The sequence below is a fragment of the Miscanthus floridulus genome, chromosome 3, assembly GCF_019320115.1.
Source record: "Miscanthus floridulus cultivar M001 chromosome 3, ASM1932011v1, whole genome shotgun sequence".
NCBI classification, from domain to species: Eukaryota; Viridiplantae; Streptophyta; class Magnoliopsida; order Poales; family Poaceae; genus Miscanthus; species Miscanthus floridulus.
Genome location: NC_089582.1, coordinates 18,960,854 through 19,032,942, shown reverse-complemented (window position 1 = coordinate 19,032,942; position 72,089 = coordinate 18,960,854). Strand labels below are relative to the sequence as shown.

At 44.2% G+C, this 72,089-nt stretch overlaps 3 protein-coding genes across 3 annotated transcripts; 2 read left to right on the top strand and 1 right to left on the bottom strand.

Annotated features, from left to right (window-relative positions):
* Window positions 1-57,167: 57,167 nt before the first annotated feature.
* Window positions 57,168-58,052, top strand: LOC136543291 (protein FAR1-RELATED SEQUENCE 5-like). The gene has a single exon (XM_066535775.1). It carries the CDS (start codon window positions 57,168-57,170, stop codon window positions 58,050-58,052), a length of 885 nt encoding a protein of 294 aa, XP_066391872.1.
* Window positions 58,053-58,434: 382 nt separating this feature from the next.
* On the top strand, window positions 58,435-59,301 carry LOC136547612 (protein FAR-RED ELONGATED HYPOCOTYL 3-like). The gene is made up of 2 exons (XM_066539570.1): window positions 58,435-58,769; window positions 58,857-59,301. The coding sequence occupies exons 1-2, from the start codon at window positions 58,435-58,437 to the stop codon at window positions 59,299-59,301; spliced, it is 780 nt and encodes a 259-aa protein (XP_066395667.1).
* A 4,153-nt stretch (window positions 59,302-63,454) lies between these two features.
* On the bottom strand, window positions 63,455-65,095 carry LOC136545133 (cytochrome P450 84A1-like). Its single transcript, XM_066537167.1, has 2 exons — window positions 64,157-65,095; window positions 63,455-64,078 (listed from the first exon to the last, which is right to left on the bottom strand). Exons 1-2 carry the CDS (start codon window positions 65,093-65,095, stop codon window positions 63,455-63,457), a joined length of 1,563 nt encoding a protein of 520 aa, XP_066393264.1.
* Between the last annotated feature and the right edge of the window lie 6,994 nt (window positions 65,096-72,089).

The window sequence follows — 72,089 nt, the reverse complement described above, 5'->3', positions numbered from 1 at the left end:
TGGTCCCTGGAACCTCTGCTGAAAGCCTTGTTGAGGATTGGCATGCGAATGAGTATTGCTCCCAGAGGCCTGGCCCTGAAGCCTCCTCTTCTTAGCCTCCATTTCTTTGCACTTGTTGTTAATAACAATGGCGCGATTTACCAGCATCTAAAAATTGAGATAGGTATTGGACATAAGTTAGAGCTGCAGACCATCATACAAAGCTTTAAGAAAGCGGCGTTGCTTGTCAGCATCGTCAGCCACTTCATTTGGAGCATAACGTGATAGCTGAGCAAACTTATCGCGGTACTCAACGACGGACATGGATCCCTACTTCAGAGCTCTGAATTCCTCCTGCTTAAGTTCTATCAGTCCCTCTAGTATGTGATAAGATCTGAAATTCTCTTTGAACTCCTGCCAGGTGATAGGAGGAGCATTGGCGGGACGTCCATACTCGAATGACTCCCACCAGTCCTGAGCTTCCCCCCCTGAAGCTGTCCTAAAGCGTACAATACTTTCTACTGGTTATCACATTGAGCTATGTTGAGCTGCCTCTCCACAGCTCGAAGCCAATCATCTGTTTCCAGTGGATCAGTGGCATGAGAGAACATCGGGGAATGGCCCTTCAAGAATTCACCACGCTTATCACGTGGTGCTCCACCACCCTGTTGGTTCTGCTGATTCTGCACCAACGTTTGCATGAGCTGCGTTTGTATTGCCAAGAGTTGTTCAATAGTCGGTGGTGGTGGTGGTGGATGTGGGGGAACACCTCCACAACCTCGGCCTCTTCCTCTTCCAGGCATCTGCTTATCAAATATTCAAAATTTATACATTCCCAGGTTAGAATACATTCTGAAAATTTTCTGGACGAGTCTCAACATCAACAGTTCTGTAAAACAGTCATATCTCGAGTTCTAGAAATCCAAATAGGGTGTACTTTATATGGTTGGAAAGCTTACGAAATTTTCTACAACTTTTATTCAGACCACTTTCCCAGATTCTGTCAATAAATTACTCAAAACAGAATACAACCGAAACTGTTCCCAGATTCCAGACTGTGCAGTATCTTTAACTTGAAACAGAGATATCTCACGAACCAGATCAGATATGGGGGTGATTCCAGAGGCATTGGAAATATAATTAAGTCTAGTAATTCTCATAAAAAGTTCATAATTTTGGTCGTGTATATTTTAATTGGCATTAAGATAAAGGCAGACTGCTCCAAAAAACAGATTCCGAGAGAGCAAGATGTAACAAACCCCACTATTTATTTATTGACCCCAACTTTAATATTCTTAAATATGGATCATGCGGACATGCCCACAAAGTTCCAGCACACATTACAAAGATCCAACTCATGCATAAACATAATAAAAAATCAACTGAACACACACTGTTCACACCGCACTAAAAACACGACCAACAAAAGCTATCAACTACTTCTACTACTACTACTTCCCTACTACTACTGTTTACTACTTCTACTTCTGTCTTCTATCAACTACTTGTACTTCTGTCAACTAATTCTACTACTTCCCTACTACTACTGTCTACTACTTCTGATTGTCTGATCTGCCTATCAGGTTCGGAAGATATTAAGCATACGATGTTCATGTGTGATCGAGCAAAGTCAGTATGGCAGCTGTTGCTTTTTTTGGAAAGCAGCACCTGCTTTTTTTTTTGCCAAATCTCCCCTCTCCTCTATTTTTGCCACCTTTCCTATCCTCTATGTTTGGGAAGCAGCAACTGCTTTTTTTACACCTTTTCCTCTCTATGTTTGTTAAGCAGCTGTTGCTTTTTTTGCCAAATCTCCCCTCTCCCTCTCCTCTCCTTTGTTTTATCGATGATGAAATTGTCCAAGTCCATACATTATATGGAATATGAGCTGATGATCAAGAACTTGTGAGGAACTTGGCATCATTAGCAGCCGCCCCTACATTACCTTCTCCTCTCTTCTCTGTTATGATGCCTTGATGCTCCAAGTTCATGATGAAATGATGATTGACATGTTTTTGAGGCCTCTACTACTGCTACTACTCGTTTTTTTGATATATTGTTGTTTTATAGGACTACTTTGGTTTATAGACCTTTTTTATTTCTTATACCTTCTCGTGTACCTAAAAGCACACTTTCTTGCATCTATTAGAACAAAGTGCGAATAATATTGCGAACACCAGACAATGCAACCCAATGCCCTAAGCATGATGAGCAGCCAACCTATGAGGAGCAAGCACTAGAGGACCAGCTAACTCAGAAGCAGTTCGATAACGAGTTAGAAAAGGATCTAGAAGTGATGCTTACTCAGGAGCAGTGTGACGAGGAGGAAGGGGGGAGCAGAAGGAAGAGCAGGAGAGGCTGTTGAAGGTGAAGAAGAAGAGGATGATGATGATGATGACTCAGAAGAGGGATATGAAAGTCCTGAGGATCCTTTCCCACATGAAGCCAGAAGGAGGTCAATGGAGGAAGATTTGGACAAGGATTTTGACCCGAATGAGGAGGTAGGGACAAAGCCTTAGCTTGTAAATTTTGCTAAGCTTGGGCTGTGTTACCTCTGCTAACACTTTGACCTATCGTATATATAGGTCCCTCCTAAAACTCAGAAAAGACGATGTCGACATCCATGACATCCTGCTGGATAAGACGGAGTAGAGGAAAGGAGAGCAGAAGCAACAGCCACAGAGACGGATCACGATGCCTCTGCTCCACAACCTTAAGACACAACCATGACTACCAAGCCTAAGAGGAAACGAGGGGATAGAAAAGGAAATCTATATCTAGATAAGGCATGCTATGTGATAACAGAGGTCGCGCCACCAGGGGAGATCCTTGAGCCAAAGGAATTAAGAGGACGATTCTGTAATGCGATCGGGGCCCTAGTAAGAGATAAATTGAACCCAACAATCTCTAACTGGAAAGTGGTACCAGAGAACAAAAGAAGAACTATGGGATAGGCAGCTGAAGCTCAATTTTAGATTTCCGAAGGGTAAGCACAAACTGGTAAAAAATGCTTTTAGGATGATGGGAGAGTCATTTCGACGTTGGAGGTCGGAGCTCAACACGAAGTATATCCAAAAGGGGGTTACTCCCTTTAACAAGTTTGGCAAAATAACTCCTAGTCAATGTGAGGAGCTTGTGGCTCAGAAGACTTCACCGGAGGCATTGGAGCTCAGTGCCCGTAACACCGAGCTGGCGAAGAGGAAACAACACCACCATCATCTAGGCCCCGGTGGCTACTATGCCAAGGAAGAGTAGTTTAGGAAGATGGACGAAGAGGCCCGCAGCTACTGGGAATATCGATGTGACAAATTTGAGAAGGTACGCTCAAGGAATTGGATATATGCGAGGAGTACAGAATCATCCCGGGGTAATCTTAAGTTTGATAAGCAGAGACCAAGAGGTAATATCAAGGATACTGAAATATGCTGAAGACAAGGAGAAGGACTCATTCAATCCTTCTAGAGAGAGGGACGAGCTTAGCCTTGGCTTGGGAAACAAGGAGCACACAGGCCACACCATGGGGCTAGGGAAAAGGATGACCTAGAAGTAAGGATTCAAAGAGGACAGGCACATGTACAAGAAACATGGTAGAGACCGGGAGACTAGTCTTGACCTCTAAGTGAAGGCTCTAGTTGTGAAGGCGCTGGAGGAGCAAGGAATATCTAAGGAGCCACGGATATTAGTGATGCCACCGGGAGAACTAGCATTAGTTGGCAGCCCTCCGAAAGTTCTTAGCAGCCAAGGTTCCACTACAGCCACAACCCCCGTCGATCGCATACGGGAACCAACTAGTTGCACCTTGGTGTTTCTCAGCGGCTGATAGAACACTGTGATGGAGGTGGCAATGGGTGTGGCACATCCTCCCAGTGGCTTACACCACAATAATAAGATACCGCCGGACTACACTAGGGTCGAGGTGCATACAATGAAGCTCGAGTTCATGCAGTGGAGGATAGACTACGCAACTCCTAAGGGGCTGGTGTTACTCAAAGACGTTATGGGACAGTTTATCCTCTAGCACAAATGGGATATTATATTGACTGCTTCTTCGCCGCCTCCCCCTCTCCCAAATTTGGAGCGAGTTGTTGAGGTTGGGGAGATATTTTCACCATCTCGTGACCACCACATTCCTGAGATGTCACATTCTTCCCCGCCTCCTAGCGAGCATGTGCCTGATGAGATGCCACAACCTTCTCTAGCTCATACCGAGCAAGTGCATGATGAGATGCCACAGTCTTCTCAACAAGCATAGCCGATACATGAACAATGAGTGCCTCCTAAAGAAGGTGATGCATAAGAAGATGAGGACGTGCCTGAATGGGAACTTCAAAAGAAGCATCCAATCACCATAAGGCTTGTTTATGTTCCGATGAAAGACATCTCGTCGGTGTCCAAGTGGTTTTCCCATGACCAGTTCAAGCCTGAGAACCAAGTTAAAAAAGTCCCATCACGGGGTTCTGAGGAGGCCATCACTAGCAAACTCCACCAAATTGCAAAGCAGTATCCAAATGTTGATGCCATCAAATGGTCAAAGGATTGCCCGAAAACATATGAAAGAGGCAAGCCCTTCCTACCAAACCGGGACATCTAGCGCTTACCACTTGGAATGAGAAGGTTCCATGATTGGTACTTGCGTGTTCTCCCAACGAGCATAGATCTCATACAAGCATGCTTCCCCACCAGCACATTTAGAAGCCTAGCCAGGAAAATTGTCTTTGACTTCAATGACATGCACACATGATTTCACCTGGGAGAAATGGAGATGAATCTAATTCGCACGTGGTGCCTATAAGTCCTTGTCCTCCTGATATGATATGAATGTAATCTTTGAATTTTGTTGTAACTAACCGACACCGTGATTTGTAGAATGCAAGTGCACATTGTCAAACAAATGCCAAGTGTGAAAGCCAGGTATCTAGACCCTCAAGCTATAGCCCAAACAAATTTTAATTACCCTAAACAGTGGGCACTGGATGCCAAAGAGCTAGCTGCTGCAAAGACTCTTCGGGAGAAAGAGCTCATCTGTACGACAAAACTAAGGGAAGAGTCCCTTAAGGTTGCGGCATACATTGCCCTAGCTTTAAAAACTCTCCAACAACACTCTACTATATGGCTACCATACAACTTCAAGTAAGTTCAACTCTATACTTAAAGCTTTGTTCGATATATTTTATTCGATGTAAAAGAGCTTATCTAGTTCTATGATTAAATCCATGCAGCAACCACTGGATTTGTATAGCCGTCGATGTCGGGAGGAGCATGGCATGGGTCTTTGATTCAATAGATAGGGACCCGGTGACATACAAAGACTTCATATCGATTCTCAAGACATATACATATCGACAATCCTCATTAGCTTATATGTTTGTATACGTACTTGTAACATTCACTTTTGGATTCTAATAAGTTGTATTTGCTAAAATAATTCGAACAAGGCATTTAGGTTCTATGTCACTAATCATCATGGAAGGCATGATCCAGCAAGGAAGGAAAAGCTAGCTATAAAAACACTATGTGCAGTAAGTGTAACTTCTTCAGTACTCTATTACATGGCTATCAAAAGCATTACTTAACATTTTCATATGCAAAACACATAGTGCCCCAAGTAGAAGCCTAGGAGTGTACATTGTGGATACTATATATGTTCTATGATGAGTAACATCGGTGCATACAGGAGACACCCCTTAAGGGTAAGTTTGAACCTCTTCACCCGTAGTATAAAAACTTCGTACATGGTATGAAATACTAAACCAAAACTTGTTCTCTTGTAGTGGAGAGAAGGGAAAGGAATGAAAAGAGACCCATACAAGAATGACCAACTCTTAGAGCTCGTCGACGACCTTTGCAACTTCATATTGGACTAGATTGTACACGTCAAAGGCGCCTACCATGACCGAGAGTCTGAGTTAGGTACGAATCCTAAGTACCAACACCATCGTGAGACTAAAAGGCTAGTTCTAGGACGTTGATAACAATGCGTATGGAATTTGTATATTTAATGATGGATTGTATATATTCTTGTGAATTAGACTTGTAATTGTAGTTTATATAATACTCTTGTGCTTGTAGTTGCGGTCACGGTGCGTTCGGCAACGCAATTTTGAATTGTAAATTTGAATTTTTTTTGCGGGAAAACGTACGGTAGGGACGGTTCTAGATTGAACCGCCCTTACAAATAGGTATTTGTAGGGCGGCTGGTACTACATCCACCCCTACAAATCAATTTGTAGGGGCGACTGGTAATACAAGCTGCCCCTACAAATAGATTTGTAGGGGTGGCTTGGAAACCGCCCCTACAAATGCATGATTTGTAGAGACGGTTCGGTAGGGGCGGCTGGCCAAACCGCCCCTAAAAATTGATTCTGTAGTAGTGTATCTATCTATCTACCTACCTATGTATCTATAGTACGAGTTCCTTTCATATCGTTTGATTGTTTTTTGCACCACTTGGCGAACCTTGCATTGCATGATAGACTACTGCTAGGACTGATCAATAGCGCTATATATTTGTCCAAGAGTCCCACGCCCATACAACAGTGTAAGGTTTATCCGTCATATGGTACGATCGAGTTCCTTTTGAAATTAAATCCATCCATTGGGTTTTGGCACCACTTGGTGAACTTTTGTGACTTTTGTGCTACGCGTAACGCCATTCACCGAAGAGGTCTCCATCCCTAAAAGCAAATGAATTTGGACACATTTTCTTTGAATCCGCCCTGACTGCAGCCTGACCCTTTCCACACACTTAGAACTGATCTTGAACTCCACTTCTCTTTCGCTTTTCTCTTCATCTTTTGCTCTCCCATCCAGCGCTGTAATAATGCATGTGATTACCTTTGAAAGTTCGATTCAGAGAATTTGGATCGCTAAACAATATACTGCATTATTGTGCATCATTTTCTTGGTATGCTAAATGATGTCCAAAACGACCTTAATTACCAGTATGGAGGGAGTACCACTCTATCCTGCATTATTGTGCATCATTTTCTCGCAATCGACCTGCTTAATTAGTTTATCCCTTGCTTGCTTAACTGCAGATGGACAACATTTTCTTCTGAAGGACAGCAACATCAGTATATCTTGCCGGCCATGTAGCTATTTATAGTTTTATATAGTGTACTCAAAATGGGTATACTAGGCGTCTAGGTCGTGTAGTTGTGTACTAGGTTTGGTTTGGAGATGTCCCAGTGAAGGACCGGAAATGGCGATCAGAGGGGGGTGAATGTGAGCCTTAAATTTCTTTCTAAACTTTCGATCACGGTCCCAAAATCGACCCCAAAAGGCACACAACCAAAAGCAATAAAAACATGAGCCACCGGGTGTGAGGAGAACCTAGAGAAGTTCCCTAAATTGCTAGAAATCCAACGCAAAAGACGGAACTCGAATCGGAGCATGGACGAGCGAGAAACGGACCGAACAACACAAAACAGAGAACGACGAACTGTCTGCTACAACATCTTGGACAGTCTGCTACAGTACCCCCAAATAGTCTGCTACAGTATCCCTAGACTATCCGCAGTTCAAAAATCAGAAAACCGAACCGAAGGAACAGATTCTGTACGCTGGCAAAAAATGAACGCCGGACAGTTCGGGACCAAGGGGCAAACTGTCCGTGGTTCAAATTAGCGAAAGACGAAGTTTAAAAACAGGTTCTGGACAAGGCTAAAACCCGAGTGGTGGACTGTCTGCGGGTAAACCTTGGGCTGTCCGGGAGTCACGAAACAGCATAGAACAGATTGCCCGAAAATCGCTTCCAACCAAAATCCGTTCGATTTGAGGTCAAATCAAAACCAATTACCACTAGATTTTAACCACATGGTCACAAGGCAATAGGTGAGCTACCTCTAGGAGATCATCGCCCAATTTGAAGCCAATCAACGGGGAATTGGATGAACAAGAAAAACACCGGTTTTCCAACCCTAGAGCTTGATTTGCCCCGGTCTAAGAACTCGTTAGGAATTAGATGAAATCCCTCGGTGGAAAGGTTCAACTCACATCCTAGTTCATCTCAGTGTAAAAGGAACGAATCAAAACAATCTAAAAACAACGAATCAAACCACACTAGAGAAGGGGGAAAGGAAGAACGCGAAGAACACAAACACGATTCACAAGAACAACTCACAAATCGAATCCCGAAGGACACGAGGAGTTTAGGGCCTCCATTCCCACTGAAATCTTTGGTACTTATACAAATTCTCCAATTTGTGGACCTCTCTCACAAGAAAACCTAAGGGGAGGGGAAAACCTAGAGAAGAATGAAGTAAAATGAAAAAGGTGAGGGAGATGGGAGCTCCCTCTTCCTATTTAATTGGGCTATTACACAATCCTAGTTTTGCCCATAGATATTTTTGAGTCGAACCACTTAACCTGAGGGCACTATGGTCCAACCTGAGGTAATGTTCATCCGACGGCCACCGCGCCCTTCATGACATAGCTTTGCCTTGACGCGAACTCCTCGATGCCGCCACGTGCCGTCCGTTCCTCCTTGGAACCTCCGCTCGGGTTTTGAGGCCCAAACTCGTGAAACTGGCCACAGATGGTTTTGAGGCCTAAACCACCAAACCGCCCGTGAGTAGCATACTCCATACGCGTCCCCCGCCACCCAACACATGTCACTGCCGTCATCGACCGGCTGTCCGCCAAGTCCTTCTGAGCCCCGCTCAACTCGCACGTCCGCCGTCTTGACTCGGTCAACACAATCACTCCCATATACACTTGCTCTTGTCGATGTCCCAGATGTTAGCCACCGTGGCTGGTCACCCGGCCTCCTGGTCCCTTAGTCCAAGCCTCACATCCGTCCTTCACCACTCCCGGTCCATCGGCACGGCACGTCCCTACTTGACCTTCACCTCGCCATCGACCACCGCCTCCGAGCTCCACACCTACACACCACAAACCAAGAGACATGTCGCACAACCCAACTCACGCCATGGTTAGCTCACAAACTCAACCTAGGTCGTGGATCACGTTGACAATCACTCATCACAAAACAAATTATAAGGGAACATATCAACCTTGTGTTCGCAATCTCCCCCTTGATGAGTGCATTATCAACACCAACACACGAACAACTTGAACAAAAGAAGAAGAAGAAGAAGAGAAAACAAAGATCTCACCCAAATGACCAAAAGCCAGAGAAAAGCCAAAACATGGTTATTTGAAATGAGCAACACTTTGCAAAAACTTGCACGCCACCAAGTACAACACAGCTAGCCCTCAAGAAGAGGCAAAACAGGCTCAACACCACTAGCAAAGCTCGAAAAGCCAGAAAGACAGCTAGACCCTTCAGAAGAGGCAAAGGTTCAACACATCTAGCAGAAGCAACTCAAACGTAACTGCCCCTGAACAAATGCATGCACTCAACATGAGGTGGGTTTGATATCTCTCCCCTTTTGTGTGTGGAAATCTCTTCCCCTTGTTGACACATGCACTTATCAAGCTAAACCCAAAGACTGCAACGCCCCATCAAATATGCTATGAATGCAAAGGATGCAGAAATGCAAAAGCTTCAAGAGTATAGTAATTAGAGTGAAAAGATGCTCTAACTGGTGCTGTCATGTGTGTATAGCAACAATTACAAGTGCTAGCAAATGCTCAAACTGATCAAGTGAAACAAAATATGATAGTTAAGCAATTTGAGCAATATTAAGCAATTTCAACAAGGGATTCACCACTCAAAGTAGCACATAACAGGTATAAGCTAGAAATCAACCTAGTGCTAACAAGTGTATACAAGGTGAACTATCCCAAGCAACGGTCACACATCATGTCAAAGACGAACCTAAGACTTGTGTTTTCATCAAAATTTAAATTTATCAGAGTTTGCAACTTAACACAAGAATTAGTCGAAGCATGTGTGTGCGAGAGGTTATCAGTACTGTCATGCTTAACTTAGCAACCATGCGAAATCTATGTCATAGACAACCAGAAGCTTAAGACAGTGGTTATAATATCTACTACTACTCACCTTGTTGCAGCCAACAAACTTGGGCCCATATATGTACGTCGACATCAATTTCTTGGTCTTGAAATAAAACCATGGTTTGGCGCCGCAGTTTTAATTGGCACTGCACCCAAACAAACAAAGGAGCTAGAGCGGAGAAGTGGCATCAACCAAACCAATGCAAGTTGTGACAATAATGCAAAGAAAGAAACTTGAATATGCGTGGGTGTTCAGTTTCAATCTCTGATGTACTCCTTATGTTGCAAGTCATAAACAAATCTGTAATGCTAATGCATGCATTCAGGACCATGCCATGTTGTGCTGTCCCTGTCTCACGAAAAGAAAAAGAAATGAAAGGATAAATAAAGCGATGAGATGATGTCCTTGTTGCGGAGAGGTGAGATATATATAGGACGGATGGACCACAGGGGTTTGCGTTGGCCGATCTATCAAGTCTTTTTCTATTCTATGGTCTAACGAATGTAGTAGTGAGGGGTGTCCTTTTCGGATGATACTAGCTGATACGCAACCGATCGATGGGAGGACGCTCTGGCGGCGTCTAAATGAATCCTCTTTCATAATTCACGGTGAGTGTGATGAGATGAATGATAGTTCGACAGATGGATGGGCACTGCCGACGACTTTTCATTTGTTTGCATGTGCTAATTATATTAATTCATGTTTGTCTGGAATCATGTCACCGACGTGCGCGACGATTTGTGCAGTAGCAACTGTCACTCACTACCCCTCATCTGGACATCACCGTCGGTTCAAAAACCCCCTTCACTGCCAGATTTTGAACCGACAGTGGCATATCGGCAGTGATGGAGGGTTGACATCACTGTCGGTTCTTAAAAACCGACACTGATTTGCAGGAAACAGTGTCGGTTTCTGGCTCCACCCGACAGTGTCTAGTTGAACAACACTGCCGGTTTATAGTCCCAACCGACAGTGATGGTTGCTTCAAGAGTGTCGATTCTTGGCTCAAGCCAACAGTGTTGAACAAGCCTACACTGTCGGTTCATGGCTCAAGCCAGCAGTGTTGATCTAGACAACACTGTCGGTTGATGGCTCAAGCCGGCAGTGTTCAACAAGACAACACTGTCGGTTCATGGCTCAAGCCGACAGTGTTTTGCAAGACAACACTATCGGTTTGTTGATAACCGGTAGTGTTTTGTAAGACAACACTGTCGGTTCATGGCTAACCGACAGTGATGGCCCATTCGCATTTTATTGTTTTATAATTGATTTTAATTTATATTTTTTTTGTGGAATCGAGTTTCGCTTTATATACGCTACGTAGACGACAGGTCCATCAATATTAAACATTACAAATGTTACGGTTACAGTTCAAATGTTCTTATCCAGATCTTGATCTTCGCCTTCCCAGGATGATAGTGTACCTCTAAATCATAATCTTTGATCAACTCTAACCATCGACGCTGTCTCATATTTAGATCTATCTGAGTGAAAATGTACTTTAGACTTTTATGATCAGTATAGATGCCACTCTTATGTCCAATGAGATAATGCCTCCATATCTTCAAAGCATGAACCACTGCTGCTAACTCCAAATCATGGGTAGGATAATTCAACTCATGCTTTCTCAACTGCCGAGATGCATAAGCCACTACTCTGCCTTCTTGCATAAGAACACATCCAAGTCCTTGACGAGATGCATCATAATAGATCAAAAAGCTTTTGTTCAGGTCTGGCAAAGTCAACACTGGGGCTGTAGTCAACCTCTTCTTCAACTCTTCGAAGTTAGCCTGGCACTTCTCGGACCACACAAACTTAGCATTTTTCTCTAATAAGGCTGTCATTGGCTTGGTAAGCTTAGAGAAACCTTCAATAAACCTTCTGTAGTATCCAGCTAATCCCAAGAAACTACAAATCTGTCCCACATCTGTTGGTGGCTTCCAATTCAACACATCTTTCACCTTACCGGGATCTACTGCAATTCCACCGTTAGAGACAATGTGACCAAGAAAAGAAACTTCCTTCAACCAAAATTCACACTTGCTTCACTTGGCATACAACTTGTGTTCTCTGAGCTTCTGCAAGACCAACCTCAGATGTTTAGCATGCTCTTCTTTTGTTTTGGAGAATATCAATATATCATCGATGAACACCACCACAAACTTATCCAAAAACTCCATGAACACCTTGTTCATCATGTACATAAAGTAGGCAGGTGCATTGGTCAAACCAAATGACATAACAGTGTACTCATACAAACCATACCTCGTAGTAAAAGCTGTCTTGGGTATATCTGTTGCACGAATCCTCAATTGATGGTAGCCTGAACGAAGATCAATCTTAGAGAAAACACAAGCACCTCTCAACTGATCAAACAAGTCATCAATTCTAGGCAACGGATACTTGTTCTTGGTCGTAACCTCATTGAGTGACCGATAATCAACACACATCCTCTGAGTACCATCCTTCTTATCAACGAATATAACCAGTGCTCCCCAAGGTGACGAACTAGGACGAATAAAACCTTTCTCCTGTAACTCCGTAATTTGTTTCTTAAGTTCTTCTAATTCTTTAACCCCCATTCTATAGGGACGCTTAGCTATAGGTGCAGTTCTAGGTAATAATTCAATAATAAACTCAATATCACGGTCAGGTGACATACCTGGCAAATCATCGGGGAACACATCTAGAAATTCATACACCACTGGGTCCTCCTTGTTGCCGCTATCATCAAGCTGGTTCACTGTGGCGGTCGGCTGTGCTTGTATGACAACATCAACACTGATTCTTTCTCCACTGGGTGCAGTTAGCACAACTACCTTCTCTTTACACTGGATCACTGCTTGTTGTTGCTTCATCCAGTCCATACCCAAAATCACATCTATACTAGATGCTCTCAACACAATGGGGCTCACTTTAAACTCTACCCCCCTTAAGGATAGACTAGTTGGAAGACAACGATATGAAGCTTACATACTTCCACCCAGTGAGTTTACTAATATGGGATTTTGCATGGCACATAATGGTATGCTATGGTTTCTAACAAACGCTTGTGATATGAATGAATGCGAAGCTCTAGAATCGAAAAGAACAGTAGCGGGGGTTGAGTGGACATTGAACGTACCGAGCATGACTTCTGGTTCAGCAAGCGCCGTCTCAGTAGACACATGGTTCACCCTCCCTATGTTAGGTGCTGGCTTCTACGGCGTTCCCTTCTGATTACTCTGCTGACCCTGGGGTGTCTGCTGATTCTGCTTCCTAGGGTAGTGATTAGCATAATGCCCAACTTCTCCACAACAATAGCATACATTGGGGGTACTAGGTGCACTCGTCTTCATGGGGGTGCTGTTGGGGGTTCCCTGTCGTGGTGTCTGCGGACCACTCTGCTGCTGAGGGCATTGATTGGCATTCTGCTGCTGGTTCGGGTTTGCGCTGTGGATACTGACCATGATTCCACTAACTAGGTGGTCCCTGGAACCTCTGCTGAAAGCCTTGTTGAGGATTGGCACGCGAATGAGTATTGCTCCCAGAGGCCTGGCCCTGAAGCCTCCTCTTCTTGGCCTCCATTTCTTTGCGCTTGTTGTTAATAACAATGGCGCGATTTAACAGCATCTAAAAATTGAGATAGGTATTGGACATAAGCTAGAGCTGCAGACCATCATACAAAGCTTTGAGAAAGCGGCGTTGCTTGTCAGCATCGTCAGCCACTTCATTTGGAGCATAACGTGATAGCTGAGCAAACTTATCGCGGTACTCAATGACGGACATGGATCCCTACTTCAGAGCTCTGAATTCCTCCTACTTAAGTTCTATCAGTCCCTCTAGTATGTGATAAGATCTGAAATTCTCTTTGAACTCCTGCCAGGTGATAGGAGGAGCATTGGCGGGACGTCCATACTCGAATGACTCCCACCAGTCCTGAGCTTCCCCCCTGAAGCTGTCCTAAAGCGTACAATACTTTCTACTGGTTATCACATTGAGCTATGTTGAGCTGCCTCTCCACAGCTCGAAGCCAATCATCTATTTCCAGTGGATCAGTGGCACGAGAGAACACCGGGGGACGGCCCTTCAAGAATTCACCACGCTTATCACGTGGTGCTCCACCACCCTGTTGGTTCTGCTGATTCTGCACCAACGTTTGCATGAGCTGCGTTTGTATTGCCAAGAGTTGTTCAATAGTCGGTGGTGGTGGTGGTGGATGTGGGGGAACACCTCCACAACCTCGGCCTCTTCCTCTTCCAGGCATCTGCTTATCAAATATTCAAAATTTATACATTCCCAGGTTAGAATACATTCTGAAAATTTTCTGGACGAGTCTCAACATCAACAGTTCTGTAAAACAGTCATATCTCGAGTTCTAGAAATCCAAATAGGGTGTACTTTATATGGTTGGAAAGCTTACGAAATTTTCTACAACTTTTATTCAGACCACTTTCCCAGATTCTGTCATTAAATTACTCAAAACAGAATACAACCGAAACTATTCCCAGATTCCAGACTGTGCAGTATCTTTAACTTGAAACAGAGATATCTCACGAACCAGATCAGATATGGGGGTGATTCCAGAGGCATTGGAAATATAATTAAGTCTAGTAATTCCCATAAAAAGTTCATAATTTTTGGTCGTGTATATTTTAATTGGCATTAAGATAAAGGCAGACTGCTCTAAAAAACAGATTCCGAGAGAGCAAGATGTAACAAACCCCACTATTTATTTATTGACCCCAACTTTAATATTCTTAAATATGGATCATGCGGACATGCCCACAAAGTTCCAGCACACATTACAAAGATCCAACTCATGCATAAACATAATAACAAATCAACTGAACACACACTGTTCACACCGCACTAAAAACTTGACCTGACTGGACTCACTCGTTCTACTATCGTGTTATTACATAAAGAGGGACTCCAACATCTAGGAGCGATACTTATGAGGAAGCTCCTCATACATCCTTGGCAAATTGAGGCACACCTTTTGTTCGTCTATCACCTGCTGGTGCCTCTTGATTGCTTCCTGCTGCGCCTTCAATTGATTCTCCAATCGGCGAATCCTTGACACAGACTCATAACCAAAGTGTACCATCACTTCAGTGGTTGGAGCCGTGCCCTGCAGGTCCATCATCGCCCATCCCAATTCTGGGTGTTGATGAGGAAGGAATCGATATTGATCATCATTCATGTCCTCGAATCGGCGACCACGGAGGCCTATGCAAGCTTCAGCGGCTGCATCTTCTATGTCGTCCTCCATGGTAGCATGGTGACCATGGTGTGCATAGTTTGAATCCAATCGATACGCGTCTTTCTGCTCATCCTTGATGGTGATGCACACCCTAACCTTCCAGTAGGTGTCTTCAAGAGGGTGCGTATGCTCTTCGCAGGCGTATTCTACAGCTGCATCCCAGTCGCTGTAGTAGGTTTGAAGCAGGCTCATGAGTCGGTGATGTGAAACGGAGAATTCACATCCCGGCTTATACCACACCTTTATTGTCCACCCCAATGGCGGGATCGGCTCATCCTCTTCAACAATGTCTTCCTCTTCATTTTCGGACAAGTCAACGATCTTGACTTCTTGAGGGTCCTCCTGGACTGGCTCAGGTGTGGACTCAGGCGTTGGCGGTGTTGGCGAATCCAATTCCTGTTCCTAAGGTTCTTCCTCCTTAGGCTCCATGGACAAACCTTGTGGCGGGTAGTACCCCCCAGTGCTGATGCGGGCAGTCTTGTGCGCACGAGGCATCTACAGAATTAGATTTAGTTAGATTAGGTTAGAAGCAAAAAATTTCATAATAGAATAAGACAAAAGAAGCATAAAACTTTAGCAAATACCAGGGGTGAGATAGAAAGCATGAAATGAGTGAAGCAAAAGAAGCTAAAACGTCCATTGCTAACTAGGCTTGCGTCCTACAGTCAACACGGCTCTGATACCAATCTGTCACACCCAATTTTAAGGATAAAATGGGGTGTAAAATCTTATGTGCGCCCAGAGATCAGTCACACACATAAGCCAACAAATTATGAATAGTATCATCATCAATGTTTATTACATCACGAATAAGACAGAGTTCTTACATAAGTATAGCGTAAATAATAAAAAGATCTATCACAGAAGCTCCAATTCACAGGGACGTCGACTGGTTGACCACAAGTCTAGTAGTCCTTAGGGAAATCATCATTCTCAAGGTCATCTGTTACCCATCCGGGATTTTTATCCAAATAATGAAAATAAACAAGCGTAAGTACATGTTGTACTCAACAAGTGTAACACAAGGTTCATGAGGCTCAAAAGGCTATACACAGGTTTAATAGCGTTTAGCTTTTAGTTGTCACAAATTTTAGCTTATGAGTAGCATCAAGTTATTTCAAATTCCATTGCAAAACACATGATCAAATGTAAACATGAGTAATGAATAGCATAAACAGATATTACTTAGTGATCATATATTCCATAAGGGTTCCAAGGCCGCTCGTGACCATGAGCACGGCTGATATACTAGTTTTACACTCTGCAGAGGTTGTACACTTTCACTGTGAGTCATGATTCCCATATGCCCGGGTTTATAACTCCCAAAACACTTCCAAGGTGAGCAGGTAGGGGTCACTACGAAGCCTTTCAAAGGTTCGTCTAACAAGTTAGGGCCATTAGATTCACTCGGCAAATAGTTATAGGAACCCCCCTGTCAAATGACACAATTCCTTCACGGCTATACACATAAGAGTAGAGGTTGTCTTACACCCGATTCGGCAAGCCATTCTTACGCCAATAAAGGTAACCACTAACAAGCTAGAAAAGGTCCTCATACTGAGCTAAAGCCAGAGCCATATAGCCCTCACAGCTTACCTGTAAGTCTCGGATGATCACTTACAGATAAGTCCTTAGGGAGAGGAATCTGAAGCATTTAGAAAGTAGCTAAACACTCCAACCCCCTGTTTCCATGTTGCTAAAAAGTCATGTTTTAACATTTATTGCATATACCATTAGTCTAGTTACACGATCATGGTTTAATTAAGCACTAGCAATGCTACCCAATGTGTAACCCTTAGGTGACAAGGTAATAGTTCAATTCTAGGAAATTCTTATCAAGATGACACATGCAACATGTATTTAATGAATTAAAGTGGATAGGAAACAAGGATAATCCCATCCTATACTTGCCTTGAGCAACGTACTCCTGCTGGTCTTGCTCGTCAAAGTCGTACCCTTGACCTTCCGAGAACTGCTCACCGTCTATACTTGATAACCACAGCAACATACAAGCATCCAGGAGCAATCATGCAAAGCAAACAAGGCTACAGATTAAAACAATACACCAACAGCAAAGAATCAAGTTGAAAAGTTTGGAAAATGAATCTACATCTCGCTGCGAACACACGGACGCGAAGATCACAAAAATCAGATCTAAAACGGAAAAGTTATGGATTAAACAAGCTTTCCTTTAGCAAAATAATAGATTAAATCTACTCTCGAATTTTGAAAGTTGGAAATCTACTTTATAGTAACATAAACATGTAGATTACTTAATTACGAACCTAACGCAACTTGAACGGATCAAATCGGAGTTAAAACAGAGAAATTATGGCAAAAACAAGTTGAATGGCAAAACTGTAAATAACTAAAAACGTATTTTAGTCTAACCGAATAAAAATATGCTTTCGAAAGAAAGAAACATAAACTATGAAACGCGCAAAGGACCGCGGGTTATCACCGAAGTAATTATAAGGGTGTAACTGCAAAATTGGCATCGAAAGGGTTTCTTTAGATCTGAGCCATTGGATTAGAAACCGACAGCTGAAAACTGATCTGGCAAAAATAGAAAGAGAGGGGCACCGGAACAGTGCTTCGGCGGCTTGAGCAACGGCGGCGCCATGGCCGGCCAAACGGAGCTCGCGGTTCCCGGCTTGCAGCGCACTACTCGACGAAAGAAAAATACAGGGGGAGAGAGGATGGGACGGGGATCTCACCCGAACTGGATTGCGTGAACGGGAAGCAGCGACGACGGCTCAGTGCTCAGTGGCAGCGGAGGTCGGCGGCGGCGCTCGAGCGAGAAGCGGCTGCGGCTGCTTGGCGAAGAAAAACGGCCGCCAGATGGAATAGGGGATAGAGGAGGGGTGCGGGGGCTATTTATGGGGCCAGGATCCCTTGGGCGCCACGGCACCACAGATCGTGGCAGCGTCGGACTCAACGGCGACGACACAGTGTCCGCCTGGGACACGAACAAGAGGAAGGAGGTGGGTCTGACTTGCGGGCCTGGCTGGTCAGCGGCGGAGGGAGGCTTGCGCGAGCGCAGCTGGGTGTCAGGCTGGGCCAGTGAAACTGGGCTTCGGCTTGGGGCTGCGCGAGCTGGGATGGCTCCAGAGCAAAGCCGAGTGGGCCTCAGCGGGAAAGAAGCAAAGCAGGCCAGCGGACAGAAAAGCAGGCCTACGGGCCGAAACTGAGGATGGAGAAGAAGTTTATTCTTTTTTTTCTAATTTTTTTTCAAAGCAAGTTCAAAATGCAATTTCAACTCAATTCGAAATCCGACTTCAAACCAAGCAATTCAAAATAATATGCAGCGGCATGAATGCACATTCATGGTTGTTGACCTATATTTGATTTTATGCCTAATAAAATTATTATTTCCTAAATTCAAATGCCCATAAGATGCTTAGCAAATCAATTTCCCCTATTTAAAAATGTTGTAAAATTTAAGGTGTTACAGTGGTGGCAAGGGGAAACATAGTGAAGAACAATGGTGATAAATGTTTGTCGCCACGATTTACGTGACGATAACTTTGACTTGATTTATAGAAAATGCGTGCTACATTTCTATCTCCAAATAAATTTATTAAAAAACTAGATTCAAATATATATCCAATGATACTAATTATGTATCATAAATATTAATATTTTTAATATATATTTAGTCAAAGTTATTTCTCTGAAAGCGAAAACGACAGACATTTAGGGACAAAGGGAGTACGGACTTAAAAAGGGCAATCGTCCGTATGTGTGCTTCTACGGAAATAAGAAAAATGATTATTCTTGGTGTGTCACGAGTTTTGTTTATTTGGCAGTCAAAATGCATAATGTTTGTGGGATAGTGAAAAAATGGATAAAATAAAAAGGCAAAGCGAGATGTAGTTACGTAACTAGTTAAGAAAAAGAATTAGATAAACGGTGGGAAAACTGTTAAATTTTTTTGGAAAAATCTAAAAAAATACAAAATACAAAATAGGTGAAAAGAAAGAGCAAACTGCGAAAAGGAAAAGAAAATAAAGGTGGAAAAAGCTGTAGTTAAGTACTATTTAAGAAAAGCGAATTAAATACTAATTAAGAAGACGAGCTGTAGTTAAGTACTAATTAAGAAGACGAATTAAATAAACAGTTGGAAAAAAAACTGTTAAAAGAAGCTGGGAAGAAAAAACTGTGTAGAATAAAAGGTAAGGGACTGGTGAAAAAACATGCAGTAACGAGAGAGAGAGAGAGAGAGAGAGAGAGAGGCGCAGTACTGAAAAGGAGGAATGGGAATCAATAAAGAGAAGGGCAGGTACAGAGAAAGAAATGGCTGCGCACATAGGAAATGAGAGATTCGGGTGGAGGGAATGGGAGGGGGTGGGAAAGCCAGTCGACTGGCGCACGAATCTTGGAGCACGTTTGACGGCGCGAGATAAGGCAGGCGGCCGCCTGCCGTTGCGGAGCTGCGTTTTCGGGAGCCCTATTGCTGCTGTAATGCGCTGTCTGACCACACACTACACAGTGCCCTTGCATCATTGCATGCATCAGCCGGAAGGAAAAGGGCACTTGCATGCAATGCAATATCGTCCTGACGACGACCATGAACTAATTCTTCAGTTTGGTATAGATCCTGTCTCTTGCAGCTGACGAGGCTTCAGACAAATTAGAGATCGAGCGTGAGAGCGATCGCTAGCTTCATGCATGTCATGTCTGCCTGGTTTCGTGGCCATGGATTCAGTAAAAGATATGCACATATGCATGCATGGAAACAAAAGATTTGGGGTCTCATCAAAATGACAAAATGAGTGGTTTAGCAAGAAGTGTTGAACAGTGTCCACTATGATATGCGTCCACCAAGGAGACAGAAATTTCCATGTGGCAAAGTGGTATGATCGCGAGCCGAGTATGCATGTGCTCGTTTTGCAGAAATGCGCGGGGGTGTGCTTTGTCATTTTTGCGGATTTCTCAACGTATAGCTGGGCTCTCCTAGTCCTAGCTACTATTACCTGCTAGACCACCACTTGCTCTTGAAAGCAAAGTTTTTATTGCGTACATAATGTCGGTCACTTGGTTGGTTCGCAAGTGCGCATCAAAATTGGACGTGGGCACACCAAAGATGTGCGCCCACCAATAATGCCAATTTTATTTTTATTGTGAAACTTTATCTCGTATTTGTATGTGTGCCATGATAGAGAGTAGCTCTTTAACATTGATCTGCATGTTTTGAAGGCTTGTTTTACAGATATATCAATTAATACAAAAAACTGAAGTTTGTATATAGTAGATGAAAGTGGTTCAAGCGTCTATGTTTACTCCAAATTTAGGTAGAACGTGAGACTTCAAGAATTTAAACACTTCCACGAAAAAAAAGTTTTCACGGTAGAGCAGTTTTGGTTTCCATAGACGGGCGAGGCTCCTGCCTTCGGGTCGTAGTGCCCGCTTATAAAAATAGGTTAAAAACAAAAAAAAGGGCACAAGCCCGATGCTGTGCCCACTCCTAGGCTCGCACTGATCTCACTTCTAGGCAGACGTTAGGTTCAGTGTGCTAGCTCGCGGCAGATCTGTCCTGCCTGCTACCTCTTTGGGCCTGTTTGTTTGTGTTTATCCAAGAAACCAGGCTAGAAAAATCACCCATGCTAGCCTAAGCATGTCCAAGTCAATGCAACAGATTTTTGTTTGGTTGCCACGTGCTACCTGGATAAGCCAACATTGGTTGGATCTTGTTTGGTTGTCTAGCTAGTATGTTGGTGGTACATGTGCCTCTTCTTTGCTATGGTGATTTTAACTCCAGTCACCTCCTAGGCTTCCATCATAAGTCCATCACTTTTGTTTGCTCCTCCGTTTATCATCACCGGTGCTATATCCATCATCCATATGGCCTTCCTATGGCTTCAACTTGACATGTTGGACTCTATGTGACGCGCTACTCTTCGTCGCGGTCGTAGTCACAAGTACTCATTCATTATCTTGGCTGCCTATATATACTTCTCGTTTGAGCTTCACAGTCGTCGAGAAGCATGTGCAATGGTGCGAGAGAGATGATTGGGGCTGATGTGTGTTCTAGGTATAGGGTCATGTGCTTGAACGCTAGCCAAGGGACAACATCACATCAAGCTTCGTGGTGGCTGCTTTGTCCACCTGAATGCCTTCTGTCATTGCATCAAACAACTTGAGTTCATCATTGGTAGCACCACTCCAAATAGACAGCGAGCAGAAGCACCAAAATCCTTGAATCCTGCACATCGAGCAGCTATCGTAGGCTAGCCAGAGCCCACCTACGACCGTCATGGCTTGGAACACCTACTATCAGCGGTGTATGGGGGTTGCGCCAGACAGGTCACCAACAAAGCAGACCACGCTTCCAATCTCTCCTTTGAGCTGACCTATTGCTCATCTATCTCCGACGTGCGGTGATGCTACCTTAGGCACCAGGTGTGAACACAGGCAAGCGGTGAGGCTATCACTAGCATCTTGCTCCTCAAGCACAGACACATCATGGTGGGGGTAACGCCATCGGGAGGTAAGGAGATTCACATGGAGGCTAGCACAAGGATGGATTCCTAGAAATGATAGATCGTCTCACTCGATAAGCCTAGCTAATGGGTACCTTTTGTATTAGCTAAGCTTGAACTGGCAACCAAACAAATTGAGGGTACATCTAGGAAGTTTGGTTGGGCCTTAGCCACACCCAACCAATCACTCCCTTTATTTCTATAACTAGTCGTGGCCCGTGTTCAATGCAAATCCCTGATCAATACTCGATGATCGTGTGTGGAATTGAACTCAATCGTGTTTGTACATCGAGATGTAACAAGGACGTCATCATCGACAATGGCACATCATCACCGTTGAAGAATTGTCCGGTCGGTTTGGACGGTCAAGTCAAAGTGACCTAATCATTTCCGTACTTGAGCTAGAGCAACTACACTACAATCTGGCTATGCATGTTTCTGTTGATGCTAATTAGGTCACTACACTGGTAAGTAGCTAGATCGCTCGATATAGGTGGTTCAAAGATCAGTCTAGCCGACTTTTAGGCTGGCCGTCATCCACAACATGTTCGCACACAAACACTTCACTTGGTGCCTCATCGATGAGCGCGATATGCAAAACACGTCACAGAAAGGAGCCTCGTCAGGAGCACGATATGCAAGACACACCAACAAGGTCTCTTGAAACCCGAAAGCACACACGCCTGGGAGGGACCCCGTCGGGGCGTGCAACGGTGATGGGTTGCCCTAGCCAGCCTGACCACTCTAGAGCTTCGTTCTTGTTGATCCACCGGTCATGTATCAGGAACGAAGAACACGAAGCAATAGTGATGGGAAAGAGAGGGTAAAAGGTGTAGTAGATATGTTTTTTATCGATTGGATAGATGGATACTCAATCGCCCATGATCCTCTCATATAAATAGAGAGGGTGGTCTTATCCTAGTAGACAACTTTTTCCGCACGCATGTTACATGTTTCCGACGAGATCGGATGAGTTTCCAAAGGAAAAACACGAAATCGGGCTCGGACGGCAAAACAGTTTACATATGGCCACTCAAAGCACACAGTCAAAACTGGCTTGCGCCAGTTTTTCAAGAATATTGCCAATTGCGCTCAAATTGCTCTAAATTTGATCATTTTTGCTCTTTTCTTATTTGGATGTGTGTTTTCCAATCTATCATCAGCTCTTCGATCAGATTTTGGTCGTCAACAGTTGCCTTTCTGCGAGCCTCTAGCTAGGAGGCCAAGCACATGCAGGACTAGGCCGAGCTCGCTGTAATACTGCTTGACTACACACTACTCTTGCATGCAGCCGGAAGCAAGGAAATTAGACGGCATAATATGCAATATCCTGACGACCACGCATTGATTTCTTCAGCTTGGTAGACCGGTTTCGTCGCCATGGATTCAGTAAAAGATATGCACATGCACACATGGAAACAAAAGACTCGATTCGGGGTCCCAAAATGAGTGGACGACGAGGGTTAACAGCAAAAACAGTGCTGAACAGTCGTGTACACCATATGCGTCCACGAAGGAGACAGTTGTTTCTTTTGCGCATTCATCCATCGTGAGGAGAAATTTCGGCCTTCCAGGTGGTATGTCTGCTTTCCCATCTGGGCGATTTTCTCTTAAATCACCACCTGTGCTCGTTTTGCAGAAATGCGTGGCCGCGCGCGTGCTTTCCCATTTGCAGGAGCTAGTGGACTGGTTGATCTTGAAAGCGGTGTTCGCAGTGTGCATCAACATTGGACGTGGGCCCTTTATCAAAAAAATAATTGGACGTGGGCCCACCAAAGATGTGAAAGGTAGATATTCTAATAATGCCACTTTTATTTTTATCTGTTGCTCAAAAAAACTTTTATTTTTATAAAACCTTATTTCATATTTGTATGTGCCATGAGGAGAGCAGGATTTTAACATTGATCTGCATGTTTTGAAGGCTTGTTTTATAGATATCAACATGAAAATTTGAAGTTTGTATACAGTAGATTAAAGTGGTTCGAGCGTCTATAATATATTTAAAGTGAAGAATAATGCTATAATTTGAATATGTGGTTGAAAGCTTTTGGGTTCGTTGTCGGAAGTTTGAATCCATGCCTTCCAAGTAGCGGATGTAGATTGGTCAAAATTTGCAAGTTTTTGTTCAAAAAGGAAACAAGAACATTTCAATTACTATCCTACTAGACAAAGACAATCCACTTCGTCCTCTTGACTGATGAATGAATTTGTTGCTTGATTAACGCGACAAACTATTTTAACCGACCCAATGTATCCACTAATGAGATTTCTTTTTTTTTTTGTTTATTTTAGGACAACTTGAGTCCTAAGTTCAAATTTGTGCCTAATAGCAAAAATATCCTATATCTTAGAACAAAATGTTTTATGAATTTTTCACATACTTTTGCATCTTTAATGCTAATTTAGTATTAGATGGTTCTGACGTTAAAAAATAATTGCGAAAAATTCTTAATGTATCTTTTAAAAATAAGTTATGATGTGTTCTATCTCACTCAACAAAATTTGAAATTAAATTCAATTTATATGTGAGGAAGAAAAAAAAGACAAGGCAATTAATATATTGCATTATTGAAATAGGTTGGGGAGTAAGTTGAATTGAATTTTGTTTAGGGACTTGGACAATGTAGATTGCTCGATAAACTGGACTTGTCAAAATGGTAGAAGCAAGATGCATGTGGTGATATATTCAATCTCAAGATCCCTGAATTCCGTTTCCAAAGATGGAGACCAAGTTTTTACCAATGATCTGGATGTTTTGAAGGCTTGTTTTATAGATAATATAAATACAAAAATTTGAAGTTTTTATATAGTAGATTTAAAGTGGTTCTAGTGTCCATATAGTAGATTTAAAATGAAGAATGCTATAGTTTGAATATGTGGTTGAAATCTTTTGGATTCGTTGTCTGAAGTTTGAATCCAAGCTTTGCAAACTGAATGTAGATTGGTCAAAATTTGCAAATTTTTGTTCAAAAAGGAAACAAGAACATTTCAATTACTATCCTAGACAATCCACTCTGTCCTCTTGATCGATGAAGTTGCTGCTTGATTAACTCCACCAACTATTTGAATTGATCCAATGTATCCACTAATGAGATTTGTTTTTTGTTTATTTTAGTACAACATGAGTCCTAAGTTCAAATTTGTGCATAATAGAAAAAATATCCTATCTTAGAAAAAATATTTTATGATTTTTTCACATAATTTTGCATTGTCTTTAATGTTAATTTAGTATTAGATGGTTCTAACATTAAAAAATAATTGCAATAAACTCTTAATATATCTTTTAAAAATAAGTTACAATGTGTTCTATCTTACTCAACAAAATTAGAATTTCAAATTCAACTTATATGTGAGGAAGAAAAAAAGACAAGGCAATGGATTGCATTATTGAAATAGATTGGGGAGCAAGTTTAATTGAATTTCGTTTAGGGGCTTGGACAATGTAGATTGCTCGGTGAACTGGACTAGTCAAAATGGTAGCAGTAAGATGCATGTGGTGATATATTCAATCTCAACATCTGCCAGTTCAGTTTCCAATGATGTTTATAGAAATACAATCGATTTGCATAGGTGTGGTCATAAGAATTAGTGTTTGTACGAGCGTCCAGATTTGTATTCATTTTTTCCAAACAAAGCACGAATTCTTTTTGAAAAATGTGGGTCAAAATTTTTTGAATCCTTTAAGCTTGCGTTCAAAAATTTTGTACCCTTGATTAGTTTCTAAAGCCAGGAAATTTTGAAAGGAAAACAAAATAATTAAACATTGCTTCAAAGCTTTTATACTATTCTCTTATGTGCTATTGAAAAAGCTTGATTTCTTTACGTGGCAAACCAATGGATCCATTTTCATTTATAGTGCAAAGAAACGAGCTAGGAACAGTAAATTAAATCAAGGAGATCACAAGGTCAGTAAATTAAACCCAGGGCAACACGACCATTTTAACGCAAGGCCCTAACGGTGATACATTCTAAGGGAAGTGACGGTGGTTAAAATCTCCAGCAAACACCAAAAGTCGACAAAGTTTGCGCATAAGTTACCCTGTGTAATTAAATTGAGCACAAACTTTACTACGAGGTTCTTTGTGGTCCAAAATTCAATAGCCAGATCGGCCCAATATAAGATTGGCATATGCTAGCCTGCTAGGAGGCCAGGCCTGGATCATTCCAGACTGTGTTTGCTGTCCCACGGGCCTGTCCAGGAACAGTTTATTTGGGCTAAGTGAAATGAAGACCGGAGTACCGGACTTGGACTTCTTTGGGCAGGCAAATATTGAAAATTATATATTTTTTCAGGAAATATCCTATTTACCATCCTTAGCTGTTACTCATCAATATATTAAATATCCATTTATGTTTTGCATATTTCTAGTATTGTTTACATGCAAATCTATAGCTTTAATTTTCATTTTGAAATATGTAATTTGTGTAGTGCTGTTTACCCCATATTTGACTTGTTCGGCTTCTTTTTTCAGCCAGAACAGTATTTTTCTCTCACAACAATTCAGCCAGAACAGTGTTTTTCAGCCAGTTTCAGCCAAGTTTCAGACCAGCGAACGGGGCCTAACATGAGAGGTTTTATATCACCGGATTTTCATTGGAGCTTCGAACTAACCGAAAGAATTGTTTGTCTAACTTTTTTTTCATAGGCCATTGATTTTGTTTTTCTTTCTTGATTGTTACTCCCTCCATTCTCATTTATAAGAGACAACATATTTCCCTTCATGCTTTTTAATTTTGGCCTTCTTTTTTTAAGCTACTACGATGTCTAACTTGTCGGGGTCCAATATTTATATCCGGAACCTACACACGGATCCTACTTAAGCATGACTCATTATAATCTTTGGCATAATAGAAAACATTCCTAATTTAAGATAACTTGGACCCTAATATTTTCCTTTTTGTAGAGTCCAACATGTCTTTTTTCTGACACCAACCGCAGCTTTTATCGTTATCTGTTGGCACCATCGGCAGAGAGCTAATTCCAGTACTGCATTCAAATTAGCTGATACCGACCTTTATGCAATCGATTCCTCGATGACACGATCTTGGGGGATTTCAAGTTCCTACAATCATTCTTCTCAATTTTTGGTGTAAAAAGATGCCCCCTAATTTTGGGATAAAAGTAATTTTATTCCAAAATTATCATGCCTGTACCCCCAATAGGTCCGTGATCACGGGTAGAGAATCTTGATCTAGGGTCTACTGACTGTCACCGTTCTTGCCAGCTTATGAGCCCATGCTTCAAAACTTTACAAGAGCACCAGTGCTTCATGGGCGCTTGGATCTATCTTTCAGGCCGACTATAAAATGTCTATCCGACTCTAGCGAGAGCAATTCAATAACTCAGTTATGTTTCTCTTCTGCCCGCTTTCTTGAGTGCATCTGGCTCCGCCAGACCCTCCATGGTCTGATTCCTTGCTATGAGGATCTTGAGTGGTTAGAAGAATTCTTGTGCATAGGGTGATTATATCGTTCATCTTAGCGCCTTGTCGAGCAAGAGGATCCGCTACTGTGGTTAGAAGAATTATTATGATATCACCTGAGTCTTCTCTTTATGATCACAGAGCTGTTCTAGTGTTTGTAAGGGCTAAAATGCGTGGACACCTTCCCCCCTGTTCGCTCCATGAAATGCCCATTGGGGAAACCACAGACTTCTTTCCAAAAGTTTCCCAGCCACCGAGAAATGGGCATCTTTTAGTAGGCGGTTTTCTTTTCTATTGTTTCCCGGTCACCGAGAAATTAATTGGGCATCTGTTAAGCAGGCGGCCTTTCCTCTTCTCCTGATGCAATTTTATCAACGGGCCGATGTGACTTAATTCATGATGACCTTCGACCTCATAGGGATCCGGACTCCCTTCAATCCAAAGAAGCCTTGGCGGGCTGATCGTTGGTCAATGCAAAACTTTTCATATCCAACCCATGATATTTTGTGATTATTGGAAGCAACAAGTCCGCTCTGGCCGCTCAGCTGGAAAGCCTCGGATTAGCTACGGAGTACACGGCAGGATTTATCAATGTTAGGGGCGTTGTACCAGTGGTTCGCTTGCATGACATCCCAAACCATGTCAGGAAGGTCGCTCTACACGGGATTCGTCATGGTGCTGCCATGGCGCTGGCTGCTGCATAGGTCCACTCTGGCCATGAGCTTTGGCTTCTTTCCCACGGTTTCCAGCCGCGGCACACCCTGGGGATAATGAGAGCCTAGTCGATGATTTCTTCGACGCCGCCAACTCTGTAACCCTTACTTCCCATGCCGATGATATAGTAAACAAAGTGTTCCCCGGCCTGTAGCTTGTAATAGGTGATATTAGCAAATAATTTCTTCGTCTTAAGTGATTTTTCTTTTGCTTCGTACTTCATATTCCATGCATCAATCTATCCATGTTTGCTTTGCTCTTATAGGTGATACATATCATACTGGCTTCTACCCCTTCAGGTTTATTTTTGTACTAGAGGCAATACCCTTCGGGTATCGGCTATTAGAGCCGACGACCGAACAAATCAATTGTCAAGTATTAATCCAAACGCTAGGATAATATTTCTTTAGATATTTCCCATTGATTGCTCTGCCAAATTCTTCCTCTCCTCTTAGTGTTTCCAAAATATAAGCATTACCAGGCGCACAACGTTTAATCTGATAAGGTCCTTCCCAATTAGGTGACCATTTGCCGAACTTACTATCTTTTGACCCGATCGGCAATTTTACTTTCTAGGCCAAGTCTCCTTCAGAAAATTGCTTGCTCTTAACCTTTTTATTGTAATATTTTGCAACCCTCAGTTTATTGGCTTTGATATTCTTAAGAGCACGCAACTGATGGCAACTCAAGTCCTCTAAGTCGTCTATCATAAGATTCATGTAGACTTCGGCTAACAAATCATTTTGCAACATAACATGCCTCGATCCAGTTTGAACTTCCTAAGGAAGGATTGCATTATGGACATACATAAGTTCATAAGGTGACATTTTAATCAAACCAAGACAGGCCATCCTATATGCCCATAATGCCTCATTAAGAGTTGAATGCCACTTCCTTGGTTGCTCCTCAATCTTTTCTTGATCAGTTTAATCATAATCTGATTGGACGCCTCTGCCTAGCCATTAGCCTAAGCATAGTAAGGAGAAGAATTTAGCAGCTCAATTCCTATACTGGTAGCAAAATCTTCGAACTCTTCTGATGTGAACATTGTCCCTTCATCAGTAGTGATAGCTTGAGGAATCCCAAAACGATACACAATATGCTCCATGACAAAATCAATCATGTTCTTTGAGGTTACCGTCTTTAAAGGAATTGCCTCAACCCACTTAGTGAAGTAATCCGTTGCTACCAATATGAACTTATGTCCTTTACTTGAGGGCTATTAGGAAAATGGACCCTTGGCCCATTTACTTTGGATTTTGGTGTTTGATGACCAACACAACCAAATTGGACTAATGAATTTGCAAGTGTTTATTTTGTAGTTCAATAGGGTGCAAGACGTGACTTGGACGAAGGCGACATGGTGATTCGACGATCAACACCTTAAGAAAGATCTTAGAAGCACAAGAGAAGACCCAAGATATTAAGCAAAGTCCAAGCATGAAGATTGGAACCAAGCCGTACATAAGATCATGAAGAAACGAGCTCACTAAGGTGACCAGACGTTGGACAAGCGACCGGACGCTGGGCAAAGGACTCGGCAGACAGGCGACCGGACACTGGACCAGACGCTGGTGGCAACCGACCGGACGTAGGACAACAGCGTCCGATCGAGTACAGTAAGTTTCTAGAGCGACAAATCTACGACCGGACGCGTCCGGTGGTAGACGACCAGACGCTGGCCAGCGTCCAATCAGTATATTGCCGGCTCAACGGTCAGGACGACCGGACGCGTCTGGTCAGAACGATTCAGCGTTCGGTCAGTAGCAGTTTTGCGGGAATTCGACCCCAACGGCTACTTTCTTGGTGGGGCTTATAAATACAACCCCCAACCGGCCATTTGATAGAAGTGGAGCTGAGGAAATATACCAAGGGTGTTGATACACCATTTTAGTGATCTCCACATGCATAGTGCTTAGTGTTTTATTAGGTGATTAGCATAAGTGCTTGCGAAGTGCTTAGGTTGATTAGGCCACTGCTTATGCGCTTGCTCTAGGTTTATGCCTAGTGTTTAGTGAGGTTTGCATACCTCTTGCCACCCCGTGCTTGTGAGCACAAGTGTTGTACATTGGAGGGGCTTGAAGTCTTGCGAGATCACACCAACTGCATTTGTGGTGTGGCCGTCACCGTGTACCGGAGGGAACAAGGCCCGTAGCGTTTTGGCCGGAAGCTTGATAGTGCAGACGGCGGGGAGCATCCGGGAGAGGCTTGCCGGAAGGCACATCGGAGACCCACTTGCGTGTGGGGAAGGCCCGAGGCTATCCACGGAGTTACCTGACCAGGAGCTTGGCCCTTGCGAGGGATTCCTTGTGAGGGGCTCCAACGAGGACTAGGGGGAAGCTTGCGCGCTTCTCGATACCTCGGTAAAAATACCAGAGTCATCGATGGGAGTTTGCATATCTCTACCTTGCTCTTTAGCTTTCGCATTTACATTGATTTTTTACTATGTTTGCGGTAGAGATAGCAACACACTAGCAAAACCATAGTTGCACATCTAGATAGTTTATCAGTTGCATAGGTTTTGCTAGGGTTAGAAAAAGAGGCCATAGTTTAGAGTTAGATTTTTTAAGTTGCCTAATTCACCCCTCCCTCTTAGGCGTCATGGTCCCTTCAATTGGTATCAGAGCCGGTTGGCTCATATTTGAACCTTTGGCTTAACCACCGTTGAGCCGACGCTATTGTAGAGTGGTTGGGTCAGATATCGCTAGGCCTCCACAATTTGATGGCACTAACTTCCTCTACTATAAAGCTAGAATGGCTTGCCACCTTGAGGCGGTTGATTTAGGTGTATGGAGAGTCACTCGTGACGGGATGAAACCCATTAAGAATCCCGAAAAGCCCACAAAGAGTGACGAAAAAGAAATGCATTTTAATGCTAGAGCTAAGAATTGCTTGTTTGAATCTTTTAGCATGGATGTGTTTAACCAAGTGTTCACCTTAAATACGGCACATGAAATTTGGTTAAAACTCCAAGAGCTCCATGACGGCACAAGTAATGTCCGTGAGCAAAAACATTGTCTAGCTAAGCAAAATTATGATTCCTTTGCTATGAATGATGATGAGCTTGTTCGTGATATGTATTCTTGATTGAATCTAATTATCAATGAGCTCCATTCAATTGGATTATTAAAGCTAGATGATGCGGACATCGTGAGGAAGATCATCTCCGTTCTACCACAAAAGAAATATGCAAGCATCATCACCATCCTTCACAACATGGAGGACTTGAGCAACATGACCCCGGGCATAGCCATTGGCAAGTTAGTGGCATTTGAAATGTCATGTAAGATGGTCAAGAAGAAGCTTCTTCATCAAGCAAAGGCAAAGCTCTCGCTTGTAGCAAAAAAAAGAAGATGAAGGGCAAGAAAGTTGAGACAAGTTCAAGCTCAAGTTCCTCAAGTGAAGATGAAGAAGAAGATGAGAGGACGATGATGATGATGATGAAGATTCAAGTGATGATCAATCTTCCTCCTCCACCACCGATCTTGATGAAGAATCAATCAAAGTGATCAACAAGGTGGAGAAGATGATCCAAAGGCTCAATGTCAAGGGTGTGCCCATCCAAATTCAAGATTTCATTTTCACAAATCAAAGAAAAGAGCAAAGAAAGAGAGGATGCTATGGATGCGACGAGTTGGGGCACTTTGTGGAAGTTTGTCCAAATAAGCCCAAACCCAAGACAAAGAAGAAGGCATTCAAGAACCAAGCCCTCACATCAATAAGATCATGGGATGATTCTTCAAGTGAAGAAGAACCCCATCACAAGAGGCGAGGCCACAAGCACTCATCATCAAGCTCTTCTCGTGTGTGCCTTATGGCATGAGGTAACGAAAGCTCTTCCTCTAGTGAGAGTGATAGTGATGATGACATGCCTTCTTATCATAAACTTGTGCAAGAAAATCTTAAGTATGCTAAAGCTTGCACTAGTCAACAAAAGAAGCTCAAAAGTCTAAAAGAAAAGCTAGATAGTTCACAAAAAACATACAAAACCTTACTTGAACGATATGAGAACTTTGCTAATCTTAATGTTGAACTATCTACTAAAATTGAGAAACTTGAGACTAGTGCAACAACAAATGCATGCACAATCAATGATGAGCAACTCTTAAAGAAAAATGAAAAATTAAAAGAAAAGTTAGCTAGCTCACAAGAAGCATACAATAGTTTGCTTGCTAAAATGAAAACCATGTGTAAACATTGTGATGAGCTAACTAATAAAGTTGCTAATCTTGAAGCCGTTAGGACAACCCCCACCAAGGCATCTAAAAAGAAAAGCTCTATCTTTAACATGTCTAAAAAGGATGCCTCTACTTCTTGTAATGATTTATGTTTAGACTCACCCTTATGCAACCAAGTTTGTGTTGAGAAAGTTTTTGTAGATACATGCATACAAGAGGTTGCAAAGGAAAATGAGCAACTCAAGCAAGAAGTAGCTCGCCTCACCAAGGACTTGACTCAAGTAAAAGGCAAGGCGAAGCAAACCCAACTTCATCAAGATAACACCGTCAAGGGAGTAAAGAAGCTTGATGAAGGACAAACCATTGTTTGCTACATGTGCCACAAGGAAGGCCACAAGTCCTATGAGTGCAAGGTGAAGAATGGGGGAGGAGCAAAGAAGAAGGAGAAAAAGCAAACAAGCAAGCTCTCCAACACCTACACCAACAAGGTGGACAAGAAGGCCTCCACACCTTATCTCTTGAAGAAGAAGAAAAATGACAAGGTGGTGGCCATCAAGGTGAACAAGCAAGCCAACAATGGGGTCAAACGCTTTTGGGTGCCAAAGGAAATCATTTCAAACATGAAGAGCACCAAGAAGGTTTGGATCCCGAAAGGGAAGTAAGAAGTTCGTCGGAAATCGGGGAATTTGGAGACTTGGCAAAGTTTGGGTGCATTTCATGGGGTGCATCATGATGGACAAAGTCATTGCCAAGTAGGTTAGTAAATACTATGGACCCAAATTCCCCTTCCCATGTTAGGTAACCAGATGTCATTACTTTCAATTAGTATTCATTTCAATTGGTATTGTTTTTCAATTGATATACTCTTAAAGCATCTAGTTATCTTTCATGCCTATGTTTGCATTTACATGCTTAATCTTTTGTCATGCATTCAATAGGTATATCATATGGTAGGCTTGCTCGGTTTCATTGTCAACCCTTGGAGCAAACCTACATGGTTTAAAATTGTTTAAAAGCACGGCACATAGCTTGTTCTACAATTATTTATCTAATATGTGCCAAAGTCCAAATTGTAGATAATCTCTCCCAAATATCATCTTTCAAGTGGTATTTTGATACTCAAATCAATGTGCACAAATTTTACAAGTATTCAACACTTGTGTGCACAAATTTAGGGGAAGCTTAATCTACAAGTTGGATACTTTGAGACTAACATCTTTTCAAGATTATCTTGTGTGTAGTAGTCTCATTGCAAGTAAAATAGAGTCCCTGGAGGAAAGCACTATACTTCAATTGGTAGAAAACAAATTAATTTTCACATGTGGTATTTCTAAACCGATATCACCATGTTGATTTCATTTCATATTTATATGCTTTCTCCATGCATTATATAGATTAAACTCTCTTATGCAATAAATTGCTAACTATGCATATGCTTTGCTTTCTACCATATGTATGCATACTTTTAGGGGGAGCTTAGTCTATATAATGTGAGAGTCAAATTTTGTGATCCACTTCACTCTATACACAAAGGATCATGAAATTTGACCCTCCCTTGTGCTACTAATGTCTTCTTTTTCGGTGCTTGATGCCAAAGGGGGAGAATTTGAAGGACCAAAGGCAAGCATCAAGTTGATGTCTACAAGTGGTAATGGTCTGAGAAAGGGAGGAAAGTGGATTATGGATTAGTCTAAGTAATGGTAAAATTTGTAGGAATCCATAATGCCACATGGGGATTTTTGCAAGGACAAGATAACCTTTCGTTTAATTTCAATTGGTATATTTAAGTATCAAATAAACTTGCCCTTTACATTGCATCCTAGCAAGTAGGTAGTTTTTAATCTCCAAGTTCTTATCATTTGCTTGCTTTGGTCGTGTTGTCATCAATCACCAAAACGGGGGAGATTGTAAGGAAAATGGACCCTTGGCCCATTTACTTTGGATTTTGGTGTTTGATGACCAACACAACCAAATTAGACTAATGAATTTGCAAGTGTTTATTTTGTAGTTCAATAGGGTGCAAGACGTGACTTGGACGAAGGTGACGTGGTGATCCGATGATCAACACCTTAAGAAAGATCTTAGAAGCACAAGAGAAGACCCAAGATATCAAGCAAAGTCAAAGCACGAAGATTGGAACCAAGCCGTACGCAAGATCGCGAAGAAACGAGCTCACTGAGGTGACCGGACGCTGGACAAGCGACCGGACGCTGGGCAGAGGACTCGGCAGACATGCGACCGGACACTAGACCGGACACTGGCGGCAATCGACCGGATGTAGGATAGCAGCATCCGATCGAGTACAGTAAGGTTCTAGAGCGGCAAATCTGCAACCGGACGCGTCCGGTGGCAGGCGATGTGATGATGGCCAGCGTCCGATCAGTATATTGCCGGCTCAACGGTTGGGACTACCGGATGCATCCGGTCAGGACGATTCAGCGTCCGGTCAGTAGCAGTTTCGCGGGAATTCGACCCTAACGGCTACTTTCTCGGTGGGGCTTATAAATACAACGCCCAACCGGCCATTTGACAGAAGTGGAGCTGAGGAAATATACCAAGGGTGTTGATACACCATTTTAGTGATCTCCACATGCATAGTGCTTAGTGTTTTATTAGGTGAATAGCATAAGTGCTTTATGAAGTGCTTAGGTTGATTAGACCACCGCTTATGCGCTTGCTCTACGTTTATGCCTAGTGTTTAGTGAGGTTTGCATACCTCTTGCCACCCCGTGCTTGCGAGCACAAGTGTTGTACATTGGAGGGGCTTGAAGTCTTGCGAGATCACATCAACCACGTTTGTGGTGTGGCTGCCACCATGTACCAGAGGGAACAAGGCCCACGGCGTTTCGGCCGAAAGCTTGATAGTGTAGACGGCGGGGAGCATCCGGGAGAGGCTTGCCAGAAGGCATGTCGGAGACCCACTTGCGCGTGGGGAAGGCCCGAGGCTATCCACGGAGTTATCCGACCGGGAGCTTGGCCCTTGCGAGGGATTCCTTGCGAGGGGCTCCAACGAGGACTAGGGGGAAGCTTGCACGCTTCTCGATACCTCGGTAAAAATACCTGAGTCATCGACAGGAGTTTGCATATCTCTACCTTGCTCTTTAGCTTCTACATTTACATTGATTACTTTACTACGTTTGCGGTAGAGATAGCAACACACTAGCAAAACCATAGTTGCACATCTAGATAGTTTATCAGTTGCATAGGTTTTGCTAGGGTTAGAAAAAGAGGCTATAGTTTAGAGTTAGATTTTTTAAGTTGCCTAATTCACCCCCCCTCTTAGGCGTCACGGTCCCTTCAAGGGCGAAAAAATCTGGCCAATTAAATCAATTCCCCAGCCTCAAAACAACCATGGTTTGATTATTGGATTCATAGCCGATGCAGGTGATTTCTAGACATTACCAAAACATTGATAGTCCTAGCACCCCTTATAATATTCAAAACAGTCTTCCAATATTATTGGCCAAAAATATCTACTTCTACGAATAATCCATTTCATCTTATAAGCCGATTGATGAGCTCCATATATCCCTTCATGCACTTCGCCCATCAACACCTTAGCTTCCTCTTGATTTAAGCATTTGAGCAACACCCCATTGACTATTTTGTAATATAGCTGATCATCTAGTAAAACATACTTTGTCGATTTATACCTTAGCTTTCTAGTAACTTTCTATGATGGATTCCTAAGGTAATAGGCTATTTCAACTCTCCAATCATTATTTGAGGTTTCACTACTCAAGACTTCTTGGAACACTCAATAACCTGATGCATTTTGAGCTAAACGATTAGCCTCTTGATTCTGTGCTCTTGGAATATGTTGAAAAGAGACACGAGAAAATTGCTTGAGCAACCTTTGGCACTCATCATAATATCCCCTCAGAGTATCTTCTTTGCACTTATATAGGCCGATCAATTGATTAATAATTAATTGTGAATCTCCAAATACTTCAATTGCCTCGGGCTTTACTTCATAAAGAAGTTGGAGCCCCTTAAGAATAGCCTCATATTATGCTTGGTTGTTGGTAATTATTGATTCAGTTGGAAGAGCAAACTCGAAACTTGCCCCCCGAGGTGAGATAATAACAATATCAATGTCATCACCTTGTTTGCATGATGACCCATCAAAGAATAATGTCCATGGTACTGGCTCCACATAGCCAACAATTGGCTTATGATGCTGGGTGACAAAATCGGCTATTACTTGCCCTTTGATCGCTTTAGCTGATTCGCACCTCAAGTCAAATTCTGACAACACAAGAATCCACTTTCCCATTCTTCCATTCAATATTGGCATTGATAGCATGTGCTTGATCACATCAGTCTTGGAGATAACTATACACTAAACCAACAAGTAATGTTATAACTTAGTGCAAGAGAAATATAAGCATAAGCATAACTTCTCGACGGGAGAATATCTTGTCTCTGGATCCAGAAGCCTCCTACTGAGATAGAAAACAACTTGCTCTTTCCCTTCGAACTCTTGCATCGGGGCTGATCCAATTGTCTGGTTATCGACCGATATGTACAACTTAAAAAGGCTTACCTTGATGAGGAGGGACCAGCACAAGCGGACATTTCATATATTCTTTTATCTCCTCAAACGCCTTTTGTTGTACATCACCCCATTTAAAATCTTGATCATTTTTCAACTTCAACAAGGAAGAAAACGACAGAACTCTCTCCGACAAATTCAAAATAAATCTCCTGATAAAATTAATTTTGCCACCGGGCATGCTAGAACGTGTGTCAGCACAAAAAATGTGCCGGGCACACGAGCAAGCCGGAAGGGTCTGCTCGATGGTGCTGAAGATCCACCTAGCTTCAATGCAGGGATGATCGATCCTGCGTACTCCTCTCGAGATGTGCCAGTCAATTTGACCCTGTAATTGACAACGAGAGAAAGTTTATTAGTAATTTAAGGTGGAACATGCTGGTCTATGCCAAGACAGTTCCAAGTGTGCCGCTTCAAGAGCAGCCATACGAGAAGAGCGACTGAATAGACGATCCACACAGAAAATTGGTTGTTACGAACTGTAAAGCTTATGGGTAGCGATTAACTTCATATTGAGAGGTACAATACTCGTAGATGTAAATAAGATCATCAGTTAGGTGGATATTATCAGTATGAATCATTGAGCTGATGAATCTAATGAGAAAAGATATAACATGCGAAACAAATCGACTATCTAATACAAACATGATCTATATATGCTCTGAATCTAATCTATTACCACCAACAGTGAGGTTCGACCGAATCGATGGCAGCTATGATGATAGTAACAAACTAAAATAGAAGAATCTACAAAAACATCCGTACTTCGACAGGCTTTCGAAAGACATGCTATACGTGAAGGCTCGGATGAATCGGCTAAAATAGCTAATTCAGGTGAAGAGGACTACAGCATGTGAACAATCGACTATTTCACTATGAACAAACCTATGGACTCCTTAGACTCAACCTGCTATCTCTAACAGTGGGGTTCGACTAGATCGATGTAGCCATGAAGAAGACAATGAATCAAACCCTTAAAGTACTATAGATCTATTCACGCTTAACAGAATTCATGTAAACTATGTTGTAGGCATTACCGCATAAGTGATCGACTATTTAGCTGATGCAAGGCATAGCAAACAGTTAAGGTCACACCTAATCAAGAACAGATCTACTAACTAGCATCCTCCAACCTACAGTACTATCAGTGGGGATCGACCGGATTGTTACAGCCATAATAGTGAACCATGGAATAGATTTAACTAACCAGCAAACCTCTTCAAGATCATACGTGCCTTAACCATGTACTATGCGCAACCAAGATCAAAATAAAACAGCTGATAAGACATAACCCACCATTCATTGTAAGAAGTATCATGTTGTGATAAAGCAAACGATGGACCCAAAGGATATGAGGCCGATATAATTCAATCTCGACTAGGCGGATTGATGTTGCTGTAAACTAATAATAATGAAAATATCAGCAAGATCGGTAACTTAATAAATCTACCCGAAGGACGCCACCCATAGATAGAGTTGATAACTTGACCTTAATCTAGTTCGAGCAGTAGAGGTCGATCGAATCGATGTAGCTGTACTTGAACTAGACAAGAGTCTATAACTAGCTTATACTAGAGTCACAGTGGAGGTCGACCGGATCGATGCAGCTGTACAAATAGAAATATAAGCCATGACGGTACTTACATACAAGCCAGAGGTCGGCCAAACTGATATAGCCCTGCTCGCTGAAGAACTCACCGAGATCTACTCTACTCCTACTCCTAAGGGGTGGCCGAAGCCAAAAAAGTAAGTAACTTGTATTTGATTGATTGTGTGTCCTTTACAATTGCCGGGGTCCAATATTTATACCTGGAACCAACGCGTGAATCCTACTAAGCATGACTCATTACAATCTTTGGCATAAGAGAAAACATTCCTAATTTAAGATAACTTGGACCATAATCTTTCCCTTTTTGTAGAGTCCAACATGTCTTTTTTCCTGATGCCAACCGTAGCTTTTATCATTATTGCTGGCACCATCTGTAGGGAGTCGATCCCAGTACTGCATTCAAATCAGCTGATACCGACCTTTATGCAATCGATTCCTTGATGACATGATCTTGGGGGCTTTCAAGTTTCTGCAATTCTTCTTCCCAAATTTTGGTGTAAACATATGCCCCCCAATTTTGGGACAAAGGTAATTTTATTCCAAAACTATCATGCCTGTTCCCCCGATAGGTTCGTCGTTGCCAGCTTTATGAGCCCATGCTTATGAGCCCATGCTTCAAAACTTTATGAGAGCATCATCGCTTCACAGACGCTTGGATCCATCTTTCAGACCGACTATAAAATGTCTATCTGACTCTAGCAAGAGCAATTCGACAACTTAGTTATGTTTCTCTTCTGCCCGCTTTCTCAAGTGCCTCTGGCTTTGCCAGACCCTCCATGGTCTAATTCCTTGCTATGAGGATCTTGAGTGGTTAGAAGAATTATTGTGCATAGGGTGATTGTGTCGCTCATCTTAGCGTCTTGTTGAGCAAGAGGATTAGCTACTGCGGTTAGAAGAATTCATGTGATATCACCTGAGTCTTCTCTCCATGACCGCAGAGCTGTTCTAGTGTTTGCAAGGGCTAAAATGCATGGACACCTTCCCCTTGTTCGCTCTATCAAATACCCATCGGGGAAACCATAGACTTCTTTCCCCAGATTCCTAGCCACCGAGAAATGGGCATCTTTTAGTAGGTGGCTTTCTTTCCTAGTCACCGAGAAATCAGTTGGGCATCTGTTAAGCAGGCGGCCTTTCCCCTTCTCCTTGATGCAATTTTATCAATGGGCCGATGTGACTTGGTTCATGATGACCTTTCGGCCTCGTGGAGATCTGGACTCCCTTCAATCTAAAGAAGCCTTGGTGGGTTGATCGCTGGTCAACATAAACCTTTTGTATCCATCCCACTGATATTTTGTGATTATGGGAAGCAACAAGTCCTAATTTGTTATCTCTTCGTGATCCGTCCCCTAATTTTCTAGAGTGTCGATCCTATTTCCTATATCTACTTTAATTCTATAACCTCGATGAAATCTATCCTCACACAGTCCTAGGCTATATATACGGGCCATGGCTGTGGATTGAAAAACAACCTGCTTCGTCCCAAACCTTTCGTGTCTTTAGTGCAATTTCTACTTTCCCATAGGTTTGAGATCATGGAGAACCATAGGAGGTCTGCTGAGGAGTCCCTCAATGGATCTGCGTCATCGTGCCAGCACCTTCGTCATTAGGAGGGTGCAACTTGTGATGCCCCCACTATCCCAGGGCATAGGGCCGACTCTGTTCAGCCTTTGAGGTTATCCTCGTCAACAGCTCGCCGCCAGCTCTCCTGCTATCCAAGGAGAGAGATCGACAACGACGATCTGCTCGCCTCCATTGATTGGGCTGGCCAGAATCTCACCGACTGCCTCTCCATTATAGAATCAGCTATGGCCATGGTTCGATGTCGATTGCCTTCTAAGGCCGATCCGATGGAGGATAGGTTGGCCAAGGTCGAGGCCAAAATCATGGGTAAGATGCCTACCACAACTTTCTATCTCTTCTTAATTTTATCTTCAAGATCCTAATCATCTCCTCTTTGAATTTTCTAGATCTATCGGCTCAGCTGGAAAGCCTCCGATCAGCTGTGGAGTACGCGACGGGATTCATCAATGCTAGAGGCATCGTTCTGGTGGTTCGCTTGCATGACATCCCGAACCATGTCACGGAGGTTGCTCTACATGACATTCGTCATGGTGCTGCCATGGCGTTGGTTACTGTGCAAGCCCATTCTGGCCATGAGCTTCGGCTTCTTCCCCATGGTTTTTTAGCCGCAGCACACCTTGGGGATCATGAGCGCCTAGTCGAGGATTTCTTCGACGCCGCCAACTCTGTAGACCTTACTTTCCAGGCCGATGATATAGTAAACAATGTGTTTTCTAGCCTATAGCTTGTAATAGGTGATATTAGCAAACAATTTCTTGGTCTTAAGTGATTTTTCTTTTGCTTCGTACTTTATATTCCATGCATCAATCTATCCGTGTTTGCTTTGCTCTTATAGGTGATATGTATTGTACCGGCTTCTATCCCTTTGGGTTTATTTTTGTACTGGAGGTGATACCCTTCTGGTATCGGCTATTAGAGCCGACGACTGAACAAATTGGTTGTCAAGTATTAATCCAAACGCTAGAATAATATTTCTTTAGATATTTCCCATTGATTGCTCTGCCAAATTCTTCCTCTCCTCTTAGTGTTTCCAAAATATAAGCATTGCCAGACGCACAACGTTTAATCTGATAAGGTCCTTCCCAATTAGGTGACCATTTGCTGAACTTGCTGTCTTTTGACCTGATCGGCAATTTCACTTTCCAGACCAAGTCTCCTTACTGCGCAAGCCCATTCTTGGCTGCTCCTCAATCTTTTTCTTGATCAGCTTAATCATAATTTGATTGGACGCCTCTGTCTGGCCATTAGCCTAAGCATAGTAAGGAGAAGAATTTAGTAGCTTAATTCCCATACTGGCAGCAAAATCTTCGAACTCTTCTGATGTGGACATTGTCCCTTAATCGGTAGTGATAGTTTGAGGAATCCAAAAATGATACACAATATGTTCCTTGACAAAATCAACCATGTTCTTCGAGGTTACCGTCTTCAAACAAATTGCCTCAACCCACTTAGTGAAGTAATTCGTTGCTACCAATATGAACTTATCTCTTTTACTTGAGGGTGGAAAAATCTAGCCAATTAAATCAATTCCCCAGCCTCAAAACGGCCATGGCTTGATTATTGGATTCATAGCTGATACAGACGATTTCTAGACATTACCAAAATGTTGATAGTCCTGGCACCCCTTATAATATTCAAAACAGTCTTCCAATATTGTTGTCCATAAATATTCAGTTCTACGAATAATCCATTTCATCTTATAAGCCGATTGATGAGCTCCACATATTCCTTCATGCAGTTCGCCCATCAACACCTTAGCTTCCTCTTGATTTAAGCATTTGAGCAACACCCCATCGACTATTTTGTAATATAGCTAATCATCCAGTAAAACATACTTAGTCGATTTATATCTTAGCTTTCTGATAACTTTCTGTGACGGATTCCTAAAGTAATCAACTATTTCAACTATCCAATCATCATTCGAGGTTTCACTACTCAAGACTTCTTGAAACACTCGATAACCTGACGCACTTTGAGCTAAACGATTAGCCTCTTAATTCTATGCTCTCAGAATATGTTGAAAAGAGACATGAGGAAATTCCTTGAGCAACCTTTGGCACTCATTATAGTATCCCCTCAGAGTATCTTCTTTGCACTCATATAGGCCAATCAACTAATTAATAATTAACTATGAATCTCTAAATATTTCAATTGCTTCGGCCTTTACTTCATGAAGAAGTTGAAGTCCCTTAAGAATAGCCTCATATTTCGCTTGGTTGTTGGTAATCATTGGCTTAGTTGGAAGAGCAAACTCAAAACTTGCCCCCCGAGGTGAAATAATAACAATACCAATGCCACCACCTTGCTTGCATGACGACCCATCAAAGAACAACATCCATGGCACCGGCTCCACATAGTCAACAATTGGCTTATGATGCTGGGTGACAAAATCAGCTATTACTTGCCCTTTGACTGGTTTAGCTGATTTGTACCTCAAGTCAAATTCTGATAACGCAAGAATCCACTTTCCTACTCTCCCATTCAGTATTGGCATCGATAACATGCGCTTGATCACATCAGCCTTGGAAACATCCATACACTCATCCGATAATAAGTAGTGTCACAACTTAGTGCAAGAGAAATATGAGCACAAGCATAACTTTTTGGTGGGAGAATATCTTGTTTCCGAATCTAGAAGTCTTCTACTCAGATAGAAAACAACTCGCTCTTTTCCTTCAAACTCTTGCATCAAGGCCGATCCAATTGTTTTATTATCAGCCGATATGTACAACTTAAAAGGCTTACCTTGCTGAGGAGGGACCAGCATAGGTGGACATTTCATATATTCTTTTATTTCATCAAACGCCATTTGTTGTATGTCACCCCACATAAATTCTTGATCATTTTTCAACTTCAACAAGGGAGAGAACGACAGAACTCTTTTCGACAAATTTGAAATGAACCTTCTGATAAAATTAATCTTACCAAGCAAAGATTGTAACTCTGTTTTAGTAGTCGGGAGCACTACCTCATCAATTGCTTTTATGTTTTTTTACCAACTTAGATTCCTCTCTCATGGACCATAACACCTAAAAATTGTCTAGCTGATACTCCAAAGGCACACTTATTAGGATTCATCTTCAGACCTTGTTTTCTTGTGCATTCCAGAGTCTCCCACAAATTAGCTAGATGCTCCTTGTACCCCTTGGATTTTATCATCAAATCATTAATGTAGATTTCAATAATCTTGCCGATCAACTTATGAAAAATATAATTCATTGTTCTCTGATAAGTTGCACCGGCATTCTTCAGACCAAAGGTTATCACAACCCACTCAAATAAACCAATCACGCCAGGGCACCTGAAAGCGGTCCATGCTATGTCTTCCTCAGCCATGAAAATTAGGTTATATCCTACATTGCCATCCATGAAGCTAATAACCTTGTGTCCGGCTACTGCATCTACCAACATATCAGTTATTGGCATCGGATAACCATCCATGGGTGTGGCCTTGTTTAGATCTCTAAAATCGATGCAAACTCTTAATTTTCCATTCTTCTTATACACAGGAACAACATTCGATATCCACTCTACATATCGACACGATCGGATAAACTTTGTTTCCAGTAACCTTTCAGTCTCCTTTTTGATATCATCAAGTATGTTTGGGTTGAATCTCCTCATAGCTTGTTTAAACGGCCGATATCCAGGTTTGATTAGCAATCGATGTTCAACAATCGATCGGTCTAGACCAGGCATCTCATAGTATTTCCAAGCAAAACAATCTTTAAATTCTTTTAATAAATCAACTAACTCTTGCTTATACTCAGGATCCAACTTGGCACTTACATACGTCGGCCTAGGCCTATCTCTAGAACCAATATCTAACTCTTCTAATACATTGGGCGACATGAAGCCATGTCCTAGTTTGCCATTCGTACCATCTATTGGATTATCCATTAAAACAAATTTTCAAAGCCGGCTGCTTGGATCAGCTATTGGCTTTCATTATTGATTCTAATGAAGCCTCCTTCCCATAACTTGCTAGAAAAAAACTCAAAGTCTTCTAGCTCCCAAAATATTGGATCAGCTGTTGCGATACTCATAGACTCATCAGCGCAAACCAGCTCGACATCATCTCTATGCCATTGAATCAAACACTGATGCATGGTCGATGGCACACAATAGTTTGTATGAATCCAATCACGACCGAGGAGTAAACTGTATGACCCTTTCCCATCGATGACGAAGAATGTGGTGAGCAGAGTCTTACTCCTGATTGTTAATTCGACGTTCATTGCCCCCCGGGTCTTAGACGCATTACCCCAAAAATCCTTAAGCATCATGTTAGTCTCAATCAAATCTCCTAGTCCCTTGCCAAGTTTATGAAAAGTGGTGTAAGGCATAAAATTGACAGAAGTAGCTCCATCCACAAACATTTTGTTCATCGGCTTCCCATCAACAAAACCTTTTACATATAAAGCCTTTAAGTGCCGATGCTTGATTGGTTTATCAAATATGGCCTCCTGTATAACTGTCAACTTGGCAACTATTTCTTCATACTCTGATTCATCAAAATATGAATAAGCTTCTTGATCCGCTGGAGCTCTGAATTCTGATGGCAACAGAAAAGTCATTTGAATATTAGCCGATGGTTGCCTTCTATCGATTGTTTGCTTAGCACGCCACACTTGAGGTCTACCAGATGCTTCAGCTTGTTCTAGTTCCCTGTTCCTTAGCCATTGCACTCTCTTTTTCTAGCTTCTTGTCAGACCTCCTGGACACCATTAGCCTTCCTGCCAAACATATTCACCCTCATCACTTTGTTCTTCATAATCATCCCAATTTTGATCAACAACTCGCTTTCCATGCCGATCATGAACACTTCTATTTTTTAAGCACAGATACATGTTATCATGATGATAGTCATCTCAAGCATGGATAGACCAGTGGTTGGTTTGAGATTACCTAAACTCCCAATATTGCTTGCTGCATTCTAGATAGTTATTTCTATTAGGCAATTTCAAACCTTCGTTCCAGCAATGTCTGAAGAAAGGACAATTCTAATATGATTTGGCTTATTTTCTTTCATACCTCTCCTTTTCCTGTTGACGTTGGTATTCTTGCTCTTCTAACCAACGCTGATAATCATTTTCCTTCTGCCGCTGCCATTTATTCAACAAAATTCGAGATGTAACACGCGGCTTTGTCGCCCTATCTTTTGATGTTTCTCCCTGCTCATATAAGCTCTTTTGCTTGTCGCGATGTCTTCTAATTTCTCTGTATTCACCAGCCGATGTTTGCATCTTGGGATCGACTGTTATAGTTTCTCTTGATCTAATTGATGTTAGGACCTTAGTTTTCCCTTTGAGCAGCCTAGCATCGACCATGTTGTGATCTCCTGGGAAAGGATTATCAACAACTTTCATCTTCCAAGGAGTATCAAATTTGAGCCTTCCTTGCTGAATAGCCCTCTATATGTGCTGCCAAAAAACTCTGCATTTATTAGTAGAATGAGATGTAATGTTATGAAACTTGCAGAACTTCTTATTCTTCAACTGATCAGGAGGCAACATGACATGATTATCGGGCAACTTGATCTGCCCCTTCTCAAGCAAGAAATCAAAAAGCTTGTCTGATTTCATGACGTCAAAGTCATAGCTCTCCTCGACTTCTCTTCCCCAAGGATTTGGCACCATTACCGTCTTCTTACTCTAATTCCATTCAGCCGTGGCAACCTCTTCTTCTTCATCATCTTCATAGATGTCATTGACTGAATATGGATTATAAGCTTCAGCCATTGTGGTACTTTTCTGGAATCGAGTATCTCTGTACATACTCTGGAATTGGCTAATGAGTGCTGCCACTCGTTGAGCTAATTGACCCAAGTTATCAAACTCTTGTCCCAGCACCTTCTCTCTCCATGTTGGCAACATTCCTTGAATGACCAAAGCAGCTAGCTGATCATCAGCCAAGTTTAATGAGAAGCACAAATTTCTAGTCTCTCGGAACCTCTGAAGAAACTCGGTGCCCGATTTATTAGTTCTCTGTCGTATAGTTGTTAAATCGGTAATCTTCTTTTCTCCTGTCCCAGTGTAAAAATATGTATGAAACTTCTTCTCTAGGTCCATCCAATTGGCAATGGAGTTAACTAGCAGTGATGAGAACCAGGTGAAGGCTGGCCCTAACAGGGACAAAGAGAAGAAACAAACTCGATGGGCTTCTTCATTGGATGCTTTGCCCAACTATGTAAGATACCGACTGACATGTTCTATTATGCTTGTGCTATCTTAGCCAGTGAACTTAGCAAACTATGGGAGCCTATAATTTGTAGGAAGAGCGACCAAATCATACCATTCTAGATATAGGCATTTGTATGAGAAGGTCTGCCCTTTTGGCTTCAAACCGAACTGATTCTTTATCATCTCGGTCACTCTCAGTAACAACTCATCAGCATTTGAATTTGGATTCCTCTGCAACTGCTGACCCATCTATGGATTAAAATTCTAGGTATCTTGGTATCCTGGATTTAGAATCATGTGAAGAGTATTATAATCTATGCCATAATGATATCCCTATGGAATCTCTATCTGCTGGATCCTTTGCTGGTTTGCTACTTGAAGTCTTTGGTTATAGACGTTAGGATCTATATCTCTACAAATCCTTTGAATTGATGGTGCTATTTTTTTGAGCCGATGATGGTATGTGGCCTGATGTGCCAAAATTAATCATTTGGTTCTGACCTTGCCTCGCCGGCTATTGCTCATGCTGCACTGATGCTCCAGGATTATACTGTATCTGATTCGTAGTAGCACCTTGAACTTGCTCAGATGAACTCTGAACTACCTGGACATCGTCATTACCAGCTAGTGCTGCTTCTTAATGGCTAGTACCCCCTTGATTAGTCTCCTAAGTCAATGGATGTAGAATGTTGTAATAAGCCGGCCCAACCTGATCAACTAGAAACTCATGAAACACCTCTTTCATGGTGTTGTGGAATGTGTTCAAGAAAACTTCATTATAATTTGAGATGGCATCATGAACAGATTTGTTTACAGCTTCCACGAAAAAATGCATGACTTTAGCTTCATCTGCATCTGTCTACCCATGCAACAGAACTCTTGGTAGTGGATATTTCTATTGTCACGTGTCTTGGTGTAGGACAATAAACACTTGTTCTGAACTCTTCTATAGCTTTGCTGATGACATCTTTATCTCTATCAGGTAGGTCTTCATAAGGTACCATAAGGATGTCATTGTTGTTGTAAGCCGCCATGATGATTGTGGGGTTCCACCAAGCGTGCCAAAATGTGTGTCGACACAAAAACATGTCAGGCATACGAGCAAGCCAGAAGGGTCTGCTCGATGGAGCTGGAGATCAGCCTGGCTTCAACATAAGGATGATCGATCCTACGTACTCCTCTCGAGACGTGCCAGACAATTTGACCCTACAATTGATAAGGAGAGAAAGTTTATTGGTAATTTAAGGTGGAACGTGCCGGTCTATGCCCGGATAGTTCCAAGTGCGCTGCTTCGGGAGCAGCCATACGGGAAGAGCGGCTGAATAGCCGATCCGCACAGAAATCGACTGTTACGAATGTAAAGCTCATGGGTAGCGATTAATTTCATATTGACAGGTACAGTACTCATACATGTAAATAAGATCATCAGCTAGATAGATATTGCTAGTGTAAAGTATTGAGCCGATGAATCTAATCAGGAAAAGATATAGCACACGAACGAATCGATTATCTGATACGAACGGATCTACAAACGCTCTGAATCTAATCTGTTACCACCAACAGTGAGGTTCGACCGGATCAATGGTAGCTATGATGATAGCAACAAACTAAAATCGAAGAATCTACAAAAATATCTGTACTTCGATAGGTTTCCGAAAGACATGCTATACGTGAAGTGAAACATCCTCAATTTTCCATGAAGGGAAAATCCACAGAATGAATTATAATATGATAAAATCAAGAACTGATTCCATCATATTATAATATTTCAGTCGATGTCACAGTCATACATCGTAAGATTACAAGAATACAAGATATTACATCACTGGGGAACACACCTATTACAGAGTTAATCTAGCGGAAGACTATCAAGTGAAGGCTCCTCCTTCACGGGCATCATCAGAGTTGGCATAGTGCAGCGTAGATTCCATCTCTGAACCAAACTTGAGCGTAGGCACGAGACCTTCTAATCCTTCTAAAGTCAGCATCTCTGAGAAGTAGGAAATCTGCACACCGCCAGATGTGTACAGGCCATGGTCAGCACCGATGAGCTTTAGTGGAAAAGATAAAACAAGAGGATCTAGCGATCCTAACATTTGGCTGTGGTTTGCATCCTTAGCGCATGAGAAGTAAGTAACAGTAGTAATGTAATAGTGATATCCAGTTTTTAACACATTCCCAGCCACACACACCCACATCCATCCATATCCATCCACCAACCCAACCCAACCATAACCACACCACCATCACCACATCTCATCTCACACACTCAGGTCGACAGGCCGACTCCCTCTCGACACTTGTCTCAATGGCCCACAGCCCCCAAGGCTCACGACCGGATAATACCCCAACCCTGGAGGGAGGAAAGAAGGACTCATCTCCTATCTAGTTTAAGCGAAACCCAGGAAAGGTCCATAGCCGACAAGTCGGCATATGTATCGATCGATCAACCAAACACTCTGCAGAGGTTTCACATACCCACAAGATAGCCATCCTCGACGGTGCCCCATCTAGGCAGATTGCGGCCACTTGCTAGCCTAACGATGCCACCCTACCTCTTAGCCCTAGAACATCCCAAGTCTAGTCTGGGATGGCTGATACTGTGAGTCGTAGACAGAGCCAGGGCCCTCTGGATGTCAAGAGCCAAGTCCACAAGGACTCCTAAAGTCTTGGAAGGGTGTGGGGGAAACCGTGCACCCCATACCTCATTGCACACGTTCACCTAGCAATAGTAGCATTGTTCTACCAACTAGTCCGACCGTCCCGCACCATATAGGGCGAGTGGGATGTAAAGGATTCCCGGTGAGTCTGAGTACTAGTAAGTCCTTAGGGATTGACCAAGCCAGAATGTCTTCATCAGGGTTTCCATTTTACGTGCCACCACATCACCTCTACCCCAGGCTCCACCTCTCCGTGGTTCACACCCAAGGCCACCTCCAATTACCATTTACCCGCCACAGGTATCCCATATCCAAGTGCCCAGGTAGCACCACATGGCAAGACTCGCCCTAGGCTCATCGTTATTCCAGCTCGATCGACACAACCCTCACTCTCCACGCACCCAAGACACACGCAGCATGCTCACACACCACCAAGTCCGGCACCCATAGCCAAACCGTTCCCAAGGGGTTCACCACCAGCATCACATCCCCAATATAATGCGAAGTGGAGTTAATAATAAGTATAGTGGTGTAATATGCAAGCAAGCAGGCAAGTAAGCATATATAAGCGAGCGAATGCGCAAAGCAGGGTGACGTGGTAGAGTGGGTTGCATCAGGGTAATAATGGCTCCGGTAGTAGCATGCATCAAAGTACTATCAAAGGAATAATTATAAAGCACTAGCAGTTCTAGGTATTATGCAATGTCTAATAGGATTCTCTAAAAGAGGGTGATGCCATGACACCTGTGATGTAGAGGTAGTAGTGGTACAATTCTCCATTTGTTGGTGTTCCATTAGCGGGGTCATCTCCTCCTGAGTCGACTCCAGTCCACAGCCCTTGTCGTCGTTCCCATTCTCTTGATCCGATCGCTAGCTACTCCACGAAGCGACACACAAAGCTGGAGAACACACAACACTCGAAAAGACGACAAGACGTAGGAAAATCCAATAACACCAATGGCACACTAAAAGATTCACAGCTTAGACCTCTCGGCGGTTGTCCGATTTCCTTGGGCCAAGAAACACAAGTGATGGTTTGCTTATGCACAAGCTTATGCCATGGCCAAGCCAGTACGGCTTTATGATAAACGGTGTAAGCCAGAGCTCATTCATAGCAAACATCATGGCTCGCTGTCTTTCTTTCTGGGCGTCATGGAGATGACGAGAATCAGAAGACAGGTCCAACGAAGGAAGAACGATGGGGTTCAGCTCTTGTAGCCTTATCCCGCAAGTCAACGAATAACAGTATTGTGACTTGGCTCCAATGTACTTTGGCTCACCCGCTATGATAGGAAGCGGTAGCGCAAAGAGGTTGGACAGCGATGGGTCCTCTCGATCCATACGACACATCAACATCGGGAGCTGAGGAGACAGTCGTTCAACACGACAAAAGCAGCGGGGTTAGCTAGGCACGTCCATGTTATGTTCCTAGACACATCTTCGGGGAAGATGGTTTTAGATGGTCGATCAGGTCAACACGCACGGGTCCGAGGTACGACATAGACCATAGCTTCGCTAACAAAAGGGAATAGTGCGGTCTTTGATCCAATCATCATGGGCAAGACGGGATTGAACAGAGCAGGCTATCGGGGCAATAAGAGTAAGAACAACCAAGAGCAAGGTCCACTTCTTCTAACACACACGCTACGGCAAAGATGGGGCATAGGAAGGAGCGACACTCAAGAACACCAGGTGCGTAAGCCACTCGTAGGGTACCCAAGCTGGGTGCACTGGCACTAAGATATCTCTCGGATTCGAAGTGGTGCGGTTGTCACCGCGAGAATCAAAGAAACGTGATGGTCAAACGGGGTACAAGCATACAAGGGCTTGGGCACGAAGAAGCAACCAAAAGTGAAAGAGAGGCGTAGCTCCATGGTTATGGCGAGGTGGACTCGTAGCCACAAGCTATATCAACACGTGTTGGCATCCATTGTTCCACAATTGTTATCTCCTAGGTCATCTCCCACAGGACTTGGTTGTTGGTGGGCTCAAGGCGTGCGGGTGATATCCGCATCGATGTTAGTATCGACATTGAATCCATCACGACCATGTTCTAGGGCTGAAGACAGGAGCTAACACTCATGGTACTATGAAGTCATCTAAAAAGCGAGGGGTCGAGTTACACTCGGCATCATGGTCATGATGAGATGGATCCTGTGATCATAACATCCGAACGAGGTACGATCCCTCAGCCGGCTCGAAGGCTCGGCACACAGGCAACAACACCAACAATCAGTGATAAGAACCAAACACGACCAAAGGGCACAACAACTCAACATGATTGTGGAGTAGCACATTCCATAGCTGGGTGATAGATGAATTCCTGTAAGACAGTCATGGACAGATAGGTCGTCAGAATAGGGCCCAACAAGGTAGATATGCGTATATGGAAAGATGCGAGATGGGGCTCTTCATGGTCTCGATAAGACATACGACTAGGGTTCATGGTCCAGAGGTTATGGCTCACAGTAGACGGGGTCATGATATCTCCTCAACGGCATGCACTTGCAAGGCAAGGCGACCAGGTTGTCAGAAAGACTCCACTTGTCATCGGTACGATGCTAGGGATCACACGGTTTCGCAACGGCTTGCCCTCGCTTAACGAGGCAGCCGGAATGTCAGGAACGGACTTATTACCACAACGGCACGGTGCTAGGTCATGCGGTGCATACCAGGGCTTTGTCCATGGGTTGTGCAATGTGTCTACTTCAAAAGGCAGTGCGGGTCCCAGTAGATCTCGACGGCATGTCCTCATGACTCGAGGTGCCAGAATAGTGGTGAAACATGGGCATAGGGTTCCACGGAGCCATCAGGGCAACCAAAAAGGGAATCCTACAGTCCATGATGTGGCGATCAATACCATGTGGTCCAATTATGGCTTCGGGGCTCACGATGAGGTCATGGTAACTCTTCGCCGCGGCATGGCTTGGCCACGATGGGTTTTACAGGCGACAAGTCCTTTCTGGCGTCTCCTATGCCGTGGATCCATTTGGCTAAGTCTGGTCTCGTGCTAGTGAGTGCGGGCGTGTCTAGGAGCGGAAGAGCTTCATCGTAATGTCAGAGACGGCGATCAAGGCTTGACTCAATCGGGCGTGGTTCACGGTGGACAAGTCATGGCTTTAGAGAATGCTTCAATGGTGGTCGGCAACCACACCGGCGCTTTTCGAACTCTGGTGGTTTGATTTGGCTTGGGTTAGTCACGTGTGTGTGTGCTTGTGTGTCCAAAGGCCAGAGCTAGCCTCGGTCTACGTGTTCCATGGTTGGAACGCCATGGCTGGTAAGCAAAGTCGAGGTTGGAAAGAGGGACACGGTGGTGGCTCACCGAGGTTTGTCGAAGTGGAAGGACGTGACCTGCGTTGCTCGGTATCGTGATCTTGGCGGAGCTTGTAGTTGGTCGCACCTATGGTCGTCCAACGGTTTCAGCTCATCCGGGTGATCGGGCGACGAAGATGTAGCACCTAATCGAAGCACTAGGGAAAAGAATTCGAGGTACAAGAGATAGACACGCGTAATAAATAGAACATCATGAAGGGAAATGGAAACAAAGGAGTAGACCGGCAGCGATGGTCGGCACAGGCATTTACTAATCACGGATAGATAGATGATTCATAGATGATGGTCATGTGCGAATGAAAGATAGACACACGTTCACAAAAGTGGGAAGGATATAGATTGCCGAAGAGGTGGCGGCTGTTGGATGGAACTCAGCCATGGTTCGTGAAAGACGCTGCAAGGGGCCGGCTTCTTCCCTGCACATAGAGTTACATGGCTCGAAGGCCAGTCATAGAAGATGACGACGGTCGACGCTGGGAAGATGTTGCGGTCCATTAGCGAAGTGGTCAGTGGTGCATAGCGAGGAAGGGCTGCTACTACTGTCCAGAGGCTTGGAGCAGAAGGTGACCGAGATCAGGCGACATCGCGGTTCGACTCGATTTCGTGGTATGGGTAGAAGCAGAGGGTGCCGATGCAGCATGCGTGGGCGTCGTGGATGAAAGTCAGCGAGCGCTGCGGGATCGGGAAGGGCGACGGCTTCTACAGTTCCGAGTGTCGTGGACGAAGGCGTGTGCGGCAACATGGCCGTAGCGTTCGGCGAGGATGCGGGCGAGGCACAGAGGGCGACGAAGCATGGACACGGCTTTGGCGGGTCATCGTGGATGTGCTGCTTGGGGACGGGGCGAAGCTTGACGCGGTCGCGGCTCCACCGGTGGTCCCTGCGGACGCGTCGTGGCGAGGACGGCGCCTCGGGCTCAGCCTCAGGTCCAAGACGGCGCTCGTCGGGCGGCCGGGGAGTATGGCATCGCGGGCGGCGCCACGGCTCCGGTGGTCACTCCGGCAGCGCGGTGGAGCAGTCCCGGCAGCGGAGTGGACCAGCAAGGGGCCACCGACAGCGAGGACGACGGAGCCCGGCGTCGGCGGCGCGGTGCGTTGCGTTGAGTGCAGCGGTGCGCGGCTCCGGTGGTGAGCGAGGTCGTGGCCATGGCGACGGTTGTGGAGAGCGGCGGCGCACTGGACGGGGAAGAAAGGAACGGCGGCGGCTTGGAGGAAGAAGAAGAGGGGCAGCGCTATTTATGCAGGCAGGCTCGGGCAGCCAGGGGTCGTGGACGGTGGGGATTCTCGAGGTCCGCGCTGCTCGGCCACGCGGCGTGCATCGAGCGAGGGGGCATGGGGCTGGCGTTGTGCGCACACAAGCTTGCATCGGGCGAGCGGCGGCGGCGTGGGAGCTGGGTCGCATGCGTGCTTTGCCTAGGGTTCCTGAGGGGTGGCTTGGGCCGGCTGGGCAAGGAGAGGGGGGGCTCGGTGAAAGGGGCGGCCGCAAGGGGGCGGCTGGGCCGACCTTGCTGGGCTGCTTGGCCGGGTGCGCGCGAGTGGGCCTCCGCACTGCTGGGCCAAGCAGCTAGGCTCTCTGCACGCGCAAGGCAGGCCGCAAGGGAGAGGAAGGGCGACTGGGCTAGCGGGGCATGCTGGGCCGGTCAGGCGCGAGCAGGCCGAACTGCTGAGCTGGTTGGGCCGGTTTGGCTTTCCTATTTTCCTTTCCTTTTCTAATTTCTTTTCTATTTCTTGCTCCATTATATTTACTTCCGAGAGCTCTAGGTTGGTATGCATGTGTCGCCTATCACATGTTCACTCAGGTGAGGTCCACTAGGGTCTACTACGGGTCTCGGAATCCAATGCCAAGGGTTGGCATCGATGGGCATTGATTTATAAGGAAGGTCAATTGACTTTATGAATTAGATCAAGGGATTCAAATGAGGTTCAAAAGCAAAAAGATGAATTGAGAGAGAGGAAAAGGGATTCATAAGATATTCTAGAAGGGATCAACAGGATTTGCTACGGACTTGTGCTCTCCAACACAAAACACTAAACCAACAAAAGAACTCCGGCAAACTCCTACAAGTAATTCTATATGCATGCAACAATTTATTTATAAATTGTTCTTAGTTTGACCTAGCATCTACATGCTTCACACATTGCAGGAATTTTTTTTAAAAAGTTCGTATTTTTGGCTTCTCCAAAAACTTGGGTTGTTACATGAAGGCTCGGATGAATCGGCTAAAATAGTCAATTCAGGTGAAAAGGACTACAGCGTGTGAACAATCGACTATTTCACATGAACAAACATATGGACTCCTCAGACTCAACCTGCTATCTCTAACAGTGGGGCTCGATCGGATCGATGCAACCGTGAAAAAGACAACGAATCAAACCATTAAGGCCCACAGATCTATTCACGCTTAACAGAATCATGGACGCACAATGTAGGCGTTAACGCATAGGCGATCGGCTATTTAGCCAATGCAGGTATAGCAAACAGCTAAGGTCACGCCTAACCAGAAATAAATCTACTAACTAGCATCCTCCAATCTACAGTGCCATCTGTGGGGATCGATCGGATCGTTATAGCCATAATGGTGAACTATAAACTAGATTCGACTAGCCAGCAAACCTCTTCAAGATTATCTATGCCTTAACCGCGTACTATGCACGATCAAGATTGAAGTAAAAACAACCGATGAAGCATAATCGTCGCTTAGAGTAAGAGACATCGTGTTGTAGTAAAGCGAATGACGGACTGAAAGGATATAGGGCCAATCTAATTCGATCTCAATCGGGAGAATTGATGTTGCTGTAAACTAATAACAATGAAAACATCAACAAGATCGGTAACTTAATGAATCTACCCGAAGGACGCCACCCTTAGATAGAGCTGATAACTTGACCTTAATCTAGTTCGAACAGTGAAGGTCGACCGGATCGATGCAGCCGTACTTGAACTAGACAAGAGTCGATAACTAGCTTATACTAGAGTCACAATGGAGGTCGATCGGATCGATGCAGCCGTACGAACAGAAGTATAAACCATGACGGTACTTACAGACAAGTCGGAGGTTGGCCGGACCGATGCAGCCCTGCTCGCTAAAGAACTCGCCGAGATCTACTCTACTCCTACTCCTAAGGGTTGGCCGGAGCCAAAAAAAATAAATGACTTGTATTTGATTGATTGTGTGTGCTTTACAATAGCCGGGGTCCAATATTTATACTCGGAACCTACGCATGAATCATACTTAAGCACGACTCATTATAATCTTTGGCACAAGAGAAAACATTCATATTTTAAGATAACTTGGACCCTAATCTTTTCCTTTTTGTAGAGTCTAACATGTTTTTTTCCTGACGCCAACCGTAGCTTTATCGTTATCTGCTAGCGCTATCTGCAGAGAGCCGATTCTAGTACTGCATTCGAATCAGCTGATACTGATCTTTATGCAATTGATTCCTTGATGACACGATCTTGGGGGCTTTCGAGTTCCTGCAATCCTTCTTCTCAAATTTTGGTGTAAACAAAAAGGAATATAGCAATTGAAAGGAGAAAAGGAAAAAAAAGAATAACACAAATACAGGTGAGCTCAAATATAACATCCATCTTTTTTTTGGATTTGAAGACTCCATAGAGAACATTGCATAAAGACCGCAATATTAACTTGAAGGAAACACAAAAACACATAATAAAGGAAAAAAGACGGTCAATGCTATAGACAAAATTAATTTACCATAACGTTGTCGGCCAACAAGCTAACTATTGACGCCATGAATATATTGTCAGCCTCACTGAAAGCAGGCTCCTCCTCTGGAGTAGACGGTTGAACAGGCTGATATTTAACAACAAAGTAGTAGTACATGGCAGTGAGACGTAAGATGCACCTAACATGACACCTTTTGTAGTTTGTGTCATCAAATATATTTGGTTTAAGTGCAGCAGCAAAGCCAACGGTAGAAAAATGCCTATCATGTTTTTTGGATTGTTAGATGTTTAACAAAATTTAGTCATATTTAAATCTAGAAAATAACAAAAGGTTTGCAATAAGCATGTGCATGTGTGATCTACTCGTTGAAACCATAATAACCGTATAAACAAGAAACAAAGCAACTAAAGTTGTAGTATAATTGAGGATCAAAATTAGACGAAGACGTGAGGGGCCAAGATAGACTTATACGTAGTCCTTTAATAAGCGTCGCCACGCTGCTCAGTTCCTACTCTTAGGTTACCAATATCAATATACCATGTGTATTATTTCCTCATAAGCCAACAAGCAAACTAAATTGAGCACAAACTTTACGTTTTTTTTTTGAGCAAGTAAAGTTTGAGCACAAACTTTTACTTCGAAGGTTCTTTGTGGTCTGAAATTCAATACCCAGATCGGCCCAATAAGATTGGCAGAATATAGATACTAGCCTGCTAGGAGGCCAGGCCTGGTTTATTCCGAACTGTTCGTTTGCTATCTCACGGGCCTGTCCAGGAACAGTTTATTTGGGGGCAACGGATCAGGTGGAAACCAAGCTTATGTGCAAACTTTGGAAACCATCAATCTGGACCGCTGGATCTGCATCCGATGGCTTCAGATAGAGGTGGGCGTGTTTTGCAATTAAACGCCCGCAATTAGCACACTAGTTGCGTTGTTTTGCGAAAACCCCCCAGCGCAAACAGGAGCCTGGTCCGTCGTTCCGGCTGGCAGCGCGTCGATTCGCGCAAGAGCCGCGGATCGCGCGTCCTTCCATCTGGCCGCCGTCGGCGCATCCAGGTCCTTCGACGAGCTGACCCCTGCGTCGGCAAGCGATCGGCAAGAGGTTCTTCCGTCTGGCCGCCGGGAGCCGGGCACGCCGGGGACGCCGTCGCGCTCGTCGGCAAGCGATCGGCCTCCACAAGCTGACCCCTGCGTGGATCGAGACGGTTGCGATTTGGAGTCCGCCGTGGAGTTCGTTGCTACATGAGTCCGGTCCTCCTGTTGGTACGTGAGTGTACCATGGATTCGTTCATGGTTGTTTCGATAGTGAGATGCTTGTAACCAATTTGTAACAGATCAGTCTGTAGGCGAAGGCACGTCAAGAGGCCGTGAGTCTGCGCCGCCGCTGCCATGGAGTCCGGCGCGCGTGACGTTCCCGCTGATGTTGTCGTCGCCGTTGATGCTGTCATCGTCGAAGATCCCGTCTCCATCGAGGCTGCCGCCATGGATCATGTCGCTGATGCCGTTGGAGCAAGTGATCCCGTTTCTGTAGATGAACTGGAACATCCTAGCACACCACGGTCAAGTTCCAAAGAAAATTTGAAGCCAAGGATTGGGATGATCTTTGATACACTCACAGATGTGGAGGATTTCTACAAGTCATATGCACATGAAGCTGGTTTCTCTGTTTCGTGTTGGTCAGCACAAGAAGCAAAATGACGAAATATTATTCAAGAGGTATTGTTGTTCAAGGGAAGGGTATAGAAAGGAGAACATAACAAATGTTAGTGATGATTCTAGGAAGAAAAGAAAGTCACATAATATCATGGAAACCAGATGTGGTTGTGAGGCACATATTGTCGTGAAGCTTGGCAGCGACAAGAAGTATCGAATAGCTTCAATGGTTGAGAAACACAGTCATGGTTTTGTGTCGCCAAATAAGAGGCATTTGCTAAGATCCAACCGTAATATCAGTGAGAGGGCAAAGAGTGCTTTGTTCAATTGTCATAAGGCTAGCATTGGCACCTCACAGGCATATCGACTTCTCCATGTCAGTGAGGGTGGGTTTCAGAATGTTGGGTGCACACTGATGGATTTGAAAAACTATTACCGTGATCTCAGAACCAAAATTAAGGATGCAGATGCACAAATGTTTGTAGCACAACTTGGGCGAAAGAAGGAAGTAAATCCAGCCTTCTTTTACGAGTTTATGGTGGATGAACAAGGACGACTTGTTCGTGTATTTTGGGCGGATGCTTTATGCAGGAAAAACTATAGTGTTTTCGGTGATGTGGTTTCGGTAGATGCAACATATACCACCAACCAGTATAACATGAAATTTGTGCCATTCACTGGTGTCAATCATCACTTGCAAAGTGTTTTCCTTGGGGCAGCATTCTTAGTAGATGAAAAGATCGAGTCATATGTATGGTTGTTTAACACCTTTCTTAAGGCTATGGGTGGAGTAGCACCTCATCTAATCACAACTGATGAAGATGCGAGCATGAAGGCTGCTATGGCCTGAGAAGGTCGGGCCCTCTATAAGAAAAGATGAAAAGTTTTGGGAAAGACTAAACAGGTGTGTTTGGGGGACCGAGAATTCAGATGATTTTGTGTCACAATGGAATTCTATCATAACATATTATGAACTCATGGGAAATGATTGGTTTTCCACTAGGTTTGCCATTCGCGAGTCATGGATTCCGGTATATTTTTTGGACATACCTCTAGCAGGAATGCTTAGGACTACATCACGATCGGAGAGTGCAAATTCTTTTTTCAACCGTTTCATTCGTAGGAAGTTGACCTTTGTTGAGTTCTGGCTAAGGTTTGACACAGCTTTGGAGTGCCAGCGCCAAGAGGAGTTGAAAGCCGACAATGCAAGTCTACACACCACTCCTAAATTGATGACACCATGGGCCATAGAGAAGCAATGTAGTGTGATATATACACATGAAGTTTTCACTAAATTTCAGGAACAAATCTTAGCTGCAAGAGACCATTGCATTATTCAAGGTATTTCAGAGAGTGAAGATCTAAAATGTTTCACCCTCAGCAGCCAAACTGGAAAAGACCGAGTTGTTCAAATGAACAAGTCAAACATGTTTGGTAGGTGTTCCTGTAAATTATATGAGTCTTATGGCATCCCATGTCGTCATATCATACAAGTGCTTAGAGCTGAGAAGCAAAGTGAGATACCATCGTTATATATTATGACGCGATGGGAGAAAAGATGTAAAAGGTGTGTATTTTATTTTTTTTCTCATTCTATGTTTACCTATATTTTCTGTTTTGTACAATAGTCTTGATCAGATATTTAATTTTACAGGGAACTATTCTTTGATGAGGAAGGTAACCTACTAGATGAAAAGCCTAAAGATCCTATGGAGGTGGCCTTGCGGAAAAAGATTTCAGATTCACGCAACAAGTTTGAAGATCTTATTCAAATGGCCAAGAACTCCGAAGAAGGGATGGACTTTTTATATTCTAGTTTATCCAACCTAGTCGAGCCTCTCCAAAAGATCACACCTGCTTTGAGAGTTGAAAAACAGGATGAATATGAATATTTCCTTGGTAGTAAAATTCCAAAAGAGGTCGATATACATCCACCAAATGATGTCAACTCGAGAGGGAGATCCAAAAGAATTAAGAAGAGCAAGGAGACGAAGGAGAAGAAAGCTGGAAGTAAGGGTAAAGGTAATCGGACGTGTCGAAAATGTAAGCAACAAGGGGATCATGATGCACGCAATTGCCCAAACAAAGTTGTTGGCTGATATTTCAATTGAACAATGTACTATTGTGCGGCGCCAGCCATGGAATGCTTCTTGAAAACACTTTTAGTTAACTGCAATGTACTTGCTTGTCAAATTTGAGATGTCAATTTGCTCCTTTTTTTATTCCAGTTCGACTCTACCTTCAGTTTGATCATCTGGCCGAAGCCATAGTTCACAATGTATATGCACAATATAATAGTTTATTTTTAATTCTGTGACTCCACTGAACTGGAATCAAGTTCTTGCATGAAACTGAACTGAACTGCATTTCACAATGCATCCTAACTGAACAGCATACACATCGCATAAAAAATAGCTTGACAAACTTCAGAAGAACCACTATTTGGTTTCCAATAATTCCTACTACAACAGACAGTAGCAGCTAGATGTCTGTGCTGATGCTTGGCTTCACTACTGCTATGTTCTTCAGTGCCTTTTCTCATTGTCTTCAGTACCCGGCTACAACAGACAGTAGCAAACTAGCAACAGACTGCTATGTTCTTCAGTGCCTTTTCTCATTGACTTCAGAACTAACATGTCGAGCCAGCTGGGCGGAGACGCAGCCACGGGGGTGAGCTGCGATGGCGAGAGGCGCAGTTCAGCGGCCCGGCAACGGCGTCGAGGCAGCTGGGCGAGGCCGCGGCCGCGGTGGTGAGGTGCGACGGCTGAGAGCCGCAGCTCGGCGGGCCGGCAACGGCGTCGATCCGGCTCGGCAGGGCGACGGGTGCGGCCAGCCGCGCATGGAAGGGCGGCGGCGGCGGAGAAAGGCGAGGCGGAGGGCGGGCCGCTCACGCAGCGGGATCTCGCCTGCGACCGAAGGACCTGGATGCGCCGGCGGCGGCCAGGTGGAAGGACGCGCGATCCGCGGCTCTTGCGCAAATCGACGCGCTGCCAGCCGGAACGACGGACCAGGCTCCTGTTTGCGCTGGGGGGTTTTCGCAAAACAACGCAACTAGTGTGCTAATTGCGGGCGTTTAATTGCAAAACGCACCCACCTCTATCTGAAGCCATCGGATGTAGATCCAGCGGTCCAGATTGATGGTTTCCAAAGTATGCACATAAGCTTGGTTTCCACCTGATCCGTTGCCTTATTTGGGCCAAGTTAAATGAAGAACAGAGTATCGGACTTGGACTTCTTTTAGGACAGGCAAATATTTTTCAGCCCTTCCACCTTGGCTGCGCATACAAATTTATTTATTTTTGTTGCTAAAAAAACAAAAAATAAATAAAAAAGAAGTCATATTTACCATCCTTAGATATGACATAATATGTTAAATAACCATTTGTGTTTTTTGTATATTTCTGAGATGGTTTACATGTAAATCTATAGCTTTAGCTTGCATTTTGAAGCACGTTATTTTGTATAGTGCTGCTAGCCTGCTACTGTTCGCATGACAGCTTTTATATCACCGGATTTTCGTTGGAGGTTGGAGCTGATAGAACGAATTGTTTGTCTGAATATTTTTTGCATAGATACCATTGATTATTTTTTGTTGTTGTTGATTGATATCTTTGTATGGATATAATAAGCTGTATGTGTAGACCTTTTGTAATTTATGCTACCCACAAGAAATTTATTTTTATGAAAAATTTAGACCCTTATCTCAATGCACGGATATAAAGCATGGGTATAGGAAGTCAAAACCACGCCTAGTAGACTGTCTTCAACGAGGAACCCATATGGGCACCCAAATCCAAAATGGATAGCAAGAGACCTAAAATCAGCCTCCAACAGAGTACCTATACGGGAGACCTATTTTGGGTTGCCTGAGAGGCACAACCTAAATATGAGCATCCTCTCTCCTGAAAATAGGGATTCTCTTTTAAGACTTGTTGTTGGAGAAGATGTCGAATAAGTATTGAACTTTTTGTCTGTAGCGCCACCCAAATAACGAATGAGTCTTCTATTTTGGGTGTTGTTATTGGAGATAGCCTTACCTACGGAGTACCAAAATACTCGGGGTACCCTGTACCTGTCAATATAAAATTTAGCTATTTACTAGATCATTAGCTGAGGGAGGTAAGTAGATTTTTTTCCTATTTCTCTGGGCACGATGCTAGAAGAGGCAATCGCTGCTTGAGCATCCCTACCAGTTGTGCTAGAATCGCTAATGATCGTTTTTCATTGCTAGGTGTGGTATTGGTCCGATAGTGATATCATGAGTATATCATTGTCAGGTTAAAATCTAAACCGGCGGTGATCTATATACTCTTATAAAGCTAAATCTAATAGATTATTTTTCTCTTCATGTGTCCACGTCATTTTCCACTAAGTACTCTTATAAAGCTAAATCCCACTGGATGATTTTTCTCTTCATGTAAAGTGTCCACATCATTTTTTATTAAGTCCATGTTATCTCTTATTAATTACAAAAAAAATATCGACGTCATCTCTATCATGTGGAATACTTATAATCTTTAATCTATTAACATGCAAGTCATCTAGTACATATGCTATTTGTACATCATATATTCCTCTATAACGTAATCAAATATTATATTATTTTTTCTTCTATTAGCTTACCGATTTTTTTACCGGATCTGATACAGTAAAATAACATGTAAGTCAAATTTATATATATACACAGTATACAAAATACCGTATAGTAATGTTATGTATATAATAGCTTTATTTTAAGGAAAATTCCGCAACAATGCACAGGGTATGCTTCTAGTACCATAAATGTCTATGTCGGGTTATGCTTTAACTCAGCAGTGATACTCATGATACCACAGCCGGGTCATGCTTTAAACTGATAGTGACACTTGATATCACTGCTAGTTCATGTGACAATCCGGCAATGATACTCATAGATATCAACCGTTTTTTTAGGAGAACAGACTGAGGGGTTGCCCCCTACCGGAATTTTATTAAATAAAAGAGGATCAAAACATAATGTTCAAAAACAAAAAAGTCACAAAAGAAAATAAAAAGGATTACACATAAACTTCTAGCCATTAATCGATACGTGGATGACACTTTCTTCCTGAAAACCATCTTGCACCACTGCACGGAAGGCGGAATGCTCCTGAAGATGACATCACTACCGATTAAAACTTTGATCCGACAATAATAGCATATAATTACCACCGGTTCGAAAAGCAGAAGCGATAGGCCACCCTATAAATACCGATTATTAATTCTTTAGTGGACGTAATTTTGGCAGTGGTGAGTTCGAAAACCTTGTAGTTTGCCCATTCTGGAGTAGCGGATGCAGAACAAAGGTTAAGCCGAAGCTCGATTCACAACGCTGCTATACGGGAACATGGCGCGGGACGAAGTCTGGCGGGATTCGGCATGCCTGCCGTGGGTCTGACCAACGTTACAAAAATACACCCATCATGCACAATCTTAGAACACGAGTTGTTAGGACACTCACAATACATAAACTATGATAGTTTTTATGTACATTAATTATTCTGTCACCTAAGTATTTTGTTAATGTGGTAAGTGATTTATTAAGGAGAGAGGTTGAAATGGTTTTTTAATAAGAAACCATATGTACATGAGAACCAAGACATAAAGAGATATGATAGGTAGATGTGGGAGAGAGAAGATGTGTGACTGGACAAAAATTATTCTATAGAAACTATCCATTTAAACGTAATTTCTATATGTAGTGTCTACATGCATAGAAACTATACATGATTTGTAGCATTGGGAGTGCCCTTATTACTTCATCCGTTCCGAATCATAAGTCATTCTAACTTTTTGAAGAGTCAAAACATTTCAAATTTGACCAAAATTATAGAGAGAATATCAAAGATCTATAACATTAAATATGTATACCATCAAAATATGATTCATGAAGAATCTAATGATACTTAGTTGATGTCATAAAAGTTATTATATTATTATTACAGAACACATTAGCAGACCATAAAAAGAAATGGCAGGTGATGAATGAGAGGAGCAATTGTGCTACGTTCTACACATTTGCTTGCAAGCATCTATCTGCATGGGGAAAAAAAATTAGATGATCGAGGACTATCCCCACGAGGCATCCATGAGTATCCACTGTGGATTCATGTCACGTGTCCATACATAATCATTTAACGTGTCCCCTCGTGATTATTCTGAATTTCTGCCATGCCACACGATACGATACGCTTCATGTATGCATGTATATATATGCTCTGCTCTCGCTCTATTTCAGAACAAAGGGCAAGAGAGGCGTGGCCACGGCACCGCCAACAGGCGTTGCGCCCTGGGCGCCGTCAGACCAAAAACGTCACCGACGTCCAGGTCACTCGGCGCCACCCCATCCGGCAGCGACCAGCGGAAGCAGTGCAGCAGGTTGGCCAGGCCAAGCTCCAGCGCGTACGTCCCAAGCTGCATCCCGGGGCACGACCGCCGCCCGTGCCCGAACGGTAGGTACCAGAAGTCGTCGTCGCCGGCGCCGCTGCTGACGTCGCCGGCGAACCTCGAGGGGCGGAACTCGTCGGCGTCCTCCCAGTGCCTCTCGTCGCGGCCCATGGCCCAGATGTTGATCCAGACGCGGGAGTTGCGCGGGACGACGTGCCCGCCCACGGCGCAGTCCTGGAGGCACTCGCGGAGGAGCAGCGGCAGCGGCGGGTGCAGGCGGAGCACCTCCTTGCAGATGCACCGGAGGTAGGGCAGCTTGTCGACGTCGCTCTCGTCCACCTTCCGGTGGAGACCCACAACACGGGCAAGCTCGTCCTGCGCGCGCTCCAGCTCGCCGGGGCTCCGGAGCAGCTCCACCATGCCCCACTCGAGCGTCGCCGCGATGGTCTCTGTACCGCCGAACATGATGTCCTGCATGCCATGTAGCCGATGACGGAATGGAACACGCGGCTGACAAATTAAGTAATAATACTCTGATCTAACACTCACCATGATTAATCCTTTGATGTTTTCTCTGGTGAGCCGGAGATCCTTGAGCTCGACGCCGTCCTCCCTCGTGTCTCTCCCCGGCGTCTCAGCGAGGTAGGCGATCATGTCGTCCACCATGTCTGCTGCGGACACGTCGCCGTTCCCCCACCTGGCGACGTGCTCGTCAATGATGCGGTCGATGAACACGTCCAGGGCATGCCTCGCTCCTCTCGTCCTCCTGTTGATGCCGTTGAGGTCGAGGAAGCCGACGAACGGGATGAAGTCGGCGACGTTGAAGGCCAGGAATGTCTGGGAGAGCTCCCGGATGATGGCGACGAACTCCGCCTCGTCGTCCTGGCTCCGGGCCCCGAACGCGGCCCGGAGCGTCGTGTTGGTGGCGAACTTGAAGGCGAGCTCGCCGACGCTGGCGACGGCTCCCTCCTCCTGCTCCGCCAGCGACCTGACGAGGCCGTCCACCTCGGCGCGCACGGTGCGCCACGACTGGTCGCGCCCGCGGCTGAAGAGCTTGACGACGCACAGCTTGCGCATCTGGCGCCAGAACGGCCCGTACCGCGCGAACGCCATGTCGGCGAGGTCATACGAGACGTACGCCATGGCGGCGGTCACGGGGCGGTGCGAGAACACGCTGGCCTGCTCCTGCAGGATCTCTCGGGCAGTCTCCGGGGAGGATACCACGAAGACGTTGGCGAAGCCGATGGGGAGGTGGAAGAAGCCTCCGTGAACCTTGGCCAGCTTGGCCAGGCCGCGGTGGGTGAACTGGTCCATGGCCAACAGGTTGCCGATGACGGGCAACCCCGGAGGCCCCGGCGGAAATCCACGACCTCGACACCGCAGTCGCCGACCAGAATACCCAAGAAAGAACGACATCACCGCGACAAAAGCAGCAGCAATGCCAATGAGGAGGAGATAATAATAAACCTGAGCATGAGAGCACGCCATGGAGAAGACGAAAGTGCTGAGACGTTGCACTTGTTCTTGCATTGATTTTGATGCAAGAAATGAAGTAGTAGTATTTGGAATGTTTCCAGTACACACATGCATGGAGCGTGCATGGATGTGTTTATAAAAGGAATCACATCACGCGAAAACACGTAGATTCCTCCCACCAACCCCCATTATTTGGATGTGCACGCAAATAATATGTACAATAGCTTTGGTAACATTATTTGGATGTGTTTATAAAGTGCTTGAGAACACATTTGTCCAGTTTACACATACTCCCCTTCACCTCGACATTTGTCCATTAATTTTACTAGCAAGTGCATGATGTGCTTGAGTATATATCCAAATAATGCATGGCGACACATGCTTCACGAGATGTCGACATGACGACATGTGCAAATTAATAAAATGGTGGCAAACAGTAAAGAACAAAACAGCAGATCACACTGCGGGCCTGCATGTGTTTGGATACGTTTACAAACTTTGGTCGCGAGAATCGATGAGAAGTCCGCCAAAACACCCTACGATGCGCATGATTTTCTCAACCGCCCGTGTATTGAACTGGGGCTTTGATTTTCCGTATCGCGGCTTCTCGGTACCATCATGAATAATCGAATATATTTCATGGGATACACAATCATGCAATAACTCACAAACCAGGAGCCACGAAAACACCAATTTCATGAGAGTGCACTGTCAAGAGATGTGTTTTTTCTATTTTCCAAATACGTAATTAAGTAACCCTTGTGATGTAACATGCGGCTCAGGCGCTCCTACGGTGGCGTCACCCCGCTTGGGAGCTCCTTTGCCGGTGATGAGTGGCTCGAGTGCTCCTCTAGTGGCACGCGTGGCCCGGCCGCTCCTCCGGCGGCCACGTACGTGTGAACCTGGAGCCCTTTCAACTGCCCCCCACGACCAGATCCATTGAGGAGGATGCGGATTCAGCGACCATGACCAAATATGTCGAGGATGATGACAACCACGGGGGGTCTCCATTAGATCCAGGTGCTTCTAATACTCCTCTTCACCTCGACATTATGATCGCTTTTCTCATCCCCATCTCCCTTCTCTGCAAATCCGGTGGAGGCGGCCGATTGCGTATGATGAGGGATGAGCTACACTCCGGTTACATACAATGGTGACATGGCAGCATGGACGACGTGGTATGGGCTGCTGCGTATGATGAGGAAGGCAAATGTCTCAGCCTCTGTTATTTCCCGTTAACAGTGACAACTTCCTAGAGGAGGGTAAGTCGCCGCATCTAGAATCTTGATTCTCCCACCTCTAAAAAATTTTAATGCAGTAGTCACTACTGGATTCAGGTTCTTTGCCGAGTGCCTGAGGCACTCGGCAAAGGCTATATTGCACTCGGCAAAGCCTTTGCCGAGTGCGGCACTCGGCAAAGCACACACGGCAAAAAATTGATCGGCAAAGCACTCTTTGCCGAGTGTATTTTATCGGGCACTCGGCAAAGGCTTTGCCGAGTGCCCCGGAAACACTCGGCAAAGAAAAGCGACCGTCACGGCGCCGGTTCCGTTGACGGTCACTTTGCCGAGTGTCAACCCTGCCGGCACTCGGCAAAGATTTTTTTAAATTTTTTTTAAAACTTTCTTTGCCGAGTGCCAACATGTGAGGCACTCGGCAAAGAGCTTTTATTTTTTTTGAGAATTTTCTTTGCCGAGTGCCAACCCTCCATGCACTCGGCAAAACTTTTTTTTTAAAAAAAAATTCTTTGCCGAGCGCCAACCCGGAAGGCACTCGGCAAAGAGCTTTTATTTTTTTTTTGAAAATTTTCTTTGCCGAGTGCCAAACCTACAGGCACTCGGCAAAGATTTTTTATTTTTTTTTTAAAATTATTTGCCGAGCGTCAACCCGGAAGGCACTCGGCAAAGAGCTTTTATTTTTTTTGGAAATTTTCTTTGCCGAGTGCCACCACTCCAGGCACTCGGCAAAGATTTTTTTTAAAAAACTCTTTGCCGAGTGCTTGGAGTGGTGGCACTCGGCAAAGTTTAAATTTTTTTTAAATTTTTTTGCCGAGTGTTATAGTCACAGCACTCGGTAAAGCTGGAAAATCTATTTTCTGGTCGCCCATTTTGCCAGCTTTGCCGAGTGTTGTGACCATTGCGCTCGGCAAAGGGGTCCTTTGCCGAGTGCAACACTCGGCAAAGTGACCCAAAACGGCAAATATTTTTTTTTTGCGTTCCATCATGACAAATACATTCATACAAACATATATCACATATATATCTCATCCATCACATATATATCTCATCCATCACATATATATCTCATCCATCGCATATATATCTCATCCATCACATATATATCTCATCCATCCACACATCCATCCGCCCATAACACATCCATCACAATATGTAATAATAAGTGCTCAAGTCCATCCAAATAAGTTTACAAGTCCATCAAAGTCCACAAGTGCATCACAAGTCCATCACCAAGTGAACAACAAATGTAAAAAATACAACATGCACTCATCTCGGCCACTGCGACTGTGGTGAAGGCTCAGGTGCATCATTCGTAGGTGCATGAGGTGGATTATTCGAACCACCGTCAGATGGAGACTGCACAAAGGAGAAAAGATTGCATGTGAGACAAAATTATTTTGATAGCTAATCTAGGACGATAGAGGCCATACAAGCAAAGCACAAGTGAAAGTAAAAAACTTTGATACTCACAGGAGTAGCTGCAGCTGCAGGACGCGGAGGCAGAGGTGGAACCAACAGCCCAGGTGGCAGAGACAAGCCCATACGTTGCCCAAGCCCTTGTAGGAAATCCGTAATGTCCATCAGCCTCTGCGCCTGGGCCTACCGCTCGGCCCGCTCGGCCTCCAACTGGGCCCCCAGCTCCTGACGTTCCTTCATTTCTTGTTCCAGCCGGGCCTGCAATATTTCACTCCAATGTTTCAGTAATGCAAAGCTAATTAAGGTGTGTAAAGATCAATGTATGACGAGTAAAACAGGAATAACCTCGAGTGCGTCGACCCGGTGCTGTGCAGCGGTCGGCCGTGTGCGAATGGCTGGGCTCTTGCTCGTGCTCCGTGCTCGGATCTGGGAGAGAGAGGGAGTAGAGGCCGTGTCGATGACGCCGTCGCCAAGCCAGAACCGTCCATGCTTCTTGCCTTGCCCCGCCCTCATGACGGCCTCTCCATCGAAGTCCTGGGTGCTCGGATCGTGGTCTGCCCCATGGAGCGACCTCGCCACCTCAGTGTACTCACTGATGCGGGAGTGGACGCTCGGGTTCGTGTATGCCTCGGGTGGGTCCTCCAGGTTGAAGGAGACGTCAGACGTCGCCTTACCCTTGTGGGCCATACACCATACCTGGAAGTCCGAGCAAGCCTGTCCACTATGTGACGCCGACTGCGAGAAAGACAGCACGATGATTAGAAATCAGACAGAACTGAGCGTGACAATAGATAAATCAATTCGCGTACCCATGCTTGTTTGTATCCGGCGAGGTTGCGGCTGCCTTGATGGTGTGCTGGACCTTGCATCAGTAAACGACGGTCCCGGGCATCCCTGTGCATCTTGAGGTACTCCTCCGTGAACCACCTGTCCACCATCATCGCCCAGCACTCGGGATACGCTTGGCACCACCAGGGAATCACCTACACGTCATCAAGTATTGGACATATAAGAAGATCAAATTAAACCAACTTAATCTCAAATCGAATCAATGTTGATGTTCTTCATTTACCTCAAGGTACTGCTCCCGGGTCAGCTGCATCTCTCTTGCGTCTTTCTTGGTTTTCCTCTCTCCAAGCTTCGACCCATAGTAGGTTACGATGGCCTGGATGCGCGCCTCGTGATGCATGTCGGTGACGAGTTTTTTACAGGCTTTGGTAGTCGCCTGCTCCGCCCTGGCCTCAAATCCCTCCTCGCATCTGTAATAAGTCTGCATACAAAAGTGATGTATCGATTCATTATTTCAAGAAAAGTCTAATGAATGAGACGTATTGAGCAATGTTGTGCAAGGGAGACTTACCCAAAACTCTGCCTTCACCCACGCTGCCTTGTTGGGGTACTCCGCATCGGAGGCGACGACGTAGTGGTCAAACGAGTAGGCCGGCTCCGTCTTCGATGCGTACGTGACAATGCCGGGGAAGTGCTGCCTGCACAGAAGACCCAGGATGCCGTTGACTAGCCGTGCGCTACCACCCGACACAACCACCCAGTTCCTGCACAAATAATTAAGAAAAATTATTAGTTTTTTTCATCATATCATATGAAGTAGTGCTGATAACATATACAGTTACTTACTTTTGTCCTTCGGGGTGAATCAGTGGGCATTGGTGACGAAGCGGAACTTGTGGGAGGCTCGCGGGACCTCGCAAGTAGACACTCGAAGAGGAGTTGGAGGAAGCGGAACCCGTGCCTGCCGCCTCCCCCCCTCCTCCTCCTCCACCTCCTCCTCCTCCTCCTCCTCCTCCTCTGTCTGCCGAACCAACTCCTCGTCTGACTCGTCCACGGGCGCCACCTCCTCCTACGGCTGGCGGTCCTCCTCACGTGGCGTGGGAGGAGACGGCCTCCTCCTGCGGCTAGCGGTCCTCCTCCTCCTGTTCGATCCCTCTGCCGCCCCCTCCGCCCCCTCCTGCGACCGGCGTTGTCTTTGGTAAATTGAGTTCACAGACCTATGACGGTCGCCCGCCATCTTTGTTCAATCACCTGCAATAAAAAAGAAAAAACAAGACGTAATTAGAAATAGGTGCAAAAATAAACAAAACATAATTACAAAAAATATAGTATTACATGTATTAGAAATATATGCAAAAATGAACAAAACATAATTACAAAAAACATAGTATTACATGTATTAGAAATAATCTTCATGATTGAAATTAGCTGGATCATAGGTCTCGTCATCACTATCAACATTGTCCAACTCATCAACACTATCCGAAGGAGGAATGTTGTCTTCATTGTCATTGCCGAAATGTAATCGCTCAAGCATTTGTATGTCCTTCAGATTTCGCACCTCGTCTCCAGCGTCCTCGTCATCATCCCTTTCATTATCTACTTCCATTCCTATCTCTTCGGTTAAGTCTATGTCAAACCTCCCTTGTAGCCCCTCTTCTTGATAGAACTCTCCATCATATGTGTTTGGGTTGAAGTTATAATCTTCATCGTTTGGGACAGGTAGTTTACCGTGTGGCGATACATTGTGCACAATAGACCAACCCTTAAGATGCTCGGCGTCTTTGCACGCGTATGACGTATAATAAACCTAGACGGCCTGTTGAGCCACAATGTAGACATCTTTTCCTGGATAGACGGAATCCTGTCGAATCTCGACTAGCCCAAGCTTAGGGGTCCGTCTCGTTACACCAGGATGAAACCAGTGGCATTTGAATATGACAGGAGTAAGAGGTTTGGAACCATAAAATGATAGTTCATAGATTTCTTCAATTCTTCCATAATAGTCGAGTCCATCAGTGCCGAGCGTAACAACTCCGCTGTTTGTGGTTTGTCGATTGGGCCGACTCTGCTCGTAGCTTGCTGTGTGAAAACGATATCCATTCACGTCATAACCGGTAAATGACTTGACCCTAACGGCACAACCATTTGCAACCTGTCTTAACTCATCACTTATAGGCGCATCAGTTTGGGCTTTCTGTTTGAACCAATAAATAAAATCGGGGCTCCCTAGTCCCGCACCCTATGAAAGAAGGGTATCATTTTCTTGCGGTGTAGGTTGCCTTGATCCATGCCAGGATTGATGAAGAAATTCCCTGTACCAACGAGAAACAAGGGGGTTGGACGACGAAACAAGGACATACGGCGAAATGAAACAAGTTCGTTTAGAACTTACCGAATGAACGGTTGCACCTCGACAAGGTTGGTCAACACATATAGCATGATACTGCGCCACTCTTCATTTTTCAATTGCTTAATGGTCGATGCACTTGCGCTTCCAAGTTGCCCTTGGAAAAGGCTAAGGTTCGATTCATTTTCGCCAGCATTGTAACGAGGGGGTGGATTATGAACGTTAGAAAGTTTCTTAGTGTAGTATTTCTCTGTGAAGTTCGACACCTCCTCTAGAATGTATGCCTCTGCAATGGAAGCCTCAATTCTGGCTTTATTTCTACATTTTTTGCGAAGAGTCTTCAGACATCTCTCGATTGGATAGCACCAACGGTTTTGCATGGGCCCCCCCATCCGTGCCTCATACGGGAGGTGCACAATCAAATGCTGCATCGACAAGAAGCAGGCGGGTGGAAAGATCTTCTCTAACTTACAGAGCAACACGGGTGCCGCTTTTTCCAAGTCATCAATGACGGTCCAAGAGAGCTCCTTGGCACAAAGCTGGCGGAATAAGTAGCTCAACTCTACCAGCACTTGCCAGACATGCTTCGGGACATAGCCTCGAACCATCGCCGGAAGAAGCCGCTCAATCCATATGTGGTAGTCATGACTCTTCATCCTGTTGACTCGCAGAGTGCCTAAGTTAACTCCCCTCTTTAGATTCGCTGCATACCCATCAGGGAACATTAGCTTCTTGATCCATTCAAGTACTTTCCTCCTTTGGTCCTTTTTCAAGACGAAATCAGCCTTAGGCCTTCTCCAGGTCTTGCCACGACTAGGAGGTTGCATCTCTTGATTTGGTCTATCGCACAACGTTGCCAGGTCTACTCTAGCCTTTGGGTTGTCCTTAGACTTTTTAGTGTCCATGAGTGTTGCCCAAAGTGCCTCGGCGACATTCTTTTCAGTGTGCATTACATCAATGTTATGTGGTAGAAGAAGGTCATCGAAATAGGGGAGCCTCGTCATGCCCGAGATATGAGTCCACATATGCTGCTCACCATATCCCACAAAACCACCTTCTTCATTGGGCACGAGAGCACCTATCTAAGCATGAACCTCGGCACCATTCATCATCCGCGGTGTAGGGTTTGTCACTTTGACGCCTTTCGTAAAGTTCTTGATATCTTGTCTGAATGGATGGTCAAGAGGTAGGAATTGACGATGTCTATCAAACG

What these genes read in the sequence shown, in the direction of transcription:
- LOC136543291 (XM_066535775.1), top strand. Translation starts at nt 57,168, where the DNA reads ATGTGGAGGATTTCTACAAGTCATATGCACATGAAGCTGGTTTCTCTG.
- LOC136547612 (XM_066539570.1), top strand. Translation starts at nt 58,435, where the DNA reads ATGACACCATGGGCCATAGAGAAGCAATGTAGTGTGATATATACACAT. An exon ending in TGGGAGAAAAGATGTAAAAG is followed by an intron (nt 58,770 to 58,856) that starts GTGTGTATTTTA and finishes TTAATTTTACAG; the next exon opens with GGAACTATTCTTTGATGAGG.
- LOC136545133 (XM_066537167.1), bottom strand. Translation starts at nt 65,095, where the DNA reads ATGGCGTGCTCTCATGCTCAGGTTTATTATTATCTCCTCCTCATTGGC. An exon ending in ACATCAAAGGATTAATCATG is followed by an intron (nt 64,079 to 64,156) that starts GTGAGTGTTAGA and finishes CATGGCATGCAG; the next exon opens with GACATCATGTTCGGCGGTAC.